Source organism: Podarcis muralis, chromosome 7, assembly GCF_964188315.1.
Source record: "Podarcis muralis chromosome 7, rPodMur119.hap1.1, whole genome shotgun sequence".
Classification (NCBI taxonomy): domain Eukaryota; kingdom Metazoa; phylum Chordata; class Lepidosauria; order Squamata; family Lacertidae; genus Podarcis; species Podarcis muralis.
In genome coordinates, this window is record NC_135661.1 from 91,928,955 (window position 1) to 91,983,164 (window position 54,210).

At 52.8% G+C, this 54,210-nt stretch overlaps 1 protein-coding gene across 1 annotated transcript; it reads left to right on the top strand.

The window, feature by feature from the left end:
• Positions 1–26,273: 26,273 nt before the first annotated feature.
• Positions 26,274–37,425, top strand: LOC144328559 (zinc finger protein 213-like; the record flags this gene model as incomplete). Its single annotated transcript, XM_077932524.1, has 4 exons — positions 26,274–26,750; positions 27,327–27,408; positions 36,907–36,989; positions 37,291–37,425. Coding segments are annotated over exons 1-4 (777 nt in total), but the record flags the coding sequence as incomplete, so codon positions are not given.
• Between the last annotated feature and the right edge of the window lie 16,785 nt (positions 37,426–54,210).

Genomic DNA, 54,210 nt, shown 5'->3' on the forward strand with positions numbered 1-54,210 from the left:
GTTTTTTGAAATTGGCGATGACCTGCTGATCCATCGGCTGGAGCAGTGGTGTGGTGTTAGGCGGCAGGAACATGATGTTGATGAAGCTGAACTCCTCCAACAAGTCCACCTCAAGGCCTTTAGGATGGGCAGGAGCATTGTCCATCAGAAGCAAAGCCTTCAGCGGCAGGTCGTTGTCCAGCAGGTACTGCTTGACAGCAGGGCCAAAAGCAAGATTGACCCAGTCCACAAACAGCACACGTGTGACCCAAGCCTTGCTGTTGGATCGCCACATGACACTCAGCCGCTCCTTGTCGATCTTGTGTCTCTTGAAGGCCCGTGGGTTCTCCGAGTGGTACACCAGCAGGGGCTTGATCTTCAGGTCGCCGCTTGCGTTGGCACAGAAGAGCAGGGTCAGGCGGTCCTTCATGGGCTTGTGGCCAGGCAGCCTGGACTCCTCCTGAGTGATGAAAGTCCTTTTGGGCATCCTCTTCCAAAACAGCCCGGTCTCGTCGCAGTTGAAGACCTGCTCCGGAACGTAGCCCTCCGTCTTCACAAGCTCCAGGAACTCCGCTGCAAAGTCTTCAGCCGCAGGAACATCAGAACTGGCAGCCTCTCCATGCCTGACCACGCTGTGGATGCCAGATCTTGTCTTGAACCGGTCAAACCAACCTCTGCTAGCCTTGAAGACTTCTGGCTCGGCTGAGGTTCCTGGCTGTTCCCGGATGAGGTCAGCGTGCAAGGCCTTGGCCTTCTCACAAATGACGGCCTCAGACACTGTGTCCCCTGCACGCTGCTTCTCTTCTATCCAGATGAGCAGCAACTTCTCGACCTCCTCCAGGACAGCTGGGCGGTTCTTCACGATCCTGGTGACTCCCTTGGCTGCATCAGTCGCCAGGATCTTCTCCCTCATCTTCAGGATGGTCCCGATGGTCGATGGGTTCCTGCCGTACTCCCTGGCGATGTCCGTCACACGCATTCCGCCGTCGTGCTTCCAGATGATCTCCTTCTTCATTTCCAGCGTCACCTTCTCCTTCTTCCTCTCGCCGGCCACCGCAGCAGCAGTCTTCTTGGGTCCCATGGCAGCACAGCTCCTACCTTCGTAAACTCAGAAACAGAAAAAAAAATCAGTGATGTGCTTCAAACCCAAAAAATACAAAAGCAGCCAGCCACCCACCACACAGAAATTAAAACCCAGAACCAAGGCCTTGAATCCCAAGCACCCCAACCCCAAATCCAAAATCCAAAACCCCCCCAAAAAGTTTTAAAAGTTTAGCTTACCAAATGGATGAAAGAGAAGTTCTGGAAAAGCTTCAACAATCAACCACCGAAGTCCTCAGAAACCTCAAATGGCTGCAAAATAAGTTTAGGAAAAGCTTCAAAAATCACCAATGTCTTCAAAAACCTCAACTGCTCCCACAGACACGCACCAACCCACCCACAACACAGAAATTGCAAACCCCTCCCCAACTGCTCCCCCAGCCCCTCCCCAACTGCTGCAAACCCCTCCCCAACTGCTTCCCCACCCAGACAAAAAAAAATTTCAAAAAATAACAACATGGCCAGCACTCAGAAATTCAAACTCAGAAAATTTTTTCAAAAATAAACAACCATGCCTAGTGGTCACAGAAAATCATAAAAATTCCAAAAAAACCCCACAAGCCCCCAGATTTCTGCAGAAATCTCCCCAACAGTTCCCCTAGCCAGCCAGCACTCAGAAATTCAAACTCAGAAAATTTTTTTTGAAAAAAAACAACCATGCCTAGTGGTCACAGAAAATCATAAAAATTCCAAAAAAACCCCACATGGTCCCAGATTTCTGCAGAAACCTCCCCAACAGTTCCCCTAGCCAGCCAGCACTCAGAAATTCAAACTCAGAAAAAAAAATTTGAAAAAAAAACAACCATGCCTAGTGGTCACAGAAAATCACAAAAATTCCAAAAAAACCCCACATGGTCCCAGATTTCTGCAGAAACCTCCCCAACTGTTCCCCTAGCCAGCCAGCACTCAGAAATTCAAACTCAGAAAAATTTTTTTGAAAAAAAACAACCATGCCTAGTGGTCACAGAAAATCATAAAAATTCCAAAAAAACCCCACATGGTCCCAGATTTCTGCAGAAACCTCCCCAACTGTTCCCCTAGCCAGCCAGCACTCAGAAATTCAAACTCAGAAAAAATTTCAAAAAAAAAACAACCTGGCCCAATGGTCACAGAAAATCATAAAAATTCCCCAAAAAACCCCACATGGTCCCAGATTTCTGCAGAAACCTCCCCAACTGTTCCCCTAGCCAGCCAGCACTCAGAAATTCAAACTCAGAAAATTTTTCAAAAAAAAACAACCTGGCCCAATGGTCACAGAAAATCATAAAAATTCCCCAAAAAACCCCACATGGTCCCAGATTTCTGCAGAAACCTCCCCAACTTTTCCCCTAGCCAGCCAGCACTCAGAAATTCAAACTCAGAAAAAATTTCAAAAAAAAAACAACCTGGCCCAGTGGTCACAGAAAATCATAAAAATTCCCAAAAAAGGCCCACAAGCCCCCAGATTATCGCAAACCCCTTCCCAACACCAAATCCTTGAATCCCAAACACCCCAACCCAAAATCCAAAACCCCCCAAAAAAGTTTTAAAAGTTTAACTTACCAAATGGATGAAAGAGAAGTTCTGGAAAAGTTCTGGAAAAGTTTTGGAAAATCTTCAAAAGTGAGCAAAGTCTGAGAAAAGGCTACCAAACCACGTGCTAACAGTTGCTCCTCGAAGTCAAGTCGCAACTGCAGCTGCTCAAGCTAAGCACCCTTGGTTTTAACGGTTTTTACACAAAGGAAACAAAGTCGCGAGACGTTTTCGTCTTGCGAAGCAAGCCCATAGGGGAATTCGTCTTGCGAGGCAACTCGAAAACGGAAAAACCTTTCGTCTAGCGAGTTTTTTGTCTTGCGAGGCATTCGTCTTGCGGGGCACTACTGTATTTTAAAATCCTTTTATCCAGCTTAAATCTCTCTGCCAGCTGTAATTGAGAAAACCACTGGAACATTCAACATTGCATAGCCAACATTCAAGAGCCCTTGTGGTTGTCCTTAGTTAATGGTCATTTTTCCTCTTCTATTGCCTATGAAACAATACAAAGTGTTGGTCTGTTGATGAATGGGGGGCCGGGGTGTTTCCAAAGCAAGATGGTTCTACATATACCTCAGGGCTTATGTGAATCCCTCATGTGAGCACCTTGTATTGGTCTCAGAAATGAAATAGTAACCAATGCAGGTGTTTATATGATTTAAATGGGTTAAATGAGGAGGGATAGACCCATGAATGCCACCTGAAGCTCTTTTTAGAAAAAGGTGGGATAGAAACATTATTTTAAAAATAGAAGGAATCCAGTTTATTATTTGGCCACTGCATTTTGGACCAGATTCTGAGTTGTCTTCCAGGGCAGTTCCACCTAGAGGGTGAACAGGGTAGAGTTGGTGTCAGGGGTTCAGGGAGAGAGGAGCAGATGAGGGAGGAGACTGAGAGCGAGGGGGAAGGATCCCAGGGCGACGAGGAAGAGGATGACAATGACTCGAGGGTTTCCATGAATCTTTCCAGTGAATCGGAGGATTCCCAAAAGGGGGCGCCCCTGGTCAGGCCAAGGGGAGCCACAGGGGGGGGTAGCCAGGAGCAGGGCAGCAGCAGGGGAACCCCCAGTGGGAGTTGGAGATCGGGACCGGCTTCTCCGCCGGAACGGAGTGAAGGGGGTGGAGTTCCCAGTGTGTCAGACGGAGCAGAGCAGGAAGCAGAGAGGGGAAGGAGATTTGGGCAAGACGTCCTGCCGGAAGGGGCGGAGAGTAGTACCGAGAGCAGTGTAACTGTCAAGAGGAAGGTCAGAAGCAGCGTACGCGCGCCAAGTTCAAATGTGGAGGCGCGCGGAAGTGAGGAGAGCCCGGAGGAGGAGCCTGGTCCCAAAGCACGAAGGAGGGGGGAGCAGGCGTCAGCGGATTCAGCTTCTGGGGAATCCCGGAGGGAGGGCACCCAGGGGGGCAGAAAGACCCTGCGGAAAAGGAAGGACAGGAAGAGGTGGTCCAGCACAAGCCTCTTAAACTGGTGTAGAGGCGGGACTGATTCAGAGGGGACTTCAGCGGTCTAAGCCTAACAGACGTGGGGCCACGCGCCTCGGCTGTGAACTGACAATGTTGTTCTTCAATAAAAGCTTTTGTATATAAGCTGGACTGGGCGTTGGTCTCTTGTGAGCTGGGACCTTGGGTGGCCCTGACAGTTGGTCTCACCCAGCTGTGCCCACTTGGGTACTCAGTGCTGCCTCAGGCCAGATTCGAGGGTCGGGGAGGGGGAGCTGCTGGGCAATCGGGACAGGTTAGGGATTCTGCTGTTTTACCACCCACCTTGCTACCCAGCAGTCTCCCTGCCTGAGCTGACGGAATTGGTCTTGGAGACAGTGTTTAGGTCTCCCAGACTGCTGGTTCTGGGAGACTTCAACATCCACGCCGAGGCAGCTGGCTCTGGGGCGATTTCGTGGTTGCCATGACAACCATGGGTTGTCCCAACATGTCACTGGCCCCATGCACATGGCAGGCCACAGTGGACCTTGTTTTCTCAACTGGGCAGGAAGAGGATGATTTGAAAGTGCGGGACATTGACATCAGTCCCTTGTCATGGTTGGATCACTTCCTGTTAAGATTTAGGCTGTCAGCACCTTTTCCCCTCTGCAGAGGCAGGGGATCTATTAGAAAGGTCTGCCCTCGGAGGCTGATGGATCCAGTGGGATTCCCAACGGCTCTGGGGGATTGACTGGTGCCCCTCTCTAAGCCCTGGCCAACCTCTGGAACACGAATGGCTTGGGCTATTGACATGATCACCCCTGAGTGCCCTCTCCCACTTTGTGGAGCCTGTTTGGCTCCCTGGTATACTCCAGAGCTTAGGGCAAGAAAACAAGCTGGGAGACGAATGAAGTGGAGGAAAGATCTGACTGAATGCAACCAAACACCAGTCAGGGCTCATTACCGAGCCTACCTAGTGACAGTGAAGGCAGCAAAGAAGGCATACTTTGCTGCCTTCTTTGCATCCTCATCATGTCGTCTGGCAGAGTTTTCCGGGTTGTATGGGGCCTTTTACAGGCTAGCTCAAAGGAGGTAATAGAACCAATGGTAGCTCGCTGTGACTTGTTCGCAAGGTATTTTGAGGATAAAATCGCATGCATCCACCAAGACCTTGACTCTGCTGTTATAGCAGATGAATCTCATGGGGTGCACAGAGCACAGTCTAGTCCTGTTGTGTTGGATGAGTTTCAGCTGGTAAGGCTCAAGAATGTGAACAAGGTGCTCAGATCAGTCAGGGAGACCGGTTGCACTCTAGACCCTTGCCCTTCTTGGCTGACAAAAACTAGCAGGGAGGGAACAGCTGGCTGGGCCAGGGAGGTGATCAGTGCCTCTTTACGAGAGGGGGTGGTCTCTGTCTGTTTGAAGGAGGCAATGGTAAAACCAAACTTTAATAAAGCTCCCCTGGATTTGGAAAACCTAAGTACTGGCCAGTTGCTAATCTCCCTTTCCTGAGCCAGGTTCTGGAGTGAGTGGTTGCAAACCAGATCCAGGCGCTTTTGGGGAAAACTGATTTTCCGGATCAATTTCAATCGCGGTTGTCAGGGGTTCAGGAGCAGAGGGACAGGAGAGGGAGGAAGTAGAGACCGAGGGAGAGGAATCTGAGGGAGAAGTCAGCGAGGGTAGCCATCCGAGGTCTCTAAGCCTCTCCAGTGAATCAGAGGATTCACAGAAAGGGGCCCCAGTGGTCAGAGCCAGGGGGTTGCCAGAGGGAACACCCCAGGAAGGAGGGGCCAGAGGGGACTCAGAGAGCAGCAGCTGGAAATCGGGACCAACTTTCCCACCGGAGAGCAGTAAGGGGGAGGAGTCCCAAACATCGGCAGCAGGCAGCCTTCCGTCAGCGGAAGGACATGAGTCAGGGTTAGCCACGCCTGCATCAGAGAGCGAGGTAACGGTCAAAAGGAAGGTCAGGGGCAGCGCGCGCGCGCCAAGTTCAAATGTACAGGAGGGGGGCGCAATGGGCAGTCCGGAGAGAGAGCCGGGTCCCAAAGCCCGCCGGAGAGAAGGGGAGGAGTCCGAAGGGTCCGCTTCCGAGGCATCCCGGAAAGAAGGCACCCAGGGGGGTAGTAGGACCCAGAGGAGGAAGGAGAAACGTAGAAGGTGGAGTAAGGCTAGAGTCTTAAGCTGGTGTACAGGGGGCGGAGACTCAGACGAGGCTTCGCTGGTCTAGGGTTTAGACGTAGAGACGCACGCTAGTGTTTGGAAATGGAAACTAAATGCCAATAAAGACTTCTGTACAGTTCTAATGGCTAGCGTTGGTCTTCTGTGAGCTGAGACCGGGAGGCAGTCTCTGACAGCGGTTTACGCCTGGTTTTGGCACATAAACTGCTTTGATCACCCTAGATGATGACCTCTGTTGAGAGAGAAAGAAGGGAAACATGTCTTGTTAATTCTCCTTGGCCTCTCAGCGACCTCTCTCGGTACCATTGAGCATGGTATCCTTTTGGAGCGACTGTTCTGAACTAGGGGTGGGTCAGGAACGTCCTATGCACGGGTGGGAACCTGGCAGAGACACATGCCCGGCTGGCATGTTCTCTCCCTCCTGGTCGGTCGGGAGACTCAAAGTCTTTCTCCAGCCTGAACATCACAGCGACTGATGCCAAGAGGCATCAGCACACGTTAGGATCAACAGAGTGTTGGCAGTTCGTGTGGCAGACTCAGTAGCACAACTTTTTGGCTAAACTACGTTTATTTGCATATATACGCTGGGAGCATTCTCAGTCAGCTCCTTCCTCTTTCTCATCAGACATCAAAGAGAGAGAGCAAAGGGCAATAGTCCCACATTACAGTAACACAGTACACAGAACACAGTAATATAAACATCCTGTCTCCATCACTTCCCACTATGTGGAATGAAAACATACACCGTCGTGTGATAAAACAATCCCATGACTGCAACACGGGGCAAGAATCCTAACAGAGAATCCTCTGGTAAGCTCAAGGTTAGATTACTGCAATGCGTTATATGTGCGGCCACCTCTGAAGGCGGTTCGGAAACTTCAGCTAGTGCAGAATTCAGCAGCCAGGTTGCTCACTGGGACAAGATGGTCTGAGCATATTACACCAATCCTGGTCCAACTGCACTGGCTACTAATTAGCTTCCAGGCAGTGGCGGAGCTTCAGCTCTGGCGGGGGGTAGGGTGGAGGGCAGGCGGGGGCGTGGCTGGCACGCGTCCCAGGGACGTGGCTGGCGCATGTCCTGGAGGCATGGTGTGTGTCCCAGGGCGTGCGTGCATCCTGGGGGCGTGCTGCACCGTCTGTGGGGGCGTAGCACCCAGTGCGGGGGGGGGGGGGCAGCTGCAATGGCACCCTGCTGGAATCATGCCACTGGGGGTGGTGCACTCCCCCCCCCCAAACTCCTCCGCCAGTGCTTCTAGGCACAATTCGAAGTGCAGGTTTTGACCTATAAAGCAGCCCTGTTTAGGGAAGCTTTTAATGTTTAATAGATTTTTGTATTTTAGTGTTTTGTAGGAAGCCGCCCAGAGTGGCTGAGGAAACCCAGCCAGATGGGCGGGGTATAAATAGTAATTATTATTATATTATTATTATTATTATTATTATTATTATTATTATTATTATAAATGGCTCAGGACTGTAATACCTCAAGGACTGCCTCTCCCCATTTGATCCTACCCAGACCCTGAGATGACCTTCTAAGGCCCTCCTTCATGTGCCTTCCCCTTGAGAGATCCAGAGGCTGGCAACACCAGAACGGGGCCTTCTCTGCCGTGGCTTCCAGTCTGTGGAATCTTCTCCCCAGCACCTTCCCTGGGGAAGGTCTCCTGGTGCCTTCATTATACACCTTTAGGCGCCAGGCAAAAAAGTTCCTTTTTAACCAGGCCTTTCGTTGATTTGATTGGCAACCTATGCCCTTTTAAAATGTTTTTTTTTGGGGGGGTATTATTTGGTTGTTTTTATTTTGATTATGGATTTTGTGGTTTTATTTTTTGATTTTATTCTGTAAACCGCCTTGAGACCTGCGGGTATAGGGCGGTATATAAATTCAATGAAGAAGAAGAATATTGCCTTGGGTCCAAATTTTTGAAAAGGTAAAGGGACTCCTGACTGTTAGGTCCAGTCACGAACAACTCTGGGGTTGTGGCGCTCATCTCGTTTTACTGGCCAAGGGAGCCAACTTTTGTCCGCAGACAGTTTTCCCGGGTCATGTGGCCAGCATGACTAAGCCGCTTCTGGCAAAACCAGAGCAGCACACAGAAACGCCGTTTACCTTCCCGCCGGTACCTATTTATCTACTTACCCTTTGATGTGCTTTCAAACTGCTAGGTTGGCAGGAGGTGGAACCAAACAATGGGAGCTCACCCCGTCGCAGGGATTCGAACCGCCAACCTTCCGATTGGCAAGCCCAGAGACTCAGTGGGTTACCCCACAGTGCCACCCACGTCCTGGGTCCAAATTATACCTATTACAAATGTTTCACTCGTCAATCACCATTCTGATTTCATTCCTTCTAATTATTTTCAAAAGAATCCGGGCTGTGATTCCTAGCAAGACTCATCCATGCTTGCCCATGGAACATTTTCCCTCTCCTGGTTGTGTATCAGTTTTATAACAGAACAATGCATTTGTCTTGTAGGATTTTCTAGCACCTCTCATTAGGAAAGACCAAGGGGTTTCTTCCAATCTCTTAGAGGTGACGTGATAACATAGATGGATGAGCAATATTCAGCTGGCCCTGAATAATAATAATAATAATAATAATAATAATAATAATAATAATAATAATAAATTTTATTTATATCCCGCCCTCCCCAGCCGAAGCTGGGCTCAGGGCGGCTAACAACACTAAAACAGTACAACATTATAAATACATTCTAAAAATTAATTAAAATACAAATTGATGGCAACCATAGACTAAAGCTTTGTAGAGATTGCCAAAGGAGGGAGTCAGGCTGCGCCCTGACCAAAGGCCTGGTGGAACAGCTCTGTCTTACAGGCCCTGCGAAAAGATGTCAAGTCCTGCAGGGCCCTTGTCTCTTGCGACAGGGCGTTCCACCAGGTTGGAGCCGCAGCCGAAAAAGCTCTGGCTCTAGTTGAGGCCAGCCTAACCTCTCTGTGGCCTGGGACCTTCAAGATGTTTTTATTTGAAGACCGTAAGTTCCTCTGTGGGGCATACCAGGAGAGGCGGTCCCGTAGGTACGAGGGTCCTAGGCCGTATAGGGCTTTGAAGGTTAAAACCAGCACCTTAAACCTGATCCTGTACTCCACCGGGAGCCAGTGCAGCTGGTATAGCACCGGATGAATGTGATCTCGCAGCGAAGACCCCGTAAGGAGTCTCGCTGCGGCATTCTGCACCCGCTGGAGTTTCTGGGTCAGTCTCAAGGGCAGCCCCACGTAGAGTGAGTTACAATAATCCAGTCTGGAGGTGACCGTCGCATGGATCACAGTGGCTAGGTCAGGGCGAGAGAGGTAAGGAGCCAACTGCTTAGCCTGGCGGAGATGAAAAAATGCCGCCTTTGTTATAGCTGCAATCTGCGCCTCCATGGAGAGGGAGGTATCGAAGATTACACCCAAACTCTTAACGGACGGTGCTGGCATTAATTGCACCCCCGCAAGAGAAGGGAGTTGCCCCCTCAATCTCATATCGTCCCGTCCCAGCCAGAGGACCTCTGTCTTCGAAGGATTTAACTTCAACCGGCTCCCACGTAACCATCCAGCCACAGCTTCCAAGCATCTGATCAGTGTGTCTGGGGCCGAGTCAGGATGGCCATCCATCAACAGATAGAGTTGGGTGTCATCAGCATACTGATGGCAGCCCAGCCCAAAACTCTGGGCAAGGGGGCGCATAAAGATGTTAAAAAGCATCGGGGAGAGAATCGCACCCTGAGGCACTCCACACACCAAGGAGTGGCGGGATGACAATTCCCCCCCAAGCACCACCCTCTGTCCCCGACCAGAGAGAAACGAGCGCAGCCATTGAAGGGCTGTGCCCTGGATCCCCACATCGGCAAGGCGGTGGTCCAGGAGTTCGTGATCGACCATGTCGAAGGCTGCTGACAGGACAGGTCTAGAAGAATCAGCAGCCCCGACCCGCCTCGATCCAGCTGCCTACGGAAATCATCTGTTAAGGCGACCAGATCCGTCTCGGTCCCATGACCAGCGCGGAAGCCGGACTGGAATGGATCCAGAGCCGATGTTTCATCCAGAAACCTACCAAGCTGTTCCGCAACCGCTCTCTCAATCACCTTACCCAGGAATGGAAGATTCGAAACCGGGCGGTAATTGGATAGATCTAAGGGATCTAATGATGTTTTCTTTAAAAGCGGGCGCACCACTGCCTCCTTCAGTTCCCCTGGGAATGTCCCGGTGCCAAGGGACAAATTGATGATATCCCCCAGGGGGGCCCGCACCTCGTCTGGACACGCTCTAATCAGCCAGGACGGGCACGGGTCGAGAGGACAAGTGGTGGGCTCTCCAGCTCGGAGGAGTCTGTCCACATCGGCTGGGGATATCCGGTCAAAGTGGTCCAATACTGGACCCGAGGACAGTCGAGGGGCCTCCAGTTCCTTTATTGTATCCAAATTGGCGGGGAGCTCATGGCGGAGCAACAGGACCTTCTCCACAAAAAAGCTCGCAAATGCCTCACAGCTGTGTGTCAAATTGTGTGTTAAATTTGGCTGTCCTTCGAGGGACGTTAAAGACCGAATTATACTAAATAATTGCGCCGGGCGAGAGCTGGCGGATGCAATGGAGGCCGAGAAGTAGGACTTCTTAGCGGCCTTCACTGCCATCTCATAGGTTTTCATAAAAGCCCTATAAGATGTTCTTGAGGCTCCGTCACGGGCACCCCGCCATACTCGCTCTAGCCGTCTGAGGTCCCGCTTCATTTTCCGGAGCTCCTCGGTAAACCAGGGAGCCCGGTTTCTGCGGGGTCGCAGAGGGCGCTTAGGTGCGATCTCATAGATGGCTGCCAGGAGCTGGGTATTCCAGCCCTCAACAAGCTCAGTCAATGAGTCGCCAGGGGGAGCAAGGTCCCGCAAGGCTTGACAGAATCTATCAGGGTCCATCAGCCTCCGCGGGCGAGCCCAAATCAGCTCGCCACATAAGCAGGGTGGGGGTGGAACGTCAATCCTGGCTTTCAGAGCGTAGTGATCAGACCATGGCACCTTCATCGAAGGAAACATGATCACATCTATACCGACGCCAAAGATCAAATCCAGCGTGTGGCCTGCTTGATGTGTGGGGCCCGAAACAAACTGGGAGAGCCCTAGTGTCGCCATGGAAGACACCAGGTCCAGAGCTTGTGAGGAGGGAGTGGCATCAGCATGGATGTTGAAGTCCCCCAATACCAATAGGTTAGGGAACTCCAAGGCCCAGCCAGCCACCACCTCCAGCAGGCCTGACAGGGTGGCTGCTGGTGCGCTAGGTGGCTGGTACACCAGCCAGACAGCCAAGCTCACCTCGGAGCCGCACACTAGGCCAACACATTCAATGCCGGGGATCGATGGCGATGGTAGAGCCCTGAAAGAACAATCTTCCCGGATTAATAATGCCACCCCTCCCCCCCGGCCCACAGTCCGCGACTGGTGGAGGACGGAGAAACCCGGGGGCGCCATCTCTCGCAAGGTAACAGTATCCCCTTCGCGCACCCAGGTCTCCGTCACACAGGTCGACCCCCTGAGAGATGAAGAAATCTCGTAGGGTGGCGGTTTTGTTGCCTATAGACCTGGCATTGCACAACACCAGTGACGGAGGTGAGTAATCCTTGCTCACCCTACCCTCGTCTCTCGGGATGGGGCGCAGATTGGAAGGGGTACGAGCATATCCGTATCTCGATCCCCTTCGCCTATGACATCTGCCCCCACCGCCATACCTCCCTCGCCCCTCCACAGTAGGAATCCCAAGCCTCATATTCGCCTCCATTTACAAAATATAAAAGCAAACAAACAGAAACAATTACACCAGAACAAAACCAATCCCCACCCCACTCAACAACCAGCCCACCCCAACCCAAAATAAAACAAAACAAAATAAAAATACATGGATAAAACCACCGTTTATGGTGGAACAACAGAATAAAAAGTAAAAACACCTTTACAACGCTTTAAAATATATAAAAACATTTTAAAAATTTGCTGCAGCAGCACCAGTGTCCCCAAAGTTGTGGCGGTGGTGGGTGTGGGCCCCGCCCCCCGGGCCCAAGATGGAGAATGGGCTTCAGGGGGGAGCGGTCCTCCCCACAAACTCACGGCAGAGCGGCAGCAGCAATGTTCCGAGGCCTCCTTGGAGCCTTATGTGCTGAGGTGGAGTATGGGGCCCACCCCCAGGCCCAAGATGGAGAATGGGCTTGCAGGGGGGAGCGGTCCTCCCCACAAACTCACCGGCAGAGCGGCAGCAGCAATGTTCCGAGGCCTCCTTGGAGCCTTGTGTGCTGAGGTGGAGTATGGGGCCCGCCCCCAGGCCCAAGATGGAGAATGGGCTTCAGGGGGGAGCGGTCCTCCCCACAAACTCACAGCAGAGCGGCAGCAGCAATGTTCCGAGGCCTCCTTGGAGCCTTATGTGCTGAGGTGGAGTATGGGGCCCACCCCCAGGCCCAAGATGGAGAATGGGCTTCAGGGGGGAGCGGTCCTCCCCACAAACTCAGGGCAGAGCGGCAGCAGCAATGTTCCGAGGCCTCCTTGGAGCCTTGTGTGCTGAGGTGGAGTATGGGGCCCGCCCCCAGGCCCAAGATGGAGAATGGGCTTCAGGGGGGAGCGGTCCTCCCTGTTACGGCTAAATCTGGGTGCGGGGCTACCCTGCCACCCAGCTCGTCGGACTAAGTAAGTCCGCGGGTCCCTGCGGAAGAAAATGAGCTCAGCCGGACAGGAGCAAACTGCAGAAGATCCAAGTTTATTGCTGTCAGGGGTTCAGGAGCAGAGGGACAGGAAAGGGAGGAATTAGAGACCGAGGGAGAGGAATCCGAGGGAGAGGTCAGCGATGATAGCCATCCGAGGTCTCTAAGTCTCTCCAGCGAATCAGAGGATTCACAGAAAGGGGCTCCCGTGGTCAGAGCTAGGGGGTTGCCAGAGGGAACACCCCAGGAAGGAGGGGCCAGAGGGGACTCAGAGAGCAGCAGCTGGAAATCGGGACCAGCTTCCCCACCGGAGAGCAGTAAGGGGGAGGAGTCCCAAGCATCGGCAGCAGGCAGCTTTCCGTCAGCGGAAGGACATGAGTCAGGGTTAGCCACGCCTGCATCAGAGAGCGAGGAAACGGTCAAAAGGAAGGTCAGGGGCGGCGCGCGCGCGCCAAGTTCAAATGTACAAGAGGGGGGCGCAATGAGCAGCCCGGAGAGGGAGCCGGGTCCCAAAGCCCGCCGAAGAGAGGGGGAGGAGTCCGAAGGGTCCGCTTCCGAGGCGTCCAGGAAGGAAGGCACCCAGGGGGGTAGTAGGACCCAGAGGCGGAAGGAGAAACGTAGAAGGTGGAGTAAGGCTAGAGTCTTAAACTGGTGTACAGGGGGCGGAGACTCAGACGAGGCTTCGCTGGTCTAGGGTCTAGACGTAGAGACGCACGCTAGGGTTTGAAAATGGGAACTAAACTTCAATAAAGACTTTGTACAGTTCTGCTGGCTAGCGTTGGTCTTCTGTGAGCTGGGACCTGGAGGCAGTCTCTGACAGTAAGCCTCGTCTCACAGTTTCATCGGTTTTCTTCGCCTCAAGCATCGCTGCGGGAGCGAGGCAGGGAGGGCAGAAGACTGGTGCCTTGCGAGCTCACAAAAGTCAGGCGAGATGACTACAGAACAGAAAATAGCTTCCCTGGAAGAAGCGGTGACACAACTCAGCGCTGAAATAATCGCATCCAGGAAGAGAGAGGAAGAAGCGGCAGCTGCCTGCAGAGATCTTCAAGCCAGGTTGGAAGGGCTTGTGAAGCAGGGGCTACCGGGACCCAGATCCGAGGGGATTGGGTTGGGGAAAAGAGGAGGCAGCATTGTATCTCATTTTGATGGGAATTTGCAGCAGTACCCCAATTTCCGAGCAGACGTGCTGTTTGCGCTGCAGCTGCTGGATAGAGACTTTAGAGATGAACAAGAGAGAGTGGGGTTTATTTTGTCCCATCTGCATGGGGACGCGAAAGCATGGCTGCGCAATCTGTGGAGGGATAAGGATCCAGCGCTCCAAAGCGCAGATGCATTCATTAAGGCAATGGACGCCTGTTTCTTATCTAACATAGACATTGACATTGCCCGGAAAGACATATTTGGGCTAAGACAAGGGAAAGCCAGCGTAAGGCAGTATCATTCCCGGTTTTTTGCATTGGTCAACGCGCTGAATTGGGATAAGGATTCTCCGCCAGTTAGAGACCTTTTTTTGGAGGGATTGAGCCCACAGATCAAGGATGAGATGGCACGGGGAGAGAGACCCACAACCACTCAGCAAGTGGTTGAAAGAGCGTTGTCGATTGGGGTGAGGCAGGAAGAACGCCCATGGAGCAAAGAAGAAGGGCGTTGGGGACGCACACCAGCGAGAGTGCCCCCCCTCTTGCCCAGAGAGGCAGCGCGTGCGCAGTCCACGCCTCCACAGGGAGGGGGCGAAGAGCAGATGGAGATTGGCGGTGCTAGGGCTCACTCAGCTACCAGAGCCTTAACACCGGGAGCAGTAAAACCGAAGCTGCCTAGAAGGAACAGGAAGTGCTATATATGTGAGAGTGGAGAGCACATGGCGAAAGAGTGTCCCCAGAGGATCCACAAGCACACTGCAGCTTCAGTGACAGTATTGGAAACAACTCAGCAGAGAGAACCACAGCAGGGAAACGACGAAGTCTGGCTGGAATAGGAGGCACTGGGGCCCAGCCAGACGAGTCAGTGAGGAAGTCCCCAGAGATTTTGCAGCCCACAGACCCCCTCCCGCCCAAACCAGTGGTGCAGCTCACCGCATCGCTCCAGCTGCCCAATGGACTCACCTTAGAAGTGCCTATTACAATTGACTCTGGCAGTAATGCAGACTTTATAGGACTGGAGTTCATTCAACAACACAACGTAGCGTTACTGCCAGCCACGCTGCCCCTGAAGGTTGTCACGGTGGATGGCAGGGAACTGCTAGGGGGGCAGGTGGTGCAGCAGACGCCGCCGATGGTGATGCAAATTGGGAATCACCGGGAGGTCATCAGCTTCAATGTCACCCAACTGTCGGACACGCCTGTAGTATTAGGCATGAGTTGGCTGCACAGGCACAGCCCAGCATTGGCTTGGTACCAGCGCCAACTGACTTTTGGATCCTCCTACTGTGCGGAACATTGCATTATACCCAGCCCAGAAGGGGAAGAGGAGGACCCGCAGTTACAGTTGGGCACGCTGCAAGCAGTACCCCTCAAGTATGCGGAGTTTTTGGAGGTATTCTGCGAGAAGGAGGCGGACAAGCTACCTCCTCACAGACCCTATGACTGCAAGATTGACCTCCTGCCGGGGGCGACGCTGCCAACTGGGAAACTGTACTCCATGTCTGAGGATGAACTGCAGGAACTCAGGGAGTTCATTGATCACAATTTGAAGCGTGGGTTCATCCGGGAGTCTAAAGCGGTGGGAGGCAGTCCAGTATTCTTTGTGAAGAAGCAGGACACGCCCCAAAAGAGGCTGGTGGTGGACTTTCGAATTTTAAACTCGAAAACCAAGCCCTCAGCCTTCCCCATGCCCAAGATAGACGACCTGCTCGCGACGGTGCGGAAAGGACGCGTTTTCAACAAGTTGGATCTACGTGGGGCGTACAACCTGATTCGCATGCGCGACGGCGACGAGTGGAAGACGGCCATGTTCACGCCACTGGGCACCTACGAATACAGAGTTATGCCCTTCGAATTACAAAATGGCTCTCACACTTTCCAAGCCTTTATGCATCATGTGCTGGCGGGGCTCCTTTACAAGAAGTGCGTATGCTTCCTGGACGACATCCTGATTTTTTCAGAATCGCGAGAGGCGCACGAGAGGGATGTCAGGGAAGTTCTGCAGAGACTGAAGGAGCACAGGCTGTACGCCAAGCTGGAGAAGTGCCAGTTCGACGTGACGGAGGTGGATTTCCTGGGCTACAAGTTGTCGGACAAGGGGCTCGCCATGGACAGCGCCAAGGTTCGCGCAGTTTTGGACTGGAAAAGCCCACGCAATCGGAAGGAAGTCCAGCGGTTTGTCGGCTTTGCCAACTTTTACCGCAAGTTCATCAAGGGATTTGCCATGCAGACAGCGGCCATCACCGACACGCTCAGCTCCAAGAAGAAGAAGTTCATCTGGACGGAGCAAGCGGAGCAGTCCTTTCAGAAACTCAAGCGTCTCTTCGCGTCCGAAGAGCAGCTGCTGCATGTGAATCCCAGCAGACCCATGAGGGTGGAGACAGATGCCTCAGACAGAGCCGTGGGAGCGGTCCTGTTGCAACAAGACCAGCAGGGGGACTGGAGGCCGTGCGCCTTCTACTCGAGGAAGCTCAGCAAGTCGGAGCAGAATTACACTATCTGGGACAGGGAGTTGCTAGCCATACATGCAGCATTCAAGGCATGGAGGCACTTCCTCATCGGAGCCAGACATACAGTGCAGGTCCACACGGACCACAAGAATCTGGAGTACTGGCGCACGGCTAGGTTCCTCAACCAGAGACACATTAGATGGGCAGAGTTCTTCGCGGACTTCGACTTCAAGATAGAGTACATTCCAGGCGACAACAACGTGATGGCGGATGCATTGTCCAGAAAGCCGCAATACCTCGAGGAGGCGGCACCGTCGGCGGCCAAGCACATTTTCGCACCGGAAGCGTGGGCATGCGCGTCGGCAACCGTGGACCTGGACGCCGTACGTCGCGCGCTGCGGGAAGACCCCTTCGCACAGGCCAAGATGGAGGAGGTGCACAGGGGCACAGCGAGGGCCGACGAGTTCCAGATACGCGATGGGTTGCTCCTCCACAAGGGAGCACTCTACGTGCCGGGAGACGACCTCCGCGCAAGGGTACTGCAGCAGCTACACGACGCTCCCACCGCCGGGCACTTTGGCAAAGAAAAGACTGTCGAACTAGTAGCCAGAGACTTTTGGTGGCCCAAGATGCGGGGGGAAGTAGCGGATTACGTCTCGAGATGTGACACCTGCCAAAGGGCCAAGTCAGTTCACAAACCGCCGGCGGGACTGCTGGAACCGCTGCAGACACCGTCTGAACCGTGGGAGAGGGTGGCCCTGGACTTCGTCACGGATCTGCCCAGCTCGAGGGGAAAGACAGCAGTGCTAGTGGTGGTGGACATGTTTACTAAAATGGCACACTTCATTCCGTGTGCGAAGGTAGCCACGGCAGAGCAGACCGCCAAACTGTTCATAGACCACGTGTTCAAAGTCCACGGTCTGCCACGGTCTATTCTCTCCGACCGGGGGCGACAGTTCATCTCGAACTTCTGGCAGAAGCTGATGGGCATTCTGAACGTCAAAGTCAATTTGGCGTCGGCGAGACACCCACAGACCAACGGGCAAGCGGAGAGGGTCAACGCCATCATGCAGCAGTACCTGAGATGCTACGCCAATCAGCAGCCCACGACATGGGTGGACTACCTGCCGCTCGCCGAGTTCGCTTACAACAATACGAAGCACGTGTCGACGGGGGTGACGCCGTTCTTCGCCAACAACGGGAGGCATCCCAGAACCTTCCCGGGTTTAGAGAGAGTGGGGGAGGGGGAGCCACAGGCAGCGGAAGCCTTAGCGTCGGAGTTGCAGGAAGTCCACGAACAACTCAGGAGGCAGTTAGAACTAGCAAAGCATGCATACAAGGTGCAGGCCGACAGACACAGAAGAGTTGGGGAAGACATACAGGTGGGAGACTGGGTCTGGTTAGCAGCGCAAGCAGTGCCGACCAGATCGTTAGCGAAGAAGAAGCTAGGACATAAGCAGCTAGGACCTTACCAAGTCCAGGCACAGGTCAATCCAGTGGCCTTCCGGTTGGCTCTTCCGGAAGGTTCCAGAATGCATCCGGTGTTCCATAGATCGGTGCTCACGCCCTACAAAGCACCTCATAGATTTCAGGAGCCAGACACAGCACCAGACCCGCTCAGAGAAGGGCCCAGAAAAGGGGGGTCGCCTAGGAGGGGGCACATCAACGAGGTCACGGAGATTTTAGACTCGAGATGGGGGGAAGAGGGAGTAGAATATCTCCTAGCCAGAGAGGGTACCCCGGCCAGTGCCAACAGCTGGGTACCGGACTATGCCTTGGAGGAGCCTCTGCTCAAAGAGGAGTTTCATGCCCTCTTCCTGCACAGGCCCATGCCAGCAGAGTATTTCGACGACTGGCTCTTCACACCCACTCTTTCAGCCAGCACATTCCAGGGGTTCGCCTCGGACGAGGAACAGGCACCAGTCCCGAGCTCCCAGGTGGGTTCGCCACCGGGGTCTGCCTCAGACCACTCGTATTGGTGGGACGATCAACAAGAGGAGCAGTGGCGCAGGAAGTGGCTGAGGGGTCCTTGGCTGGGACCACCCGAAGAGGGGGAGGGGGGCGAGACGGACATGGACGTGTTGGGGGAAAACGTGGGGTTCGAGCACGGAGACAGAGAGATGGAAGCAGAGGAGAGCGACGTCGACGAGTACATGGGGGACGAACTGTATCCTGCACGCACCCCCGCTACGACGGAGCACCCAGTACCCACACCGGAAGGAGGAGAGGGGGGAAGGGGGGGCTTCGAGGGGGGGATGGATGTCAGGGGTTCAGGAGCAGAGGGACAGGAAAGGGAGGAATTAGAGACCGAGGGAGAGGAATCCGAGGGAGAGGTCAGCGATGATAGCCATCCGAGGTCTCTAAGTCTCTCCAGCGAATCAGAGGATTCACAGAAAGGGGCTCCCGTGGTCAGAGCTAGGGGGTTGCCAGAGGGAACACCCCAGGAAGGAGGGGCCAGAGGGGACTCAGAGAGCAGCAGCTGGAAATCGGGACCAGCTTCCCCACCGGAGAGCAGTAAGGGGGAGGAGTCCCAAGCATCGGCAGCAGGCAGCTTTCCGTCAGCGGAAGGACATGAGTCAGGGTTAGCCACGCCTGCATCAGAGAGCGAGGAAACGGTCAAAAGGAAGGTCAGGGGCAGCGCGCGCGCGCCAAGTTCAAATGTACAAGAGGGGGGCGCAATGAGCAGCCCGGAGAGGGAGCCGGGTCCCAAAGCCCGCCGAAGAGAGGGGGAGGAGTCCGAAGGGTCCGCTTCCGAGGCGTCCAGGAAGGAAGGCACCCAGGGGGGTAGTAGGACCCAGAGGCGGAAGGAGAAACGTAGAAGGTGGAGTAAGGCTAGAGTCTTAAACTGGTGTACAGGGGGCGGAGACTCAGACGAGGCTTCGCTGGTCTAGGGTCTAGACGTAGAGACGCACGCTAGGGTTTGAAAATGGGAACTAAACTTCAATAAAGACTTTGTACAGTTCTGCTGGCTAGCGTTGGTCTTCTGTGAGCTGGGACCTGGAGGCAGTCTCTGACAATTGCGCAACAGGTTCAAGACGAGATTGAACAGCGAAAAAGGGGTGACATGAACTTTTGAAACTCCCTCCATGTCCCAGAATACAGTGCAAAATACATCCCAGTTACATCATGAATACATTAAGGAAAGGTTGGGTTACACAGATTACATCATGAATACATTAAGGAGAGGTTGGGTTACACTGGATTAACATATGGAGGAGGGAGGGGGGAATATGCAGAGAGCTGGAGATATGCGCAGATAAGCACATCCTGAGAAGACAATGGTCCATGTATGCGTAGTCTGTCACCTGGGATTGCCCGGAGGAAAGGTTTGGCAGAGTGATTTTGACAGGATTAGGGTCTTGACACCTTACTTGAGAGATTATGGAGGACAGGGGAGGGGTGATGGAGTCCTAGAGAAATTGAGCAAATATATTGTAGTGAAGAAGACATGCCCCCCCCTTCCATAACAGTCCCCCATTCGGAGATAGATTTGCATTAAAGTTCTGTAAGAACTTGCAAATCTTTTCTCCGCACCCTAAATCTCGGTGAAGGTATGGGTGCCCTGTGAATGGGAGTAGGATCTAATGGAAAAGGAGGTGGGTTGGGAGCAACACGGACCAATACAATGTACGTGCGTGTTATATAGATATGCGCTAAATAATAACTTGGTATCTACCGTACCAGATGTGTGGGTTTATGCAAACCTGAAAGCGACTTGCAAACCATGCCTCTTAAGGTCATTTGCAAGTATAGTAGTGCAGATAGCTGGATATAGGATATCACATAAAAAGAACACCTGTTGTATTTTGTTACTAAATTACTTGTGGAATTCTAGCTCTTGGGAGAAACATTTTCTTAATAGTGGCTATGCTTTACATTTATCAGGAAGGTCCACTAGTGACTGAAAAATGCAGTTGGTGTTTTGTCCTTCGTCATTTTTGTGTGTTTCTCAGGTGTCAAGCTAGCTCTTCTGTGGTCTCACACCGGCATAGTGCTATAGCAACACATCCTGTTGAATCCCCTTGGGGCTTTCATTTAACCATGTCGCCTGGCATTCACCATAGCTGGCACAGGCTTGGGCATATCATGAGAGATATGTCTGCGCCTTGGCCTTTCTATGGTGGTTTTATTTTTGCAGGCACTGGTCTCGCACTCATGGAAAGTTGTCCACTTGCTCTTAAAGGACCAAAAGCTAGTTGCAGCCTGGATACACTTGCCCAATTCAAACTGGGTCCAATTTTAATTTATATATGCCCATGGTTCTCAACTTATCAAAACAAACTGTTTAAAAGAAAACCATTCTTAAAAGGGCACTTGTTCCAAATAAGTCAATTTAACTCTATAAGGGATTATTCCTGCTAAACCAAAGCATATCCACCTTCATGTATCTTAGAAGCTTCTCCTTGGTAAAGCGAGTTTTAGCACATTTTTTAAAATGGGTAGGGAAGGTTGGCTAAACGTTGGACTACACAATAGCCTGGCCTATTAGAACGCATAAAATGTATGAGAATCCTCCACTGGGGTGTAAGGAATAAGACATTAAACATAAAAACAATTATACATTAAACATAAAAACAATTACACACAAAAATAAAATAGCCCCCCCTCCTTTGTGGAAATAACACATTGTCAGACACATTTCAACATCCTTACGTAATAACACATGATACAAAACAAACTAATTAAATATCAGTTGCATATCTTGAGACAATTGTGATCCTTTACGTATGTATCTCAAAAGTGAAAAAATGTCTTTGCAATTCAACTCCTCCCCCCTTTGTCAGCCCCACTCCCCGTCAGTCTGTATCCTTTGAAAGAAGATAGCTGTGGGCACTTTGAAAACTGGTGTCTGTTGGTGAAGAACTGAGTTGAGGGGTTGTTGCTGCTTTTTCATCATCGCACATCTGTAAAAGTGATATCCTGTAAGGGGCAGGGTTTTGGGGAAGCTGCAAATAACAAAATCTTAGCGGAATAAGCATTTTATTCATTTCAATATTATTATCACATTTCCATATAATTACTGTTATTATCTGTTAAGTTCGTTTGCTTTCCTTCACTTTGGTTTTTTCTTCTCCCTCCCATATTATTAAATAAAAATTACTTCATATGTAGAGAAAGAGAACTGTAAAAAAAAATACAAGGTTAAAATAATAATTAAAACACACACACACACACACACACACACACAGTGACCTATGAGGAACCAAAAATAAATAAATGCTAAGACACACAATTTTAAGAAATCTGAAGTAACAATGAAAATAAAAGAGTGTTTCTTGATGTGACAACATCGGCTAGAATGTTAATAGCAAAATACTGGGAAATGACTTAATACCAAGAAAAAATGAATGGCAATTTAAAGTTGTGCAAGTACCTTGAACTAGCCAAAATGACAGAATTAATAAGAAATGCTCAGGCAAAGGTAAACAAATACCATTCCACAAACAATGTTTGGTTGTGCTTCGATTAACTTCATAGACATCATGGAAAAACGGATCAAATAAATGAAAACAGATTATTTGTAATTTTAAAAGTGTCAAAGCCACAAAGAGATGGAAGTCACCAATATAGCAGGGATTCAGACTTGTTTCACAGAACAGAAAGAAAGTTGCTGTGGGAGGAAAAAAGGGACAAACACTTTGTTATCGGGGTTCACATATCCTGTTAAAAGGGGAAATTATTTCATGTGAGAAGCCTGTCAGGAAATGCTGTTCCTAAAATGCACACAAACAAAGTCTGTGATTTAAATCCCATTGAGGGGGGAATGCTTTGATATTTACCTGTGAAAAGAATTTGGCATGTTAAGATTTCAAACTTGGGACACATTAAGGGTAATTTCTCTCAATGGTTCCAAGTTTTACATAAACCTCCTCTCTCTCCCCCCCCCCCACAGTTCCCTCTCCTTCCTCTCTCTCTCTCTTTTCTTTTCCTTTTTTTTTAGCTGATCTAGCCTCTGTGCATGTGCAGAGTTCATGTCTCAGCAAACCTTTTATACTATTGAAAATGTTGCATCTTTTGGCTAAATTAGAATTTGAATAAGGGAAGGGAAGGGTAAGGAGTAGATTTTAAAAATAGGGTTAGATTTTTAAAACAAAAAGAGAAACTCAGCAATTCAAGTATTCACCAACCAAAGCTAGCAATTTCAGCCCAAGCAAAGAGACTGCTTCCTTTATGTACAGGAAAGGGCTAATATCCCTCTGGCTATTCGCGGAACACTGCCACGCCCTTATATATGGGGGGAAATGGCCAGAGTCAGAATTCATAGGATTTTTTTTTTTTTAACATTCTCAGTCGTTTCAACCTTACCATTTGCAGACAAAAAAAAAATTCTGCCCTTCTTTGAATTAACTTTGAAGTCTGATTTTTATATATATATATTTTAATAGTAGACAAATGATAAACACTGTAATCACTCAAATGTTTGATATTACCCGTTGTGCTTCAAAACATCACGGCTTCACCTCTCACCTTTTAAAACTAAAGAGCAAAGCTAGGTTGAATTTCAACTCCATCACCACACCAGAATTTAAGAATTACCCTCAAATGCTTGCAGACACATGTTCCTTCCACACAGCCACAAATTGGGAGAGTTGAAAGAGACCCTGGGGTCATCTAGTCCAACCCTCCAAAATATAGGGTTCACAGTAAGATTTCACAGCAAGATTTGTACTATCAAAGAGACATACACATTTAAGTACAGATTTACAACTGGGAAAGGAAACATCTATGCTCCTATCATGTACTAAGGAAGAGGAAAATAAAAGTACCCAGCTTTATACAGAACCCTTTTAGCACATCTTGAAGCTAGTTGGAGTGAGAGTTTACTTCCTTAGACTAAGAGGAAGAACAGTTTTCCTAAGATAAGATAGGAAGAGAATCTGGGAGAGAATATTTTATAAGCATAGGGTTATTTCAGTTGATATAACCACTCAAATAATAAAACCAGTCCTGGATTTGATTTAAAGGGATACATAAGTTAATAATGTTTCCGAACTTGCATAGGAATAGTACGCCTAATTAAGATTTTTTAATAACGATACATAGGAAAGTGAGATGTTGGGTACTTTTAGTAAAGAATGTGCCCCCCCCCCCTTTTTGAAGGAAGCTTACTCGGGAGTAAATTCACTCGGCACGGAAGTAAGGGGGGGGGAACCTGAAAGAGACTGAAACAAGTGGGGGAGGCATTTTCCAATAAGAAGCCAGGAAACCCGGGCTGATCTTAGAGACTGATATCAGGACTGGACTCTATAGATGGACAATTGTTGTCTATCAAAGCTTCTACCTTTTTAACAATTTTCTTAGAAGGAACACCTATTTTCATAGGCATGTGCTTAATGAAATACAGACACTGCATTTTAGCTTGAGAGAGCAGTTGTGCTCAACTACGCTTTTGCAGCAGAAACATTAGGTTAACTTCACATTCCAACATAGACTGTAGACTCACAATCTCAAAAGTTGCGGCAAAGCAAGAGGTGGGGTAAACATTTGCACCCTTCATTCTCATTTTGTATTTTTAGGACTGATAAGGTCCAGCATGGCTTCCTTAGATTTAAAATTTTGAAGCAAGCTTGCAGTTTAAACTGCACACTTAAGAAAGGTAGTCTGTCAAAGACAAAAGGAACAGACAACACACATAACAGACAACATGTAAACATACATATTCTACATATATGTATTAACAGACAACACACATAACAGACAACATGTAAACATATATATTCTCATCCTTTAGTTGGTTATTGCAAGGAGTTGGGCCGCTTCCTTTGGCTTCATTAAGTGAAATTAGTAGGAAGGTCCCACATGGTTTTATGAGCCTCCTTGCCTCTTCGAACACCACCAGACAACCAAACTGGCAGGGCTCACAATGCTTAGTTGACTGGGTACCCCTTTATATATGCATGCATTGTTGTTGTTTTTTCCTTTTTTCTGGGATAGAGAAGGGAGAAAGAGAGGGGTTGATTTGGATTTGGGTAACTTGTACAGGGTTTATTATTTAGGGTTTTTCCTTTTCCTTGTTGCTTGGCAACTTCCTAACAATTTAACGAGCTTCACCCACTCGGTTCCTTTTTCTATTCCTTTCCTATTTCCTATTCAATAACCTGGGGTCCTTTTCCACTCTGCCGATCCTGCCCAATTCCTCATGGGCTATCCCTCCTGGCAACCTCCTACCTATCGTCACAATCTCAGGAAAAGGGGCCCTACTGGACGCCCGTGCCATGCGGTGCCAGATCGGGTGATCCCTGGATAGAATTTCGAACTGAAAATCCCCCTTGCTTTTGGAAGCGGGCTCACGCACGATACACGTGTTACGTGGCACCGACCAGTGCGGCTGGGATTGGGATAGAAAGCAAGACCCCTTCCTGCCCCCTCCGTAAGGGCGCTCGGGAAGTTCGGAAGAAGAACTCCAGCCCCTTGCTTTCAACTGAGATGCCCATTGCGGAGAGTCGGCTGTCTTTCCAAGCCAGGTCTCTCCGTCTTACTTTCGGACTCTCAATTGGTGCGGCTGGCTGGAGGGTGTTAGATAAAGAGATAGAGCTCAGAACCCCCCTTTCGGGTCGAGCAGCGGTCCACGGTCTCTCTCACCACTTGGACCAAGAGACAGACGATAAGGAGCGATAGAGAGGAGGGCAGAGAATTCAGTTGCCAGGAGACTTCCACCCCCTTCCCACCAGTGCACTGGATTTTTCCTTTTCCTTATACTCACGCGTCTTCTATGATGATCCCGGGATCGATGAATAAGCCGGCTGGATCCCTCTTTGCTCCCCGGCTGAACTCCTAGGGCTTTCGATTACCGCCCGGGAGATGGCTGGGGGTCCAAAAGGATCTTCCCAGGCAAAATGGCCCGGAGCCGGCTGAAGATTTCGGGGCCCCCAGTCAGCAGCTCGGGAGAACCGCAAGCCCCACGTTGGGCACCAACTGTTACGGCTAAATCTGGGTGCGGGGCTACCCTGCCACCCAGCTCGTCGGACTAAGTAAGTCCGCGGGTCCCTGCGGAAGAAAATGAGCTCAGCCGGACAGGAGCAAACTGCAGAAGATCCAAGTTTATTGCGCAACAGGTTCAAGACGAGATTGAACAGCGAAAAAGGGGTGACATGAACTTTTGAAACTCCCTCCATGTCCCAGAATACAGTGCAAAATATATCCCAGTTACATCATGAATACATTAAGGAAAGGTTGGGTTACACAGATTACATCATGAATACATTAAGGAGAGGTTGGGTTACACTGGATTAACATATGGAGGAGGGAGGGGGGAATATGCAGAGAGCTGGAGATATGGAGGAGGGAGGGGGGAATATGCAGAGCTGGAGATATGCGCAGATAAGCACATCCTGAGAAGACAATGGTCCATGTATGCGTAGTCTGTCACCTGGCATTGCCCGGAGGAAAGGTCTGGCAGAGTGATTTTGACAGGATTAGGGTCTTGACACCTTACTTGAGAGATTATGGAGGACAGGGGAGGGGTGATGGAGTCCTAGAGAAATTGAGCAAATATATTGTAGTGAAGAAGACATGCCCCCCCCTTCTGTAACATCCCCAAAACTCACCGGCAGAGCGGCAGCAGCAATGTCCCGAGGCCTCCTTGGAGCCTTGTGTGCTGAGGTGGAGTATGGGGCCCACCCCCAGGCCCAAGAAGGAGAATGGGCTTCAGGGGGGAGCGGTCCTCCCCAAAAGTCACCGGCAGAGCGGCAGCAGCAATGTTCCGAGGCCTCCTTGGAGCCTTGTGTGCTGAGGTGGAGTATGGGGCCCACCCCCAGGCCCAAGATGGAGAATGGGCTTCAGGGGGGAGCGGTCCTCCCCACAAACTCACAGCAGAGCGGCAGCAGCAATGTTCCGAGGCCTCCTTGGAGCCTTATGTGCTGAGGTGGAGTATGGGGCCCACCCCCAGGCCCAAGATGGAGAATGGGCTTCAGGGGGAATAGCAGGAATAGGCCTTGCCATCAAAACTGGGAGCAATGGTGGATTCTGGGGAAGCTATTTGCAGAAGATCCTGGATGAGGAGGACACCCTCCATTCAGCTGTGCAGAGCCAGCAGCTCAGGCAGTTCTGCTACCAGGAGGCCAAAGAACCCCGAGAGGTTTGTAGCCAACTCTACCACTTTTGCCACCAGTGGCTGAAGCCAGAAAGGCACATGAAAGCTCAGGTGTTGGACCTGGTGATCTTGGAGCAGTTCCTGGCTGTCCTTCCCCCGGAGATGGAGAGCTGGGTGAGGGAATGTGGAGCAGAGACCAGTTCCCAGGCGGTGGCCCTGGCTGAAGGTTTCCTCCTGAGTCAGGCAGAGGAGAGGAAGCAGGCAGAGCAGCAGGTGAGAGAGACTTTCCTCTGGATACTCCCAAGGGGCTCCAAAGAGGAGGGAGAATATCCCCAAATGCTCTAGTACAGAGGTTTTCACCTTTTCTGAGTCCATGGTTCCCTTGATCAAGTACATCCTTTCTGCATGGGGAAATGCTCTTTGAGCCTTAGAAATCCAGTTACGTCACCCTGTGCCTGCTGCCTCACTCCTTTTCAAACACCCTCCTTTGTGGAATGTTCCCTCAGCCTCCTCTCCCCTCTCCTTGGGAGTCCTCCCGGTAGGGATGGGCGATACCTGGTTTTCAAGCAGTTAAGTATCACGATATCTCAGTATATCATGATATATATATCTGCCGTGGTGGAGGGCCTTGCTGGGTCTCCCCATGGGAGCAGAGGGTCCCACTGTACCTCCTCACAGCGGCAGAGGGTGTGCTGCCTTTCCCCGCAGCAGATGAGGGCCTTGACGAGGTTCCCTGCGGCAGTGGAGGGCCTTCAAATGTAAGGAAGTAGTAGATTTAATAAAAATACTAAATAAACTTTTCTACTCCTTCTCCCCATTCTCTGTTTTGAATCCATGTTTCTCTTTCAGGGGAAGAATCTTTTTGCAGAAATGGGTCTTGATTCTTCTGAGGCAGAGAAGACTCCGCTGGATGCCAGAGTGAGGCCTCTGGGTAAGGAGGAAGGAGTGTTTTCTGCGTTTTGTCACATTCTCTTGGTTTAGAAACTAATCTGTGAGTTCTTTACATCTTTTAGGTGAAGACACTTGGAGTCCAGAGCTCGGGGGGGAGGGGGGAGAGATGTATTTTTGCACAACTAATATATGAAATGGGTACAAATGTCTAAATGTACTCAACAGGGGAGACTTTTACAATAGTAATTTTTATTTTTCAATTTTTTAAATTAATTTTCCACATTTATAACAAAAATAACATACAAAACACACAAAAGAAAACACATTACAGTACTAAAGAAAACAATAAAAAACAAATAAAATCACTTATTACTTCTATCCTAATTTAACTTTCATTGTTAACTGACTTCAAATCCCCCCAACTGAATTTCATTGTATCACCTTGTAACAATTCTCCAAAATCATATTTCTAATAAAATTAACTCCTTCTATTTACTATCCTCTCTCTTTTATTGATATTCTTATCCTTAATTCTTTACAATTCATTCTTAATCTAAACCTATTTGATACTTCCAAGTAACTTCAAATTATCTTATGTTACAATATTTGGCTAAATATTCTTTAAATTTCTGCCGGTCTTCTTGATACGCCTCTTCTTTCTGGTCACGGATTCTTCTAGTCAGGTCGCCCAGCTCCAAAAAGTCCAACATCTTCATCTGCCATTCTTCTATTGTTGGTATTTCTTGAGATTTCCAATTTTTAGCTAATAGCAGTCTTGCTGCTGTAGTGGCATACAAAAACAATCTAACATCTTTTTTGGGCAATTCCAATCCTATTATTCCAAGTAGAAAGGCTTCTGGTTTCTTAAAAAGGTAAAGGTAAAGGTACGCCTGCCCGTACGGGCCCGTCTTGACAGACTCTAGGGTTGTGCGCTCATCTCACTCTAGAGGCCGGGAGCCAGTGCTGTCCACAGACACTTCCGGGTCACGTGGCCAGCGTGAAGAAGCTGCATCTGGCGAGCCAGCGCAGCACACGGAACGCCGTTTACCTTCCCGCTATAAAGCGGTCCCTATTTATCTACTTGCACCCGGAGTTGCTTTTGAACTGCTAGGTTGGCAGGCACTGGGACTGAGCAACGGGAGCGCACCCCGCCGCGGGGATTTGAACCGCCGACCATGCAATCGGCAAGTCCTAGGCGCTGAGGTTTTACCCACAGCGCCATCTGCGTCTGGTTTCTTAGTAAATGTATTTTTCAACATTTTTTTCAACTCATTATAAATCTTTTCCCAGAAGTCTTTCACCTTGGGACACATCCACCACATATGATAAAAGGTGCCTTCTTTTTCTTTGCATTTCCAACATAAATTGTCATTCGTGTGGTAAATCTTTGCTAGTGTTACCGAGGTTAAGTACCATCTATACATCTGTCAGGGGTTCAGGAGCAGAGGCAAGGGCAAGGGAGGAAACAGAGAGCGAAGGGGAGGAGGCAGAAGAAAGGATGAGCGATGACGACGACCCGAGATCTCCGAGTCTCTCCAGTGAGTCGGAGGATTCACAGAAAGGAGCACCAGTGGCCAAGGCAAGGGGGGAGTTTAGGGGGGCACCCCAGGGAGATAGAGCCAGAGGGGAATCAGAGGAGAGCAGTTGGAGATCGGGTCCAGCGTCACCGCCAGAGAGCAGGGAAGAGGAAAGGAGCCAGGGGGCAAGCGCTGGCAGCTCACAGCAGGAGGGAGGGCACGAGTCAGGGGTGGCCACACCTCCATCTGGGAGCGAAGAAACGGTTAGACGGAAGGTGGAAGGTTGGGCGCGCGCGCCAAGTTCAAATGCACAGGAAGGAGGCGCAGTAGGCAGCCCGGAAAGAGAGCCGGGTCCTAAAGCCCGGCGCAAGGAGACAGGAGAGTCCGGGGGGTCAGCGTCCGAAGAATCCCGGAAGGAAGAGACCCAGGGGGGCAGAGGGACCCAGAGAAGAACAGTCAGGCGGAAAAGGTGGAGCAGGGCTAGGATATTAAGTTGGTGTACGAGGGGCGGAGATTCAGACGGAGCTTCGCCGATCTAGCTACTAGACGTAGGGTTGCACGCAGCAGCTTGAGAATGGAAACTGTAACTCAATAAAGACTTTTACTTAATGACCGTTGGCTAGCGTGATCCTCTGTGAGCTAGGATCTTGAAGCAACCCTGACAGTAAGCTCCGTCACCTGTATTGTGGGCATCTACAGCCTCGAGGAGAGGAGAGAAGCAGGTGCCTACTAGTGAGCTCACGAACGGCAGCCGACATGACGGCTGAACAGCAGATAGCGGAACTCAGAGAAGCAGTGTCACAGCTGAATGCCGAGGCTCTCGCATCCAGGAAGAGAGAGGAGGACGCAGCTGCCGCCTACAGGGATCTCCAGGTCAGGTTGGAAGTGCTTACGAAGCAAGGGCAACAGACACCCAAACCAGAGGGGATTGGGTTGGGGAGACGCACAGGCGGTCTGGTCTCTCACTTCGATGGGAACCTGCAACAGTATCCCAATTTTAAAGCAGACGTACTGTGTGCACTGCAACTGCTGAGTAAAGATTTTAGAGATGAGCAAGAGAAAGTGGGGTTCATCATGTCTTATTTGCATGGGGATGCCAGAGCATGGCTGCGCAATTTATGGAGGGATAACGATCCGGCGCTCCAAAATGCGAATGCCTTTATTAAAGCGATGGATGCGTGTTTTTTATCAAGCATTGACGTGGATCTTGCTCGGCAACAGATTCATGGACTGAAGCAGGGAAGGGCCAGCGTACGGCAGTACCATGCCCGCTTTTTCGCCTTGGCCAGTGCCCTAGAATGGGACAGAGATGCGACCCCTGTAAGAGACCTTTTCTGGGAGGGACTAAACAGCTCTGTAAAAGATGAGATTGCGAGGGGGGAGAGACCCCGGACCACCCAGGAGGTCGTGCAGAGGGCGCTGGCAGTGGGGGTACGGCTGGAAGGACGTCCGTGGAGCAGGGACGAAGGGCGTGGAGGGCGCGAACCAGCCAGGGGCTCCTCCTTCTTTCCCAGAGAAGCAGCACGTACGCAATCCACGCCTCCGCCAGGGGGAGGAGCTGAACCGATGGAGGTTGGAGGTGCCAGGGCTCAGTCAGCAACCAGAGCCCTAGCACCAGCAGCAGTGAAAGCGAAGCCTCCTAGAGGGAACAGGAAGTGTTACGTCTGTGAGGAGCCAGGGCATATGGCGAAAGAGTGTCCCCAGAGGCTCCACAAGCTCACTGCAGCCTCAGCAATGGCGACTGCAGCAACGCAGCAAGGAGAACCACAGCAGGGAAACGACGCTGTCTGGCTGGAGGAAGAGGCACTGGGGCCCAGCCAGACGTATTAATGATGCAGTCCCCAGAGATTTTACAGCCCGTGAACCCCCTCCCGCCCAAACCAGTGGTGAGGCTCACCGCGTCGCTCCAGCTGCCCAATGGCATCACCATGGACGTGCCAATCACCATTGACTCAGGCAGCAATGCGGACTTTATGGGGCAGGACTTCGTCAACCAGCATGCTATACAGTTGCTGCCGGCCACACTGCCCCTGCAGGTGGTCACGGTGGATGGCAGGGAGCTGCTAGGAGGGCAAGTGGTGCAGCAGACGCCACCGATGGTGATGCGACTTGGGAATCACCAAGAAGTCATCAGCTTCAACGTCACTCAATTGTCGGACACGCCCATTGTGTTGGGCATGAGTTGGCTGGACAAACACAGCCCATCGCTGGCTTGGTACCAGAGGCAGCTGACCTTCGGCTCTTCCTTTTGTGCTGAACACTGCATCGTGCCCAGGCAGGAAGGAGAGGAAGAGGAGTCACAGCTACTGCTAGGCACGCTGCAAGCGATTCCCCACAAGTACGCAGAATTTTTGGAAGTTTTCTGCGAGAAGGAGGCAGACAGGCTACCCCCTCACAGGCCATATGACTGCAAGATTGACCTGCTGCCAGGGGCGGCGCTGCCTAAGGGGAGACTGTATTCCATGTCAGAGGACGAGCTGCAAGAACTCAAGGAGTTCATAGATCATAATTTGGAGCGCGGTTTCATCCGAGAGTCCAAGGCGGTGGGAGGCAGCCCGGTGTTCTTCGTTAAGAAGCGGGATACGCCCCAAAAGAGGCTCGTAGTGGATTACAGGATCTTGAACAGTGTGACTAAGCCGTCGGACTTCCCCATGCCCCGAATTGACGACCTCCTCGCAAAGGTGCGGAAGGGCAGAGTGTTCACCAAATTGGATCTGCGAGGTGCGTACAACCTCATTCGCATGCGGGAGGGAGACGAGTGGAAAACAGCCATGTTCACGCCACTGGGGACCTACGAATATAGAGTTATGCCTTTTGGATTGCAAAATGGCTCCCACGTTTTTCAAGCATTCATGCATCACGTGTTGGCGGGACTTCTCTACAAGACGTGCGTCTGTTTCTTAGATGACATCCTGATCTTTTCGGAGTCGCAACAGGAGCATGACAAACACGTCAAGGAAGTACTGAACAGGCTGAAGCACCATAGGCTCTACGCCAAGCTGGAGAAGTGCCAATTTGACGTGACGGAGGTGGATTTTCTGGGCTACAAGCTGTCTGACAAGGGGCTCGCCATGGACAGCGCCAAGGTTCGAGCGGTGTTGGATTGGAAGAGCCCGCGCAACCGGAAGGAGGTCCAACGGTTTGTCGGCTTTGCGAACTTCTATCGCAAGTTTATCAAGGGCTTCGCTATGCAGACGGCGGCCATCACTGACACGCTTAGCTCCAAGAAAAAGAAGTTCATTTGGACAGAGCAGGCGGAACAGTCCTTTCAGGCACTCAAGCGTCTCTTCGCGTCGGAAGAGCAGCTGCTTCATGTCAACCCCAGCAAGCCGATGAGGGTGGAGACTGACGCCTCGGACAGAGCCGTGGGGGCGGTCCTGCTGCAGAAAGACCCGCAGGGGGTGTGGCGACCGGGAGCGTTTTACTCCAGGAAGCTCAGCAAGTCCGAGCAGAACTACACCATATGGGACAGGGAGTTGCTGGCCATTCATGCAGCGTTCAAGGCGTGGAGGCACTTTCTGATCGGCGCCAAGCACACGGTGCAGGTTTGCACGGACCACAAGAACCTAGAGCACTGGCGCACGGCACAGTTCCTGAACCAGAGGCAGATACGTTGGGCTGAGTTCTTTGCGAACTTCGACTTCCGAATAGAGTATGTCCCGGGGGACACCAACATCATGGCGGACGCTCTCTCCCGCAAGCCACAGTATCTGGAGGAAGCAACGCCAGCGGCCGCCATGCACATCTTCGCACCAACAGTGTGGGCGTGCGCCGCGGCAACCGTGGATCTGGAGGCGGTGCGACGAGCGTTGCAAGGGGACTCCTTCGCGCAAGCAAAGATCTCAGAGGTGCAAAGGGGCAAAGCAGCGGCCGACGGTTTCCAGCTAAGAGATGGATTGCTCATCCGTAAAGGGGCCATCTACGTGCCGGGAGACGAACTTCGCGCCAAGGTGCTGCAGCAGCTGCACGACGCGCCCACTGCAGGGCACTTCGGCAAGGAGAAGACGGTGGAACTAGTAGCCAGGGATTTCTGGTGGCCTGGAATGAGAAGGGAGGTCGCGGACTACGTGGCGAGGTGTGACACCTGCCAGAGGGCGAAGCCAGTGCTTAGACCGCCGGCCGGACTGTTGGAACCGCTGCAAACTCCGGCCGAACCTTGGGAGAGGGTGGCCCTGGACTTTGTCACGGATCTGCCCAGCTCGAGGGGCAAGACGGCAGTGCTGGTGGTGGTGGACTTGTTCTCCAAGATGGCACATTTCATTCCGTGTGCGAAGGTGGCCACGGCGGAACAAACCGCCAAACTGTTCATAGACCACGTGTTCAAGGTTCACGGTCTGCCACGGTCTATTCTGTCCGACCGGGGGCGGCAGTTCATCTCAAATTTCTGGCAGCGGCTGATGGGCTTCCTGAACGTCAAGATCAACCTGGCGTCGGCGAGACACCCGCAAACCAACGGGCAAGCAGAACGGGTCAATGCCATCATGCAGCAGTACTTGAGGTGCTATGCAAATCAACAGCCTGCGACGTGGGTGGATTACCTGCCGCTCGCCGAGTTCGCTTACAACAACATGAAGCACGTGTCCACGGGGGTCACACCGTTCTTCGCCAACAACGGGAGGCACCCCAGAACCTTCCCGGGACTGGAAAGGCTGGGGGAAGGGGAGCCGCAGACGGCAGATGCGTTCGCGTCGGAACTGCAGGAAGTCCACGATCAGCTGAGGCGCCACCTGGAGCTGGCCAAGCACGCATACAAGGTACAAGCGGACAAACGCAGAAGGGTTGGCGAAGAGCTACACGTGGGGGACTGGGTCTGGTTAGCAGCCCACGCAGTGCCGGCCAGGTCGTTGGCCAAGAAGAAACTAGGGCATAAGCAACTGGGGCCCTATCAAGTCGAAGAGCAGGTCAACCCGGTGGCCTTCAGGCTGGCGCTTCCGGAGGGTTCCAGAATGCATCCGGTATTCCACAGATCGGTGCTCACTCCCTACAAGGCACCGCACAGGTTTCAGGAACCCGGAACGGCGCAGAGTCCGGCCAGAGACAGAACAGGGCACGCAGGAGTGGCACAGAAGGAGCGCATCAACGAAGTCACAGAGATTTTGGATTCCAGATGGGGGGAAGAAGGGGTAGAATACTTTCTCGCCAGGGAGGGCACCCCGGCCAGTGCGAACAGTTGGGTGCCGGACTACGCCTTGGACGAACCTCTGCTCAAAGACGAGTTTCATGCCCTCTTCCCACATAGACCGATGCCAGCAGACTTTTTCGACGACTGGCTTTTCACACCCACGCTTTCGGGCAGCACGTTCCGGGGGTTCGACTCTGACGAGGACCCGATACGAGACGTCCGTTCCCCGGAGGGGTCGCCCTCGGGATCTGCCTCAGAACCCTCGTATTGGTGGGACGACAAACCAGAGGAACAGTGGCGCAGGAAGTGGCAAGAAGGTCCAGGCCGAGCAACGCCGCCTGGAGGAAGCGAGGGAGAGACGGACATGGACATTTTCGGGGACGATCCAGGTTTCGAGCACGGCGGCACAGAGATGGAAGCAGAGGTGACCGTCGTCGACGAGAGAAGGGAGGAAGAACCGGAAGACTTCGGAGGGAGGCCCGCTACGGGAACCGAACGGTACCCGACATTCGTCTCCTTGACGCAGCAGCACCCAGCTCCAGCACCGGAAGGAGGGGAAGGGGGAGTGGGGGGCTTCGAGGGGGGGATGGATGTCAGGGGTTCAGGAGCAGAGGCAAGGGCAAGGGAGGAAACAGAGAGCGAAGGGGAGGAGGCAGAAGAAAGGATGAGCGATGACGACGACCCGAGATCTCCGAGTCTCTCCAGTGAGTCGGAGGATTCACAGAAAGGAGCACCAGTGGCCAAGGCAAGGGGGGAGTTTAGGGGGGCACCCCAGGGAGATAGAGCCAGAGGGGAATCAGAGGAGAGCAGTTGGAGATCGGGTCCAGCGTCACCGCCAGAGAGCAGGGAAGAGGAAAGGAGCCAGGGGGCAAGCGCTGGCAGCTCACAGCAGGAGGGAGGGCACGAGTCAGGGGTGGCCACACCTCCATCTGGGAGCGAAGAAACGGTTAGACGGAAGGTGGAAGGTTGGGCGCGCGCGCCAAGTTCAAATGCACAGGAAGGAGGCGCAGTAGGCAGCCCGGAAAGAGAGCCGGGTCCTAAAGCCCGGCGCAAGGAGACAGGAGAGTCCGGGGGGTCAGCGTCCGAAGAATCCCGGAAGGAAGAGACCCAGGGGGGCAGAGGGACCCAGAGAAGAACAGTCAGGCGGAAAAGGTGGAGCAGGGCTAGGATATTAAGTTGGTGTACGAGGGGCGGAGATTCAGACGGAGCTTCGCCGATCTAGCTACTAGACGTAGGGTTGCACGCAGCAGCTTGAGAATGGAAACTGTAACTCAATAAAGACTTTTACTTAATGACCGTTGGCTAGCGTGATCCTCTGTGAGCTAGGATCTTGAAGCAACCCTGACAACATCATTTTCATAATGTTTTCTTTGAATACAGTACATTCAGTAAACTTAACTCCTTTCTTCCACAACCTTTCCCAATCTTCCATCATTATAATGTGTCCACAATAGTTATTTTTATAGTTTTCAATTACAGTCCTATAATAGCCTCATTATAACAAGGCCAAATTACAATACAATTACTAATACCAACCCAAATTATATAATTTAGGTGCCCCCCCCCACGATGGTTTGATGATTTTCTTTATTTCTGCATTCCAAAATCTTATTAATTTCAATTACACTCCAGTCAAGATAACAATCATTTATACAACAACTGCAATATTAATGACTTCCATTCATTTTGACACATTAAATAATATATAAAACTACAAGTGAGGCACTCCAGCTATATCCTTATTCTTCCTGTGTGTGGCAATCTTTCTGTTCATGATGTTTCTTCCTGTCCTTGTAAAATGTTCTGTCTATCTTTTCCTGGTTGTTGCTGTTCTCCATCAATCCTTGGGCAGAGCTAATATCCCACTGTGGTTTCAGAAATTATCCATTGCTCTGTCCCATGCTTCGTTGTTTGGCAACTTTAACAGCAGCTGCAAAAATCACACAGTCCCAATAAATAACCTGTTTTTGCCACTTTTCTTCTCCGCCTGGGAAGGAGAGGGATCTGTCGAACTGCAAATGATTCAGTAATGAATTTTATCAGCTCTTTTACAACTTGCAGATTGCTTACATCCCTCTATCTGGCCGAATATAAACACACAGTTATCCAATTAAATTAAATTCCAAGTCCTTTTAGCATTATTCAGTTCAGTCCATAAATAATAAAGGATAGGGAAGAGTCAGCTCTAATTTTCCATTGTAAACATTTTGTAAAATAGAGCTTCCCTCCCTTTTTCCTTTTTTTTTTACACACAAAGTTCCATTTGATGTTATATTCCATATCTGCAATCCAGTTTCATCCCTGCACACCTGTACATATGTAATTTGAACTATCATTCAATGGTGGGTTGCCAAATCATAAATGTAGAGAAGAAAACTTTATATAAAGAATCCGTAGGCTTCCCTCCCCCCATCTTTTGCACCAAATGAAGTCTTCTCTCAAATTCAACCCTTAAAGACCTTGCAGCTGTTTCAGTCCCACAGTTTATGATCTCATCCCTTCCAGCAACATCTGTACATTACTCCAAATTGAGCTCCAATTGACAGGAAAACCTCCGCTCCTTAATGGCTACAAAGGAGGGCTTTCAGCAGGCGAAGGGCTTTCGCACTCAGCGCCTCCCTGCCTCCCACAACCCATGCCGGAGCGAAAGCCAGGTACTGAGACGAACTGGGAGTGAAGCCCGTTCGCCCTGTCCCTGGGGGAACCTGCGAGGAGAATTACCTTCAATCATCCTTGTTTTTCGTTTGCCAACGATCTCCCGCTGCCCCATTAAGGCAGAGCGGAACCGGAAGCTAGCAGGGGAGATTTTGACGAAGCCCCATCTGTACTTAGAGATGCACTGTTTCACCTCTGAGAGAAGCAGGCGCTCACAGTTTCTACTTACCTTTGTCTCTCCCAGGTGGCGGAATGATGCCACCAAGACCTGCTCCTTCATCTTTTCATGGTGGTGGAGGGGAGGCAGCGGCTGTGGACCCAGATCAGGTAAGGGGAAGGAGCCTTGTGGGGAAGGACTGCTTGGATGCAGACTGGCTGGATGCAGAGGAATGGTGGGAGGAGCCAGAGAAGAGGGAGCCGACTGGGAGGAGGAGGTGTCTGAAACTGGAGAGGGAACAGGGCTCAGGGAGCAGAGGGAGTCTGTGGCAGAGAGCAGCCCTGACTCAGAGGCAGAAGCTGCAGCAGGAGAGAGGGATGAGGAAGGCAGAGAGGGGTCTGGCCGCTGTAGACAACAACAGAGCCAAGTGTAATGTTCTCTAAGAGGACAGCCTTTTTCCTGTTCTGTTAGGGTCCAGTGTGCTTTGAAGATGTAGCTGTCCATTTCACAAACGAGGAGTGGGCGTTGCTGGATCCTGACCAGAGAGCTCTCCATAAGGAAGTCATGGAGGAGAATCGTGGTGTCAGGGGATCTTGGACTCTCTCAGTAAGGCTCCCTATTGGATCATCCTATCTGTTTTGTAATTCAATACATCTCTCTATGTGACGAACCTCTGATATTTCGATGGGGCCCAACAGCGCCACCCACAGCACCTGGGATGTTAACACTCCCACAGCAAACCTTGGATGGATGGCTATTGATTGTTTTCCCTGTGAATATTCTGCCTTTTAAAACCCTGACCAGGATGCCTGAACTGCCCAGACCTTCTTAAATGTAGGCTTCAGAGTGATTTGAGGTGTTGAAGTAGCTTCAGTCAAGTTTCCTGCTTTTGTTCTTCCTTCTGGCTCTCTCTGGTTGACCAAAGAGTCGACTGACATTGGAGATGGCACAGATTCCACAACTGGACCAAACAAACTCCATCCCAGAAAAGAGCCAGGCTTTTTGAATCTCAGGCAGTGAACATCAAACATTTAAAAATTCCCCATAGAGAGGTGCCTTCAGAAGTCCTCTAAGTTGCATAGTTATTTCCTTGACATCTGATGGGGGGGCGTTCCACAGGGTGGGTGCCCCTACCGAGAAGGCCCTCCCATGTTACTTCTCACAGTAATGTAACATTTAAGTGCAGTGGTATTTCGGGTTAAGAACTTAATTCGTTCTGCATGGTTGGCCAATTGGTGTCAAAGAAGGACAGGACGTTTTTTATGTATGCTACGACAGCAGCAAGAATTCTTTTAGCAAAGTATTGGAAGACACAAGAAATACCCACTCTGGAAGAATGGCAGACGAAGGTGATTGACTATATGGGACTGGCAGAGATGACCAGCAGAATCCGTGACCAGGGGAAAGAGACAGTGGAAGAAGACTGGAAGAAATTCAAAATTTATCTTAAAAATTGTTGTAAAATCGAGGAGTGCTAAGATGTTAAGGTGTTAAGAAATAGAGAATTGCAGCTGTAATCAATAATGTCAGGGCCGCCTCAGGTCCCAGCTCACAAGAGACCAACGCCAAGTCCACTTTATTTACAAAAGTCTTTATTGAAGTACATTGCTTGCTCCACAGCCGAGGCGCGCGGCCCCACGTCTGTTACGCTTAGACCGCCGAAGTCCCCTCTGAATCAGTCCCGCCTCTACACCAGTTTAAGAGGCTTGTGCTGGTCCACCTCTTCCTGTCCTTTCTTTTCCGCAGGGTCTTTCTGCCCCCCTGGGTTCCCTCCCTCCGGGATTCCCCAGAGGCTGAATCCTCTGACGCCTGCTCTCCCCTCCTTCGTGCTTTGGGACCAGGCTCCTCCTCCGGGCTCTCCTCATTTCCGCGCGCCTCCACATTTGAACTTGGCGCGCGTTCGCTACCCCTGACCTTCCTCTTGACAGTTACACTGCTCTCTGTGCTACTCTCCGCCCCCTCCGGCAGGACGGCTTGTCCCCATCTCCTTCCCCTCTCTGCTTCCTGCTCTGCTCCGTCTGTCCCACTGGGAACTCCACCCTCTTCACTCCGTTCCGGCGGGGAAGCCGGCCCCGATCTCCAACTCCCACTCGGGGTTCCCCTACTGCTCCCCTGCTCCTGACTGGTCCCCCCTGTGGCTCCCCTTGGCCTGACCAGAGGCGCTCCCTTTTGGGAATCCTCCGAGTCACTTGAAAGACTCATGGAAAACCTCAAGTCATTGTCATCCTCCTCCTTCTCGCTCCGGGATCCTTCCCCCTCGCTCTCAGTCTCCTCCCTCATCTGTGCCTCTCTCCCTGAACCCCTGACATCCATCCCCCCTCGAAGCCCCCCTTCCCCCCTCCCGCCCATCGGGCGCAGGTTTTGGGAGCCGCGTCTCTGCGGGGGTAGATGCTGGATACAGTTCGTCTACTTCGATTTCCTCTGCTTCCAGTTCAGTGTATGTGTGCTCGAACTCGGGTTCGTCTCCCAAAGCGTTCTCGGTCTCCTCTCCCATTGTTACTTCGTCCGGTGCTGTTGGCCAAGGCCCCTCCCTCCACCTCCTGCGCCAGTCCTCCTCTGGTTGCTCGTCCCACCAATAAGAGGGTTCTGTCTCCACCCCCAAGCACGATCCCCTGGGAGGGCTCGATTCCGGCGTCCCCCCTTCTGCGGACGAAAACCCCCGGAAAGTGCTGGCTGAAAGTGTGGGCATAAAAAGCCAGTCATCAAAGTACTCGGCTGGCATGGGCCTGTGTGGGAAAAGGGCATGGAACTCGTCCTTGAGAAGAGGCTCGTCCAAAGCGTAGTCCGGCACCCAACTGTTGGCGCTGGCTGGGGTACCCTCTCTGGCGAGAAAATATTCTACTCCCTCTTCCCCCCATCTCGAGTCCAGGATCTCTGTGACCTCGTTGAGTGGTTCGGCCCTAGGTGACCTACCCCTCTTGGGTGACTCTCTGCGTGGGTCTGGTGCTGTCCCTGACTCCTGAAATCTGTGCAGGGCCTTGTAGGGGGTGAGCACCGACCTATGAAAGACCGGGTGCATTCTGGAACCTTCGGGGAGGGCCAGTCGAAACGCTACTGGATTGATCCTGGCCTCAACTTGGTATGGCCCTAGCTGCCTGTGTCCTAGCTTCTTCTTAGCTAACGACTTGGCCGGCACCGCTTGGGCCGCTAACCATACCCAGTCCCCCATCTGGATGTCTTCTCCCGCCCTCCTGTGTTTGTCCGCCTGCACTTTATAGGCCTGTTTAGCTAGTTCCAAATGTCTCCGCAGCTCCTCGTGCACCTCTTGCAGCTCTGCTGCGAAATGGTCGGCCTCTTGCGGCCCCCCCGTCCCCGTCGTTACGAACCCCGGGAAGGTTCTGGGATGTCGTCCATTGTTAGCGAAGAACGGCGTCACCCCCGTTGACGCGTGCTTCGTGTTCTTGTAGGCAAACTCAGCCATCGGCAGGTAATCCACCCAAGCTGTGGGTCGCTGATTGGCGTAACATCTCAGGTACTGCTGCATGATAGCGTTGACCCTCTCTGCTTGGCCGTTGGTCTGTGGATGCCTTGCCGACGATAGGTTGATCTTGACGTGCAGAATACCTAGGAGCTTCTGCCAGAAATTGGAAACAAACTGGCGCCCCCTGTCGGACAGGATGGACCGTGGCAGCCCATGCACTCTGAACACGTGGTCGATGAAGAGTTTAGCGGTCTGTTCCGCCGTCGCCACCTTCGCACAAGGAATGAAGTGCGCCATCTTGGTGAACAGGTCCACAACCACCAGTACCGCCGTCTTGCCTCGGGAGCTGGGCAGGTCAGTAACAAAGTCCAGCGCTACCCGCTCCCACGGTTGCAGTGGCGTCTCCAGCGGTTCCAGGAGTCCGGCTGGCTTCTGGTGCACTGGCTTGGACCTCTGACAGGTGTCACACCTGGCGACGTAATCCGCGACCTCTCCTCGCATTTAGGGCCACCAAAAGTCCCTGGCTACCAGTTCCGCTGTCTTCTCCTTGCCGAAATGGCCAGCGCTGGGTGTCGTGCAACTGCTGCAGAACCTTTGCGCGGAGATCGTCCCCTGGCACGTAGAGGGCACCTTTGCGAGTTAACAGCCCGTCGCGTATCTGGAACTCGTCGTCTCTCGTTGTACCTTTGCGCAGCTCTTCCATCTTGGATTGTGCAAACTGATCCGTCTGCAGCGCGCGTCGCACCGCGTCCAGGTCGACGGCGACTGAAGCGCACGCCCACGCCTGCGGTGCGAAAATGTGCTTGGCTGCTACTGTTGCCGCTTCCTCGAGATATTGCGGTTTTCTTGAGAGCGCCTCGGCTATGACATTGGAGTCCCCCGGGATGTACTCTATTCGGAAGTCGAAATCAGCGAAGAATTCCGCCCAGCGCATGTGCCTCTGGCTCTGAAGCTTCGCCGTGCGCCAATACTCTAAGTTCTTGTGGTCTGTGCGGACCTGCACGGTGTGCTTGGCTCCAATGAGGAAGTGCCTCCACGCTTTGAAAGCCACGTGAATGGCCAACAACTCCCTGTCCCAGATGGTGTAGTTCTGTTCCGCCTTGCTGAGCTTCCGGGAGTAGAAAGCACAGGGCCTCCAGTTCCCTTGCGGATCTTCCTGCAAAAGGACGGCCCCAACCGCTCTGTCTGATGCGTCAGTTTCGACCCGCATGGGCCTGCCGGGATTCACGTGTAGCAGCTGTTCCTCGGAGGCGAAGAGACTTTTAAGCTTCTGAAAAGAGCGCTCCGCCTGGTCCGTCCAAGTGAACTTCTTCTTCTTGGAACTGAGAGTGTCCGTGATTGCTGCTGTCTCCTTCGCGAAACCTCTGATGAACTTGCGGTAAAAGTTGGCGAAACCGACGAACCTCTGGACTTCCTTCCGATTGCGCGGGCTCTTCCAGTCCAACACCGCGGACCTTGACGCTGTCCATGGCCAGCCCCTTGTCGGACAGCTTGTAGCCCAGGAAATCCACCTCCGTCACATCAAACTGGCACTTCTCCAACTTGGCGTAAAGCCTGTGTTCCCGTAGTCTCTGCAGGACCTCCTTTACGTCTCTCTCATGAGCTTCCTGCGATTCCGAGAAGATCAGGATGTCGTCGAGGAAACACACACACTTCTTGTAGAGGAGTCCCGCCAGCACGTGATGCATAAAGGCTTGGAAACAGTGGGATCCATTTTGGAGACCAAATGGCATAACTCTGTATTCATACGTGCCCAGAGGCGTGAACATGGCCGTCTTCCACTCATCGCCCTCCCGCATACGTATGAGGTTGTACGCTCCACGCAGATCCAACTTGGTGAAAATCCTCCCCTTCCGCACGGTTGCCAGGAGGTCGTCAATCTTGGGCATGGGAAAGGCCTTGGGCTTAGTCATCGAGTTTATGGCCCGGTAGTCCACGATGAGCCTCTTCTGGGGCGTGTCTTTTTTCTTCACAAAAAACACAGGACTGCCCCCCACTGCTTTGGATTCCCGGATGAATCCGCGCTTCAAATTATGCTCTATGAACTCCCTGAGTTCTTGCATCTCATCTTCAGACATAGAATACAGCTTTGCAGTCGGCAGCTTCGCCCCCGGCAGCAGGTCGATCGCACAGTCGTAAGGCCTGTGGGGTGGCAACTGGTCAGCTTCCTTCTCGCAGAAAACCTCCAAAAATCCTTCGTACTTGCGAGGGACTGCCTGCACCATGCCGAGTTGCAGCTGCTGCTCAGCTTCCTCCTCTCGGCTGGACAGGATGCAATGTTGAGCACAGTACGATGAGCAAAAGGTGATCTGCCGCTGGTACCACGCTACAGCTGGACTGTGTCTCTCTAGCCAACTCATGCCTAATACTATAGGCGTGTCTGACAGGCGGGTGACATTGAAGCTAATGACTTCTCGGTGATCTCCAATCCGCATCACCATAGGAGGCGTCTGTTGCACAACTTGCCCTCCTAGCAATTTCCTGCCATCAACCGTGACTACGTTCAGGGGTGTCGTAGCTGGCAGAAGCGGTATGCGATGCTGCTTGACGAACTGCACCCCCACAAAGTCCGCGTTGCTACCAGAGTCGATTGTGATGGGGACTTCCAGGGTGGTTCCATTCGGCAACTGGAGTGTTGCAGTGAGCTGCACCGCTGGCTTGGGTGGTAAAGGGTCTGTGTGCTGCAAAGGCGCTGGGGACTGCTCTACAGACTCGCCTGGCTGAGCCCCAGCATCGCTGTCTCCAGCCAGGCATCGTCGTTTCCCTGAGGCTGCTCTTCGTGCAGCACGTCTGCTGCCACTGTTGCTAACGCTGCAGTGTGCTTCTGGAGCCTCTGGCGACACTCTTTAGCCATGTGCTGTGGACTCTCACAGATGTAACATTTCCTGTTCCCTCTAGGAGGCTTCGCCTTTACTGCACCGGACGTTGGGGCTCTGGCTGCTGTCTGAGCCTTAGCGCCGCCAGTCTCCATCGGTTCCTCCCCCTGCCGCACCAGAGGCGAGGGATGTGCCTGGCCGAACTCCCTGGGGATAAAAGGAGGTGCCCTCGCTGGCGCACGCACCTGGCGACCTTCCTCACTGTGCCAAGGACGTTCTTCGTGTCTCACTCCAATCGCAAGAGCCCTCTGTACTACGTCTGCTAGGGTCTGAGGTCTGTCACTCCTGGCTAATTCATCTTTTATGGGGCCGCTGAGACCCTCCCAGAACAAATCTCTCACTGGTTTGGAGTCCTTTTCCCAGCCCAATACAGTCAGCAATGCAAAAAAGCGTGAATGATACTGACGCACAGTGGCTTTGCCTTGCCGGAGTCCGTGCATTTCTTTGCGCGCAACATCAACATCCACGGTTGACTGGAAGCAAGCGTCCATAGCTTTAATAAATTCGTCAGAATCGCGGCGGGCAGGGCCATCTTCGCGCCACAAATTGCGCAGCCACGCTCTAGCGTCCCCATGCAAATGAGACACAATAAATCCCACTTTCTCCTCTTCATCTTTAAAGTCATTACGAAGCAAATGCAGTGCATATAAGACGTCTGCTCTGAAACTTGGGTAGTGCTTCAGGTTCCCATCGAAGTGGGCAACTAAACTGCCCCCCCGCCTTCCAAGTCCAATTCCCTCCGATCTGGATCTTGGGAACCCCTCTATGCATGCACGCTCCCACCTGGTTTGCAGATCCTGGCAGCGCTTTTCCGCTTCGTCACTCTTCTTCTGAGATGCAACGACCGCAGTGGAGAGCTCGGTGACTGCGTTCCGCAGTGCTGTCATCTGTTCCTCCGCACTCATGGCTGCCACCCTTCGTGAGCTTTGCAAAAAAAAAAATTGCTGTCAGAGACTGCCTCCAGGTCCCAGCTCACAGAGGACCAACGCTAGCCAGCGGTAATATACAAAAGTCTTTATTAAAGTACATTATCCATTTTCAAACCCTAGCGTGCGTCTCTACGTCTAGACACTAGACCGGCGAAGCTCCGTCTGAGTCTCCGCCCCCTGTGCACCAGCTTAAGATTCTAGCCTTACTCCACCTCTTCCATCTCTCCTTCCGCCTCTGGGTCCTACCACCCCCCGGGGTCCCTTCCTTCCTGGACGCTTCGGAGGCGGACCCCTCGGACTCTTCCCCCTCCCTTCGGCGGGCTTTGGGACCTGGCTCCCTTTCCGGGCTGCTCATTGCGCCACCCTCTTGTACATTTGAACTTGGCGCGCGCGCGCTGCCTCCGACCTTCCTTTTGACCGTTTCCTCGCTCTCAGATGCAGGCGTGGCTAACCCTGACTCATGTCCTTCTGCTGACGGAAAGCTGCCTGATGCCGATGCCTGGGACTCCTCCCCCCTACTGCTCTCCGGTGGGGAAGCTGGTCCCGATTTCCAACTGCTGCCCTCTGAGTCCCCTCTGGCCCCTCCTTCCTGGGTGGTTCCCTCTGGCAACCCCCTAGCTCTGACCACGGGAGCCCCTTTCTGTGAATCCTCCGATTCGCTGGAGAGACTTAGAGACCTCGGGCAGCTATCATCGCTAACTTCTCCCTCGGATTCCTCCCCCTCGGTCTCTAATTCCTCCCTTTCCTGTCCCTCTGCTCCTGAGCCCCTGACATCCATCCCCCCCTCGAAGCCCCCCCTTCCCCCTTCCCCTCCTTCCGGTGTGGGTACTGGGTGCTCCGTCGTAGCGGGGGTGAGTGCCGGATACAGTTCGTCCCCCGTGTCGTACATCAAACCGGCTAGGTCCGGCTCGTTCTCCGTGCACTCGTTGACGTCGATCTCCTCTGCTTCCATGTCTCTGCCTCCGTGTTCGAACCCCACGTCCTCCCCCCACACGTCCATGTCCGTCTCGCCCCCGTTCCCCTCTGAGGGTGATGTCTGCCAAGGACCCCCCAGCCACTTCCTGCGCCACTGCTCCTCTGGTCGATCGTCCCACCAATAAGAGCAGTCTGAGGCAGACCCCGAGGGTGAGCCCTCCGGGGAGCGTGTGTCTGGTGCCGGTTCCTCGTCCGAGGCGAACCCCTGGAACGTGCTGGCTGAAAGTGTGGGTGTGAAGAGCCAGTCGTCGAAATACTCGGCTGGCATGGGCCCAAGGCATAGTCCAAGGCATAGTCCGGTACCCAGCTGTTGGCACTGGCTGGGGTACCCTCTCTGGCTAGGAGATATTCTACTCCCTCTTCCCCCCAGAATACAGAATAACTCTGTATTCGTAGGTGCCCAGTGGCGTGAACATGGCCGTCTTCCACTCGTCGCCCTCCCGCATGCGAATCAGGTTGTACGCCCCTCGCAGATCCAACTTGGTAAAAACGCGTCTGTCAGGGGTTCAGGAGCAGAGGGACAGGAAAGGGAGGGATTAGAGACCGAGGGAGAGGAATCCGAGGGAGAGGTCAGCGATGATAGCCATCCGAGGTCTCTAAGGCTCTCCAGCGAATCAGAGGATTCACAGAAAGGGGCTCCCGTGGTCAGAGCTAGGGGGTTGCCAGAGGGAACACCCCAGGAAGGAGGGGCCAGAGGGGGCTCAGAGAGCAGCAGCTGGAAATCGGGACCAGCTTCCCCACCAGAGAGCAGTAAGGGGGAGGAGTCCCAAGCATCGGCAGCAGGCAGCTTTCCGTCAGTGGAAGGACATGAGTCAGGGTTAGCCACGCCTGCATCAGAGAGCGAGGAAACGGTCAAAAGGAAGGTCAGGGGCAGCGCGCGCGCGCGCCAAGTTCAAATGTACAAGAGGGGGGCGCAATGAGCAGCCCGGAGAGAGAGCCGGGTCCCAAAGCCCGCCGAAGAGAGGGGGAGGAGTCCGAAGGGTCCGCTTCCGAGGCGTCCAGGAAGGAAGGCACCCAGGGGGGTAGTAGGACCCAGAGGCGGAAGGAGAAACGTAGAAGGTGGAGTAAGGCTAGAGTCTTAAACTGGTGTACAGGGGGCGGAGACTCAGACGAGGCTTCGCTGGTCTAGGGTCTAGACGTAGAGACGCACGCTAGGGTTTGAAAATGGGAACTAAACTTCAATAAAGACTTTGTACAGTTCTGCTGGCTAGCGTTGGTCTTCTGTGAGCTGGGACCTGGAGGCAGTCTCTGACAGTAAGCCTCGTCTCACAGTTTCATCGGTTTTCTTCAACTCAAGCATCGCTGCGGGAGCGAGGCAGGGAGGGCAGAAGACTGGTGCCTTGCGAGCTCACAAAAGTCAGGCGAGATGACTACAGAACAGAAAATAGCTTCCCTGGAAGAAGCGGTGACACAACTCAGCGCTGAAATAATCGCATCCAGGAAGAGAGAAGAGGAAGCGGCAGCTGCCTGCAGAGATCTTCAAGCCAGGTTGGAAGGGCTTGTGAAGCAGGGGCTACCGGGACCCAGATCCGAGGGGATTGGGTTGGGGAAGAGAGGAGGCAGCATTGTATCTCATTTTGATGGGAATTTGCAGCAGTACCCCAATTTCCGAGCAGACGTGCTGTTTGCGCTGCAGCTGCTGGATAGAGACTTTAGAGATGAACAAGAGAGAGTGGGGTTTATTTTGTCCCATCTGCATGGGGACGCGAAAGCATGGCTGCGCAATCTGTGGAGGGATAAGGATCCAGCGCTCCAAAGCGCAGATGCATTCATTAAGGCAATGGACGCCTGTTTCTTATCTAACATAGACATTGACATTGCCCGGAAAGACATATTTGGGCTAAGACAAGGGAAAGCCAGCGTAAGGCAGTATCATTCCCGGTTTTTTGCATTGGTCAACGCGCTGAATTGGGATAAGGATTCTCCGCCAGTTAGAGACCTTTTTTTTGGAGGGATTGAGCCCACAGATCAAGGATGAGATGGCACGGGGAGAGAGACCCACAACCACTCAGCAAGTGGTTGAAAGAGCGTTGTCGATTGGGGTGAGGCAGGAAGAACGCCCATGGAGCAAAGAAGAAGGGCGTTGGGGACGCACACCAGCGAGAGTGCCCCCCCTCTTGCCCAGAGAGGCAGCGCGTGCGCAGTCCACGCCTCCACAGGGAGGGGGCGAAGAGCAGATGGAGATTGGCGGTGCTAGGGCTCACTCAGCTACCAGAGCCTTAACACCGGGAGCAGTAAAACCGAAGCTGCCTAGAAGGAACAGGAAGTGCTATATATGTGAGAGTGGAGAGCACATGGCGAAAGAGTGTCCCCAGAGGATCCACAAGCACACTGCAGCTTCAGTGACAGTATTGGAAACAACTCAGCAGAGAGAACCACAGCAGGGAAACGACGAAGTCTGGCTGGAATAGGAGGCACTGGGGCCCAGCCAGACGAGTCAGTGAGGAAGTCCCCAGAGATTTTGCAGCCCACAGACCCCCTCCCGCCCAAACCAGTGGTGCAGCTCACCGCATCGCTCCAGCTGCCCAATGGACTCACCTTAGAAGTGCCTATTACAATTGACTCTGGCAGTAATGCAGACTTTATAGGACTGGAGTTCATTCAACAACACAACGTAGCGTTACTGCCAGCCACGCTGCCCCTGAAGGTTGTCACGGTGGATGGCAGGGAACTGCTAGGGGGGCAGGTGGTGCAGCAGACGCCGCCGATGGTGATGCAAATTGGGAATCACCGGGAGGTCATCAGCTTCAATGTCACCCAACTGTCGGACACGCCTGTAGTATTAGGCATGAGTTGGCTGCACAGGCACAGCCCAGCATTGGCTTGGTACCAGCGCCAACTGACTTTTGGATCCTCCTACTGTGCGGAACACTGCATTATACCTAGCCCAGAAGGGGAAGAGGAAGACCCGCAGTTACAGTTGGGCACGCTGCAAGCAGTACCCCTCAAGTATGCGGAGTTTTTGGAGGTATTCTGCGAGAAGGAGGCGGACAAGATACCTCCTCACAGACCCTATGACTGCAAGATTGACCTCCTGCCGGGGGCGACGCTGCCGACTGGGAAACTGTACTCCATGTCTGAGGATGAACTGCAGGAACTCAGGGAGTTCATAGATCACAATTTGAAGCGTGGGTTCATCCGGGAGTCAAAAGCGGTGGGAGGCAGTCCAGTATTCTTTGTGAAGAAGCGGGACACGCCCCAAAGGAGGCTGGTGGTGGACTTTCGAATTTTAAACTCGAAAACCAAGCCCTCAGCCTTCCCCATGCCCAAGATAGACGACCTGCTCGCGACGGTGCGGAAAGGACGCGTTTTCACCAAGTTGGATCTACGTGGGGCGTACAACCTGATTCGCATGCGCGACGGCGACGAGTGGAAGACGGCCATGTTCACGCCACTGGGCACCTACGAATACAGAGTTATGCCCTTCGAATTACAAAATGGCTCTCACACTTTCCAAGCCTTTATGCATCATGTGCTGGCGGGGCTCCTTTACAAGAAGTGCGTATGCTTCCTGGACGACATCCTGATTTTTTCAGAATCGCGAGAGGCGCACGAGAGGGATGTCAGGGAAGTTCTGCAGAGACTGAAGGAGCACAGGCTGTACGCCAAGCTGGAGAAGTGCCAGTTCGACGTGACGGAGGTGGATTTCCTGGGCTACAAGTTGTCGGACAAGGGGCTCGCCATGGACAGCGCCAAGGTTCGTGCAGTTTTGGACTGGAAAAGCCCACGCAATCGGAAGGAAGTCCAGCGGTTTGTCGGCTTTGCCAACTTTTACCGCAAGTTCATCAAGGGATTTGCCATGCAGACAGCGGCCATCACCGACACGCTCAGCTCCAAGAAGAAGAAGTTCATCTGGACGGAGCAAGCGGAGCAGTCCTTTCAGAAACTCAAGCGTCTCTTCGCGTCCGAAGAGCAGCTGCTGCATGTGAATCCCAGCAGACCCATGAGGGTGGAGACAGATGCCTCAGACAGAGCCGTGGGAGCGGTCCTGTTGCAACAAGACCAGCAGGGGGACTGGAGGCCGTGCGCCTTCTACTCGAGGAAGCTCAGCAAGTCGGAGCAGAATTACACTATCTGGGACAGGGAGTTGCTAGCCATACATGCAGCATTCAAGGCATGGAGGCACTTCCTCATCGGAGCCAGACATACAGTGCAGGTCCACACGGACCACAAGAATCTGGAGTACTGGCGCACGGCTAGGTTCCTCAACCAGAGACACATTAGATGGGCAGAGTTCTTCGCGGACTTCGACTTCAAGATAGAGTACATTCCAGGCGACAACAACGTGATGGCGGATGCATTGTCCAGAAAGCCGCAATACCTCGAGGAGGCGGCACCGTCGGCGGCCAAGCACATTTTCGCACCGGAAGCGTGGGCATGCGCGTCGGCAACCGTGGACCTGGACGCCGTACGTCGCGCGCTGCGGGAAGACCCCTTCGCACAGGCCAAGATGGAGGAGGTGCACAGGGGCACAGCGAGGGCCGACGAGTTCCAGGTACGCGATGGGTTGCTCCTCCACAAGGGAGCACTCTACGTGCCGGGAGACGACCTCCGCGCAAGGGTACTGCAGCAGCTACACGACGCTCCCACCGCCGGGCACTTTGGCAAAGAAAAGACTGTCGAACTAGTAGCCAGAGACTTTTGGTGGCCCAAGATGCGGGGGGAAGTAGCGGATTACGTCTCGAGATGTGACACCTGCCAAAGGGCCAAGTCAGTTCACAAACCGCCGGCGGGACTGCTGGAACCGCTGCAGACACCGTCTGAACCGTGGGAGAGGGTGGCCCTGGACTTCGTCACGGATCTGCCCAGCTCGAGGGGAAAGACAGCAGTGCTAGTGGTGGTGGACATGTTTACTAAAATGGCACACTTCATTCCGTGTGCGAAGGTAGCCACGGCAGAGCAGACCGCCAAACTGTTCATAGACCACGTGTTCAAAGTCCACGGTCTGCCACGGTCTATTCTCTCCGACCGGGGGCGACAGTTCATCTCGAACTTCTGGCAGAAGCTGATGGGCATTCTGAACGTCAAAGTCAATTTGGCGTCGGCGAGACACCCACAGACCAACGGGCAAGCGGAGAGGGTCAACGCCATCATGCAGCAGTACCTGAGATGCTACGCCAATCAGCAGCCCACGACATGGGTGGACTACCTGCCACTCGCCGAGTTCGCTTACAACAATACGAAGCACGTGTCGACAGGGGTGACGCCGTTCTTCGCCAACAACGGGAGGCATCCCAGAACCTTCCCGGGTTTAGAGAGAGTGGGGGAGGGGGAGCCACAGGCAGCGGAAGCCTTAGCGTCGGAGTTGCAGGAAGTCCACGAACAACTCAGGAGGCAGTTAGAACTAGCAAAGCACGCATACAAGGTGCAGGCCGACAGACACAGAAGAGTTGGGGAAGACATACAGGTGGGAGACTGGGTCTGGTTAGCAGCGCAAGCAGTGCCGACCAGATCGTTAGCGAAGAAGAAGCTAGGACATAAGCAGCTAGGACCTTACCAAGTCCAGGCACAGGTCAATCCAGTGGCCTTCCGGTTGGCTCTTCCGGAAGGTTCCAGAATGCATCCGGTGTTCCATAGATCGGTGCTCACGCCCTACAAAGCACCTCATAGATTTCAGGAGCCAAACACAGCACCAGACCCGCTCAGAGAAGGGCCCAGAAAGGGGGGGTCGCCTAGGAGGGGGCACATCAACGAGGTCACGGAGATTTTAGACTCGAGATGGGGGGAAGAGGGAGTAGAATATCTCCTAGCCAGAGAGGGTACCCCAGCCAGTGCCAACAGCTGGGTACCGGACTATGCCTTGGAGGAGCCTCTGCTCAAAGAGGAGTTTCATGCCCTCTTCCCGCACAGGCCCATGCCAGCAGAGTATTTCGACGACTGGCTCTTCACACCCACTCTTTCAGCCAGCACATTCCAGGGGTTCGCCTCGGACGAGGAACAGGCACCAGTCCCGAGCTCCCAGGTGGGTTCGCCACCGGGGTCTGCCTCAGACCACTCATATTGGTGGGACGATCAACAAGAGGAGCAGTGGCGCAGGAAGTGGCTGAGGGGTCCTTGGCTGGGACCACCCGAAGAGGGGGAGGGGGGCGAGACGGACATGGACGTGTTGGGGGAAAACGTGGGGTTCGAGCACGGAGACAGAGAGATGGAAGCAGAGGAGAGCGACGTCGACGAGTACATGGGGGACGAACTGTATCCTGCACGCACCCCCGCTACGACGGAGCACCCAGTACCCACACCGGAAGGAGGAGAGGGGGGAAGGGGGGGCTTCGAGGGGGGGATGGATGTCAGGGGTTCAGGAGCAGAGGGACAGGAAAGGGAGGGATTAGAGACCGAGGGAGAGGAATCCGAGGGAGAGGTCAGCGATGATAGCCATCCGAGGTCTCTAAGTCTCTCCAGCGAATCAGAGGATTCACAGAAAGGGGCTCCCGTGGTCAGAGCTAGGGGGTTGCCAGAGGAAACACCCCAGGAAGGAGGGGACAGAGGGGGCTCAGAGAGCAGCAGCTGGAAATCGGGACCAGCTTCCCCACCGGAGAGCAGTAAGGGGGAGGAGTCCCAAGCATCGGCAGCAGGCAGCTTTCCGTCAGTGGAAGGACATGAGTCAGGGTTAGCCACGCCTGCATCAGAGAGCGAGGAAACGGTCAAAAGGAAGGTCAGGGGCAGCGCGCGCGCGCCAAGTTCAAATGTACAAGAGGGGGGCGCAATGAGCAGCCCGAAGAGAGAGCCGGGTCCCAAAGCCCGCCGAAGAGAGGGGGAGGAGTCCGAAGGGTCCGCTTCCGAGGCGTCCAGGAAGGAAGGCACCCAGGGGGGTAGTAGGACCCAGAGGCGGAAGGAGAAACGTAGAAGGTGGAGTAAGGCTAGAGTCTTAAACTGGTGTACAGGGGGCGGAGACTCAGACGAGGCTTCGCTGGTCTAGGGTCTAGACGTAGAGACGCACGCTAGGGTTTGAAAATGGGAACTAAACTTCAATAAAGACTTTGTACAGTTCTGCTGGCTAGCGTTGGTCTTCTGTGAGCTGGGACCTGGAGGCAGTCTCTGACAGCGTCCTTTCCTCACCGTCGCGAGCAGGTCGTCTATCTTGGGCATGGGGAAGGCCGAGGGCTTGGTTTTCGAGTTCAAAATTCTATAGTCCACCACCAGTCTTTTTTGGGGCGTATCCCGCTTCTTCACAAAGAATACTGGGCTGCCTCCCACCGCTTTCGACTCCCGGATGAACCCGCGCTTCAAATTGTGATCTATGAACTCCCTGAGTTCCTGCAGTTCATCCTCAGACATGGAATACAGTTTCCCGGTTGGCAGCGTCGCCCCCGGCAGGAGGTCAATCTTGCAGTCATAGGGTCTGTGCGGAGGTAGCTTGTCCGCCTCCTTCTCACAGAATACCTCCAAAAATTCCGCATACTTGAGAGGCACTGCTTGCAGCGTGCCCAAATGTAGCTGCGGGTCATCCTCTTCCCCTTCTGGGCTAGGTAGGATGCAATGTTCCGCACAGTAGGAGGAGCCAAAAGTCAGTTGGCGTTGGTACCAAGCCAATGCTGGGCTGTGCCTGTGCAGCCAACTCATGCCCAAAACTACGGGCGTGTCCGACAATTGGGTGACATTGAAGCTGATGACTTCCCGGTGATTCCCAATTTGCATCACCATAGGTGGTGTCTGCTGCACCACCTGCCCCCCCAGCAGTTCCCTGCCATCTACTGTGACCACCTTCAGGGGCAGCGTGGCTGGCAGTAGCGCTATGTTGTGTTGCTGAATAAACTCCAGTCCTATAAAGTCCGCATTACTGCCAGAGTCAATTGTAATAGGCACTTCTAAGGTGAGTCCATTGGGCAGCTGGAGCGATGCGGTGAGCTGCACCACTGGTTTGGGCGGGAGGGGGTCTGTGGGCTGCAAAATCTCTGGGGACTTCTTCACTGACTCGTCTGGCTGGGCCCCAGTGCCTCCGTTTCCAGTCAGACTCCGTCGTTTCCCTGCTGTGGTCCTCTCTGCTGATTTGCTTCCATTACTGTCAATGAAGCTGCAGTGTGCTTGTGGAGCCTCTGGGGACACTCTTTCGCCATGTGCTGTCCACTGTCGCAGATATAGCACTTCCTGTTCCCTCTAGGCGGCTTCGTTTTGACTGCTCCCGGTGTTAAGGCTCTGGTTGCTGAGTGAGCCCTAGCACCGCCAATCTCCATCGGCTCTTCGCCCCCTCCCTGTGGAGGCGTGGACTGCGCACGCGCGACATCCCTGGGCAAGAGGGGGGGCCCTCTCGCTGGTGTGCGTCCCCAACGCCCTTCTTCTCTGCTCCATGGGCGTTCTTCCAGCCGCACACCCACCGTTAGCGCTCTTTCAACCACTTGCTGAGTGCTTTTGGGTCTCTCCCCCCTTGCGATCTCATCCTTGACCTGCGGGTTCAATCCCTCCCAAAAGAGGACTCTAACAGGCGGAGCATCCTTATCCCAACCCAGGACGTTGACCAATGCAAAAAAGCGGGAATGAAACTGCCTTACGCTGGCTTTCCCTTGTCTTAGCCCAAATATGTCCTTCCGGGCAATGTCAATGTCAATGTTTGATAAAAAGCAGGAATCCATTGCTTTAATGAATGCATCTGCGCTTCGGAGCCCTGGATCCTTATCTCTCCACAGATTGCGCAGCCATGCTTTCGCGTCCCCTTGCAAATGGGACAAGATAAACCCCACCTTCTCTTGCTCATCTCTAAAGTCTTTTTCCAGCAGTTTCAGCGCAAACTGCACGTCTGCTCGGAAATTGGGGTAGTGCTGTAAATTCCCATTGAACTGAGATACAAGGCTGCCTCCTCTCTTCCCCAACCCAATCCCCTCGGATCTGGGTCCCGGTTGCCCCTGCTTCGCAAGCACTTCCAACCTGGCTTGGAGATCTCTGCAGGCAGCAGCCGCTTCGTCTTCTCTCTTCCTGGATGCGATTACCTCCGCGTTGAGTTGTGTCACCGCATTTTGCAAGGCAGCTATTTGCTGTTCGGTAGTCATTTCGCCTGACTCTTGTGAGCTCGCGAGGCACCAGTCTTCTTCCCGCGCTGCGTATACTCACGCAGCGACTCCTTCGGTGAAGAAAACTGATGAAATCTGAGACGGAGCTTACTGTCAGAGACTGCCTCCAGGTCCCAGCTCACAGAGGACCAACGCTAGCCAGCGGTAATATACAAAAGTCTTTATTAAAGTACATTATCCATTTTCAA